Below are 72,089 nucleotides of genomic sequence, written 5' to 3'. Positions count from 1 at the left end.
ATAAGCCTCGCCCTTGCTGCTGTGTGTTTCGGATCGTTGTCTTGAAAGAGACGGTGCCTTGATCCAAACTGCTCCCTGATATATGGGGCAGCATGCTGTGTGACCACGACTTCCTTGAAGAATACACGGTCCATAATTCCTTCGAAAATAAGAAGTGGTCCCGGGCCTCTTCTAGATATACCCCCCCAGACGTGAACCTTCAGTTCTTGGCTTGGGCTTTGGCTTGTCCACATGTCTCCTCTTTTTGCAAAATGCCATTGTTGAAAACTGTTCCAGAGCCACTGTTGTTTCGTCTGTAAAAAGTACATCCTGAAATGCCTCCCCCTGTTCAATCCATTGGAGCGCTTGCTTGAGTCTTTCCTCTTTGTTTTTTAGCCTTATCATGGGGCATGTGTTGGTTTTTCTGTATCTCCATCCAAGCCTCCTGCGTACTCTTCTTATCGATGTCGGGCTTATATTCGCGCCGAGGTCAGCCCATAGCCGTCTTTGGACTTGCATCGCTGGTAGCTCATCATTTTCATCGGTCAGTTTGTCGATAGCTCGCACAATAGGACTTGAAAAAAAAAAGAGATCAGCAGTTAGTTTTAAAAATAATGTGCGTAGTTGTATTTACATGCAAAAAAGGAATTTTTAGAAATTTATTTACCTTTGAATCGTCCTCGGTCCTCGGTGCAGCTTGAATTCTGTACCTATATACTGTATGGTATGGTACAGATAAAACTTACACCATACTGATGAGCTAATGCCAGGGAAAGACACTCCTATTTTATTTAAAACACAATACGCCAGGAAATGTGTCTGATGCATTAGCAAGTTAAAACAATTGGGTCGAAAACCTGGGCGTTACACCATTTCCTTTTTCTGATCACTCGCTTTCTGGATACACATCTCACCTGTCCTGTTCTTTGTTTTCCTGATTTGCTGATTATGCCTGCTGCGGTCCACTCCTACCCTCACACCTAAAGAAAACTATTTTAAATTTCTTGGCGCAGTTCATTAACCCTTGTATGTGCTGTCCGCGCCCAAAATGCAATTTAAAAAAAGTCAAAAACCGTGCTCAAGTGCAATTTTCAAAGTGCAATGAAATACAATATTGTTGTTGCTGCTGTTCTGGTTGTTTTTATCCCGTAAAGCGTTTTGAGAAGCCACCTTTAAAGACGATATATGTTGTAGAACCGCTGATTCTTATGGAATGTGTTCCGCAGGAGATTCAAATTTTTATTTATTTTTTAATCGCGTATCTAAGGAAATCTCAGTATAACTTTGTTCATGAACAAACAGTGGCATGTTACATTGTCATTGTTTTTTTTAACAAGGCTCGCCAGCTAATGTGAATCGAAACCTGTCTTGCTAGCTTTTAAAGTCGTGCATTTGTAAACGACAATTGAAAAAGAGAAAAAAGACCTAACTGAGAAGCCGATACATACTCTTAGAGTTTGATTAATAGGGAATATAATACGAAAAAACCGTAAGGGACTTAAAAGCTAAAGGGACTTGAAGCTAAAAACTAAGTTAGAAATGCAGACGCTCCCTCGGTGACGCGCCGGGTGTAAATATCAAAGTATACATTCCCAACAAGAATTGTACCCATCTGTCATGCAAATAAAACATGAATGACATGAATGACATGAATGAAGACGGAAAAAAAGAAAAGTTTATTTTGACTTCTGTTCCGCGACTGATGAATACTACTGTGTGACTTTATTTCTTACATGAATTATGTTATTTCGCCACAGGCCGTGGGTCTCTGCTCTCGGCCACTGGCCAGGGTGCCAACCTGTAGAAGCAGCACCTGTATGGAGACATTTCGGCAGCAGCGGGAGCAGTACGATGCATTACTGGGGAGGATTGGGAGGCTAGAGACACTCCTGAAAATGCAGAGGAAGGAGACAGTATGTTCCAGCAGTCAAACAGTTGAGCAGCTGTCTCCCAAAAAGTGCCTCTCCCCGCTGCGCAGGTTGCAATGCCTGGCGGAAGCTCTGCCCCCCGCAGAGCACACACCGCCTCAGGACACTCCATCCCGGCCTCTCAGTTCACCACCGCGCAGGAATCTGTTGATGCTGTCCCCGCCAGCTATCTCCCCCCAGGAAGCACAGCGGAATTCACAGATGCCAGTGGGACGAATAATTCTCCCAGATGTCCAACTGCTACCCATCACCCAGGAGATGGAGGGGGGGTTGTACTTGCAGTGCATCGGCATAGACGGGAAAGCAAGAGCCGACCGCTACGCCGCCCGCGTGTTTCGAAATCTTGTGACTTTTGAAATTTACTGGGGGTGGACAACGTCTGTAAATTTCGATGGGTCCAGAGGAAAAAAGTGCCTTGCCTTGCAATCTCCGGGAAACCATTAGTACGATGGTGAATCGGAGATTCTCAACCGGGGTAAAGTTAGCTTGAAGTTCGAAAACGTTTTTGGCACGCCTGTAGCGGTTTCACGAAATCTCTTAGAGTTACAAAAACACTTGCTTTGTGTATAAAATACATTGTGGATGATTTCTCAGCCTTTACTTTTTTGTTTTTATGACATTTTTTTGACCAAGCACGAATATTCTTTTGTCCATATCTTCGCGATGGAAGCACAGAACGCCGTCAAACCAAATGCATTTTAAAGACCACGACTTGTGGATATTTCCACACCCTTTACATCAAACTATCAGTGAGCTAATTATCTTTTTTAAAACCTCCGGTTTTTCATCGATGCGTAATTACGCACGAACTGGAACCCGGGGGACCGCTGTGTGCACACGTTCACAACGCGAGAAATACTGTTCAATACGGCTTCATGCGAAAAACCCGTATATGACCATAGGAAGCAGAACAGCGCGGTCTCCAATTACCCAGACTGTAAGCACGGGAATAAAGCTTTGTTTGATTTCTGAAACCCTTCCTTTACGTCCTGTTTTCATTCAGGTAAGGGTCAACTATATTCACAATACTACTGACAGCAGGAAGATTAAAATATTCTTTACTCAGCAGCTTATTAAAAACAGCTCCCATGATGTTCATACCGACTTTTTACACAGAACACTGACACAGCTTTGTGTTCTGAATCTCTTTTTCTCTTGCTTTTATTTAATGTGGCACAATGCACTGGGATAGGGGTATTCTGTTCACAAACCAATAGTATTTAAACCACAGCACCCACAATGCTGCAGGTAAGTGTTTTGCACACTAAGCAGGTCATCTGACTATTCCCAGCTTTGTTTTGGGTTATGGAACCTTTCTTTTTTTATGATTTTCTGAAGATAACACTACAGGTAATACACTGGAATAGGTGGGTCATCTTCATGACTCAATAGCATTTCAAATACAGCACCCACACTGCTGAAACCAAGTGTTTTACACACCAGACAGCCCCCCAAACCTCATACAACCTTGCTGTGGCTGTGGCCCCTTTCTTTATTTTGTAATGATTTTCTGAAGATAACACTACAGGTAATATAGTGCCATAGGTGGGTCGACTTCATGGCTCAATAGCATTTCAAATACAGCAGCCACACTGCTGAAACCAAGTGTTTTACACACCAGACAGGCCCCCGAACCTCATACAACCTTGCTGTGGCTGTGGCCCCTTTCTCTATTTTGTAATGATTTTCTGAAGATAACACTACAGGTAATATAGTGCCATAGGTGGGTCGACTTCATGGCTCAATAGCATTTCAAATACAGCACCCACACTGCTGAGACCAAGTGTTTTACACACCAGACAGGCCCCCAAACCTCGTACAACCTTGCTGTGGCTGTGGCCCCTTTCTTTATTTTGTAATGATTTTCTGAAGATAACACTACAGGTAATATAGTGCCATAGGTGGGTCGACTTCATGGCTCAATAGCATTTCAAATACAACAACCACACTGCTGAAACCAAGTGTTTTACACACCACACAGGTACCCTAACCTTATACAACCTTTCTGTGGTTGTGGCCCCTTTATTTATTTTTTTAATAAGAATTTTAGTTTTTCAATATGGCACCATTAGACAGGCGGTACATGGGGATTGGGGGGTGCTATTCATGAGTCAATAGCTCTTCAAGCACAACAGCCACAGTGCTGCAACCAGGTGTTTTACACCAGACATTTCGCCTAATCTTATACATCCTCGCTTTGAGTTGTGGAACATTTCTTTATTTTCTAAAGGTTTTTTTGACTGTAATCAAGTGTTGTGCTCACTAGGCAGGCCTCCTGACCTTTCACAGTCATGCTTTGTTGTGTGCAACTTTAATTATCTTTTTAGGATTTTTTGAACATGGCAACTTCCACCGAGATGGGTGTGGGGTGTGGGGGTGCTTTTCAATAGCTTTTTCATCTATACACACAAACGGATGTAACCAAGACACTTAGAACCTGTCACGCAGGGGCTGACTGCTGAGGATAGGGATCCAATGCGGTGCCCTTGGTAGGGTTGGCGCGAGACGCAGGCGTAGTCGGAGTAAACAGGCAGGGGCCTGAGTCCGGGAAGGCGTAGGCACAGAATCGACAGGCGAAGGCGTAGTCGAGGGACTGGCAGGGGTCGGAGTCCAGGAAGGCGTAGAAGTTGCGTCGGTAGGCAGAGGCATAAACGAAGAGACAGGCTGGGGTCAGGATCCGAGAAAGCGTAAAACAGGCGAAGGTACATAATCGAGTGGATAAAGCGGTTGTCCGAAAAGCGGGGTCGAGGTCCAGGGGAGATGTCATAGTAAGGCAAAGGCGTAGTTAGTAGGTAAGCTCCGGGAGAGAATCTCAATCGTGAGCAATGACCGGGGGACAGATGAGGGTTTAAGTAGAGGACTGATTGACATGTGCACGTTTGGTATGGGGAGAGCTCGAGGGAATGCGGGAGCGCTTGCCTGCGTGAGGGAGATTCATGACAGAACCAACAGAATCAACCTGAACTCATAGAAAAACAAGAATGCCCCCGAGACACTTGCATCCCCCTCCTGGACCACTCTGGTATCAACACCCCCAAACCCATCCATACCAGCTAACAAGACTCAGAATTGGTGCAACCCTCCAACCTGGACCAAGAGCAGGATGGGACAAGAACCTGCACCACACTACGTACACAGGTTTGTATTTTTGGCTGAAGATGAAAATGTATAACATAGATTGTTTTGGTTCTAGCAAACAATAAAAACAGTTGTTAAAATCCAAACACACATAATGAGATCACTATCTGTCAGTATGTGTAACATTCTGGGTCTGGGCTTCTCTGTATTTGGGCTAAAGAGAGTTCAACAACATTATTAAATGCACTGACATCATAATCTGACAAGATCCATTGTTTAGGGGAGACTTGACCACCCACTGTCCCCCTGGTATCGTGAAGCTAATTGTCCTTTAGCTTTCCAAAACCAGAATCACTTGGGACTCCGGGGGGATCGGTGTATGCAAAATATGACTTCCTTATGCAAGAAATTGTATATGGTCAATATAGCGATCATATCTTATCAGCAGATGGTAATCTCCAAGGAACAAGTAATAGGTTTATTCCACGCTGAAAAATCATCAAATGATTGATGAACCCAAGTGATTTGAAAGAAATGTTAAACAACTCAAAGTGAGGTTGTATAAGGTCAGGGGAGCTGTCTGGTGTGTAAAACACCTGGTTGCAGCACTGTGGCTGTTGTGCTTGAAGAGCTATTGACTCGTGAAGAGCACCCCCTATCCCCATGTACCGCCTGTCTAATGGTGCCATATTGAAAAACTCATAAAAAAATAAAGAAAGGGGCCACAACCACAGCAAGGTTGTATGAGGTTCTGGGGGCTGTCTGGTGTGTAAAACACTTGGTTTCAGCAGTGTGGCTGTTGTATTTGAAATGCTATTGAGCCATGAAGATGACCCACCTGTCCCAGTGTATTACCTGTAGTGTTATCTTCAGAAACTCATTACAAAATAAAGAAAGGGGCCACAGCCACAGTAAGGTTGTATGAGGTTTGGGGGCCTGTCTGGTGTGTAAAGCACTTGGTTTCAGCAGAGTGGGTGCTGTATTTGAAATGCTATTGAGCCATGAAGACGACCCACCCGTCCCAGTGTATTACCTGTAGTGTAATCTTCAGAAACTCATTACAAAATAAAGAAAGGGGCCACAGCCACAGCAAGGTTGTACGAGGTTCGGGGGGCCTGTCTGGTGTGTAAAACACTTGGTTTCAGCAGAGTGGGTGCTGTATTTGAAATGCTATTGAGCCATGAAGACGACCCACCCGTCCCAGTGCATTACCTGTAGTGTTATCTTCAGAAACTCATTACAAAATAAAGAAAGGGGCCACAGCCACAGTAAGGTTGTATGAGGTTTGGGGGCCTGTCTGGTGTGTAAAACACTTGGTTTCAGCAGAGTGGGTGCTGTATTTGAAATGCTATTAAGCCATGAAGACGACCCACCTGTCCCAGTGTATTACCTGTAGTGTAATCTTCAGAAAATCATAAAAAATTAAAGAAAGGGGCCACAGCCACAGTAAGGTTGTATGAGGTTTGGGGGCCTGTCTGGTGTGTAAAACACTTGGTTTCAGCAGAGTGGGTGCTGTATTTGAAATGCTATTGAGCCATGAAGACGACCCACCTGTCCCAGTGTATTACCTGTAGTGTAATCTTCAGAAAATCATAAAAAATTAAAGAAAGGGGCCACAGCCACAGCAAGGTTGTATGAGGTCCGGGGGCCTGTCTGGTGTGTAAAACACTTGGTTTCAGCAGAGTGGGTGCTGTATTTGAAATGCTATTGAGCCATGAAGACGACCCACCCGTCCCAGTGTATTACCTGTAGTGTTATCTTCAGAAACTCATTACAAAATAAAGAAAGGGGCCACAGCCACAGTAAGGTTGTATGAGGTTTGGGGGCCTGTCTGGTGTGTAAAACACTTGGTTTCAGCAGTGTGGGTGCTGTATTTGAAATGCTATTGAGCCATGAAGACGACCCACCCGTCCCAGTGTATTACCTGTAGTGTTATCTTCAGAAACTCATTACAAAATAAAGAAAGGGGCCACAGCCACAGTAAGGTTGTATGAGGTTTGGGGGCCTGTCTGGTGTGTAAAACACTTGGTTTCAGCAGTGTGGGTGCTGTATTTGAAATGCTATTGAGCCATGAAGACGACCCACCTGTCCCAGTGTATTACCTGTAGTGTAATCTTCAGAAAATCATAAAAAATTAAAGAAAGGGGCCACAGCCACAGCAAGGTTGTACGAGGTCCGGGGGCCTGTCTGGTGTGTAAAACACTTGGTTTCAGCAGAGTGGGTGCTGTATTTGAAATGCTATTGAGCCATGAAGACAACCCACCCATCCCACCTGTAGTGTTATCTTCAGAAAATCATAAAAAAATAAAGGTTCCATAACCCAAAACAAAGCTGGGAATAGTCAGATGACCTGCTTAGTGTGCAAAACACTTACCTGCAGCATTGTGGGTGCTGTGGTTTAAATGCTATTGGTTTGTGAACAGAATACCTCTATCCCAGTGCATTGTGCCACATTAAATAAAAGCAAGAGAAAAAGAGATTCAGAACACAAAGCTGTGTCAGTGTTCTGTGTAAAAAATCGGTTTGAACATCATGGGAGCTGTTTTTAATAAGCTGCTGAGTAAAGAATGTTTTAATCTTCCTGCTGTCAGTAGTATTTTCAATATAGTTGACCCTTACCTGAATGAAAACAGGGCGTAAAGGAAGGGTTTCAGAAATCAAACAAAGCTTTATTCCCGTGCTTACAGTCTGGGTAATGGGAGACTGCGCTGTTCTGCTTCCTATGGTCATATACGGGTTTTTCGCATGAAGCCGTATTGAACAGTATTTCTCGCGTTGTGAACGTGTGCACACAGCGGTCCCCCGGGTTCCAGTTCGTGCGTAATTACGCATCGATGAAAAACCAGAGGTTTTAAAAAAGATAATTAACTCACTGATAGTTTGATGTAAAGGGTGTGGAAATATCCACAAGTCGTGGTCTTTAAAATGCATTTGGTTTGACAGCGTTCTGTGCTTCCATCGCGAAGATATGGACAAAAGAATATTCGTGCTTGGTCAAAAAAATGTCATAACAACGACAAAGTAAAGGCTGAGAAAGCATCCACAATGTATTTCATACACAAAACAAGCATTCTCGCAACTCTAAGAGGTTTCGTGAAAGCGCTGCAGGCGTGCCAAAATCGTTTTCGAACTTCGAGCTAACTTTACCCCGGTAGATTCTCAACCCTTGCTGCGTACGACTGGAAAAGAATTCGTGATCGGATCAACGAAATGCTTCGTAGGAGGAGGCGGTCTTTTCCTCTTGTCTAACAGTCTGTCCACAAACAAAACATTCCTGTTAGACAAGAGGAATTGAAAAAAAAACAATGTTGTCAATGAAAACCAGTGTGTGTGTCTCTCCCTGCTGGATGTCCCTCTCACAAACTGCTAAATGATTAAAATAATTTTATTGAAAACGAGTTTGCGATTGTCTGGTCTTTAAATTCTGGAGATACGCGATTCCATATTATATTCCCTTTTAATCAAATTCTAAAAGTATGCTTGTTGACTCCGGTATCGCGTTAGTTAAAGACTTCGATGCTTAAAATGTTTAGGGAGAAATGGAATACTGGTGTGTATGTTTTCTTTAAAGTACCGAGACCAGCCATATACTGTATGTTTAAGTTCCAAAATTAATATCGTTTATGGGCTTCACACGCGTTGCAGTATGCTCAGGCACTAAGTAAAAGGAGATGCTTCGTATTGCTTGACTAATTTTAAAAACTAAGTTATAAATGCAGGCGCTGCTCTGGTGCGTCGGCTCCTACACAGTGCCTGTCTGCCATAAGCGTTACAATATACATACCCAACACTGCTTGTACCCATCTGTCATGCAAATAAAACACCTTGAATTGAATTGAATTGAGGGGAGAAGGGGGGGATACTAAAGCCAATACTGGCTCAATGGGCTTTGACATGCTAATGCGTTGGTTTAACAGTCCGGGTGTGGCAGGCTTCCAATGTCAACTCGATTGGAAGACAATGAACGTATTTTAGCCCTAAATGAATAAATAGCAAACATGGTTTACATAAAATACATTTTTCCAAGAAAGTTTACAATAATACGATCTATAGTTGAAATCTGAGCCTACTTTAAAAATTAAGGAAAAGCATTTTCAGAGAGCAATCACACTGTGTTTATGTAGAAAAAGTGATTAGGTTTATGAGCAATCTAATTACCTATTCGCTTAAAACGCTATAGAAAATAAAGTTTATTTAGAGATGAATGATCAGTGTCGCAGTTTAAATAATGTGAGTCAGGAAACTAACACAGCGCCACCGGATTTAATAACGCAATAAAAACGCTATAAAATAATGTGACACAGTACAGCACAGTACAATAATACTGACCATGACTTTAGAAGCATAAATTACCTTACACTCAATTTAAACACAAGCTGTCTTTCTGTATGAACTTCTAAGCTGGTTCATACAGAAAATGTAGAAATGCATTAGCCTGATTATGATTAAAAAACACATAATTAAACACGCGTTTGCGATTTAAATCAGAACACGATTTAAATCAATATAAATGTTTATATTGTAACGCATACTGTCCAGCCTCCATTTCTCTATAAAAATTTACTGTTGCACACACACACAATAGAAGCAGGAACCGCTGTCAGAAGGGAAAATATGTTCAAAATATCGCAAATATCGATCATGTTGCGATATTTTGAAATATAAAAGTCAATTGATTGTCCATAATATCGCTTACCTATTTTTTCGAAGAAATGTTTATTAAAATAAAAGTCCAGCACCAGCTGGATTCGAACACACAACCTGCCAGTTGGTAGTCACGCACCTAGACCAGTAGGCTACAAGAGAGCTCACATGATCAGGTAGGCGAAACAGCCCTACACAGCCCTGCCGCAGTACACGGATATAATCATACCGTTATTAAATTCTTTAGATACGCGATTCCATATTACATTCCCTTTTAATCAAATTCTAAAAGTATGCTTGTTGACTCCGGTATCACGTTAGTTAAAGACTTCGAAGCTTACAATGTTTAGGGAGAAATGGAATACTGGTGTGTATTTTTTTCTTTAAAGTACCAAGACCAGCTATATACTGTATGTTTACGTTCCAAAATTAATATCGTTTATGGCCTTAACACGCGTTACAGTATCCTCCTATTCTTTTTATGCTCAGCTACTAAGATTTCCCTTCAGTGGTAAAATTCAATATCTACAACGGGCACAGTAAAGACGTTTACAGTAAGTCTTTCTACGACAGACCAATGGACCACGAGTGCCCCTGTCGGTCAATCAATCACGCACCGCGGTACCCCGTGTCATCATACCTGCGGTACGTGTCTGTACCGCTCACTTTGAATGGCTGCATCTGTAGCAGCCCGACACTGAGAAACGAAGAGAACTGGCTTTTATCTGGCATTTTTCGTGTCCAATGCGTTTGACATCTCCCAAGGGCGACAGAGTTCTTTTGCAACACTATTTCTTCTTCTTTTTTCTTTCTGTGCGCTTTGATAAAAAAAAGAGAACTCGTGCAAGGGAAAAATGTCCTTTTTTTCATAGAGAAAACGTGCACCAGGAAATGTGTTGAGAAGAAATGATTTAACACGATACGTGACCTAACTTACCGGAGCAAATGCTCACCCGTCGAGGTCTGCTTTACTACAAGAGTGAAAGATTTGATCATTTCTCGGCATTGTGGAAGAAAACAGTCTTTTTTGAATTCTAAATCAGTCGGAATTTCAGTGCGACACATAAACCCTTTGTCTGATTTAAAGAGATTATATTTTTAAACTCATAAAAATGTAGAAAACACCTGTTTCTCACTTTGAAATTTTAACGGGGCGGTGTATTACTAGTAGCAGCGCAGCACACTATGGCACAATTCAGGTTATGTGATATATCAGAGGTTTAATAAATAACGAGTCTGATTTCAAATCATAAGATTGTAGGTTCGACTTCTACCTGGCTCGTGTAAACTTTATTCAGGCTCCGCAGTAATAGATGTCTATTATGTAATGAACTGCACCTGAAAGCAAACGTTGGGTCTGTTTCCTTTTTTTCCAACATGAAATAGCAAATCGTTACAAAAAGCACCAGCTAATGCCCAATAGCATTTTTTTTAATTACATTTACTTCAGGCTTCAGACACTTTTTAATAAAACAAAAGTGTCCTGAAACTCCCTAGCAGGTTTGCTTGAACCTGTATTAAAAGAAGTTACCTGAAACTTCCAGGATTCCATTTCCTGATGTAGCTGTCTCTGAAGTCAGACGTGATGTTTAGCAGATGTGAACTGTGCCTTTTCTCTTTTGTTCAAGGGTAGTCGCTGTGTGAGCTCTATTTTGTTTAGATTATCTATGTGGTGTACACAGAGAGCTCATCTGCATGGTGTGAATTCTGTGTTCAGGACCAGCAAAACCTGAAAAGCTATGAACTGATTCCAACGTGATTTGAACATGCAGCCTTTTGATTGGGAGTCAGACGTGCTACCGTTGCGCCACAAGGTAACAACTATCTACCGATTTGAATTCCCCAAAGAAGAAAAATCAGCTTTACAAAAAAGATTTTTTTTTCCTCCTGTGAGTATCGCCGCTCTTCTGAAGAGAGTCTCTTCTTCCCAGACCACATTTTATTTTTCCTGCGCAGCTCTTGTGCAGGTGTTGTTCTCGATAACAGATCCAGGAACACTGATTGTTTTTCTATTTTTTTTAATTAAGTACCCCATGGTGCAACTGTAACACGTCTGACTCTAAATCCCGAAGTTAATTTTCAAAGTATATCGGAGTCAACTGATACTGATCAGGTTCTGATGCTGCTGAACCCACAGCTTTAATCATAAGGTCCAATCCCCCAAACCTGCTGACCTTATATGTCCATCCCTTCTCGTCAAAACTCATATTTTCACAGGGTACCCTTCAGAAATTGCAGTACAGAATGAAAAACTCCAGTAGATGTTGGTGATTTTCCTTTAAAAACAATTGAATCTCCGGACATTTTACGGAGTGTATCACTTTTACTGAGACCGAGGAGTGTTAAGCTGTACATGAGTCTTTGTGGGTCGGTTGTTAACCAAAAGGGTGGTGGTTTGAGCCTTTCCAAGAACGCTATGAGCCTTTTATTGTACACACCCTCCTCACTTCATTTCTCCATGGCCGGTCTTGTACCGCAATCAAATACAGAGCCCGTAGGGAGCAGCAGGCTCGCAAATATAGCTCACTGTTGAAGAAAGATGTGAAGACGGGGGTTTGAATTTAATCCTTTCTGTAGGGGGTTTAGACTTCTAAGTCACAAGCTGGGGTTTATGGCAGGAAAGGGGGGTTAACTGATAAGGATTGCAGATGCAAGCTAGGAACCCCCCTGGGTGTAATCTTAAACTGATCATTTGTCCAGAACATCGTAAATTGGCCAAATACCATGAACCCCCCTCTTTACCATCAGACCGAGTGACGTCAGAAACGGAGAAGAAGACACTATATAACCCAAAAGGTTGTAACAGTACGGGGAACAATACTTCGGTTTGGTTGTTTCTTGCGGGAAACAAGACTTCGGCTTTATTGTTCCTTGCATGCAATAAACTCATCTGTTTTACTTCATCTCGGGATCAAGAACCTTATTTCTTCTGTTACAACACTGTGTATATAATGAAGAAAGTTAGTTTCTCATCTGCATGTTGCAGAACCTTACGCAACTCGTACCAACAGCTGGGCTTTGAGCCCTGCACAGGCTATTAGTTGAAAGGCCATTATAAATGAGGTGTAACAGATTTATCCAGCTGGCTTTTATGTTTCACACTAAATTGCGATCTTGAAACCAAAATAATTAGAAAGTTTGAACACAACCGTTGTTCTCCAAGAAGGAAAGCTGTTTTACACTGATGTCACTCCTTTTTATTTAACCCAGATTGTGAAGACAACTGCCCTATCAAAGGAAAATGTTACACAGAAGCTGGAAAGCACACTCTGAACCCAACTGTATATTTGATTCCCGCAATCCGTTTAAAGCTGCTTAGTGCTTCGCAAGCAAATCATTTCAGGGAAGAAGTTTAGTGAACTACTTGTGTATTTTAACTCATTGAATTTGATCTCAAAATTACAGTTCAGATTTATAAGAAAACTTCACAAGCATTGTTAGGTTAGGACTGTAAAATTGTATTTTAATATCTTGGTATTGTCACGACCACCAGGCAGTCAAGACCAAATCAGAAGCGAGCTAATCAGCCCCAGCAGCGGGTGATTATTAACAAACGCCGCCGCACAAGTTAAACCACCTGCACACACTCACTGTGCGGTGCGCACTGCTATTTATACCCTCTTCACCTGTTTCCCACTGCTCGGTATTGAGTCTACTCCTTATGAGCTCTACCTGGCGTTTTTCCCCGTACCTCGTTTATTCTGGATTTTGGATTCCCCTTCTGCCTTTTCGACTTTGCACCTCGCCTCTCGCCTCGGAATGTCTGCTACCGTAGAACTTCCTTGATTACGACTTGCCTTTCGCCTTTTGACTATGACCTTGCCTTTCGTTTTGGTTTGTTCGCCTGCCTCATCTATCACCCGTGCCTGCGTCTGCACAGGATCCGTGTATCTTCCCACCAGGGATTCCTAACAGGTATATTTACCTTCATTTTAATATAGATATAACCATGAATGTTGTTAAGCATATTTTACTTTTGTCGTACTTTTTAAAACATTTTAGCTGAGGACGCACGGAGACTATTATACCTTGTGATACATGCAAGACATCTGTAAAAAAAGATGTAATTACATTAAAATTGGCAATTAACAGAAAACCACAATTTGTATAATATGATTCCTCGATATCGATGATCAATTGAAGGATTTGAAGAAACTATCAAAGAAACAGCAGCAATAGCAGATGATTTTGGTTTTGAACCCATCTTTACACCTCAATAATCCATTTGTCCTCGAAAAAAGAAAAGCCGGGCATGCTTTGAGTCTCATTCTCCTGAGTAAATTATCCTAGATTATTCTAGATCCAAAAGAAACGTAAACATTTGATTGCTTCTGTAGCATTTTGGATTTTCTTATGAAGATCTCACGAAGTATTGCCAGGATCTATATTTAGCGCTCGGTAGCGATAACACTGCTATTGATTGAGTAAAAATCTATGATGTATTGACAGCTTTATCTGAAGCGAGAAGTCCTCGAACCCCGCTTATGAAGTATTGGGATTCATACCAAGAAATACTTTTTGTTTTCCCACCCAATCTACAAAGATTGGTGTGTTAAAAGCACCAGTAGTTCACAAAAGTGAGAAATGCTTTGCTGGAGAAGCACCACGTTGCCTGTTGTTGCCTAAACGGATCGCGGAAATCAAATATGCGGATCGATTCAGAGCGTGCTTTACAGCCTTTTTGTAATATTTTTAATTGTTTTTAAAAAAGTATGTACTGTGTACTACGTTTAGGACTAGTTAGTGCGGTAGAATATGGAGATCATCTCCAGCTCTGAGCTCAACTGCAACAACAAGTCGTGCTGAACAAAGTCAGAGCCCAGCTGAACGTGTGCTCAGTGTGGTGCTCAGGACTCAGGAGTATTGTTGTGGTTCTAATTTGCACAAACTGCAGGGGCTCTGAATCAGAACATTTTAATTTATCTGTTCAGTAAGTTAAAATGCAGGACACATTAAAATAGGATTGTTACTTTGTCTCTGTCCTGTTTGTTTATAACTGAACGTCCCTTACATTTTTAAGGACACATACCTACTAATGCGATACTCATTGCAAATAGTCCAAAAACAAGCACGTCCGGCAGCTGCGGGGTTGAAGGTGAACATGTATGGTATTCTAATGGCTTCTGTTTCCATTGATGAATGAGACAGATTCATAAGGAGATCCTTCACACGATTAAGTGAACACATTGCCTTTTCTGTCTGATGTAGAGGCTACATTTGTGTCAGCAGTACTATACAGGTAAGTCGAATACACTTTCTGGGGCTGCATCTGTAGCGCCTCATCTAAGAGGATTGTTAGAGCACAGTTACATTCACCCACCCAATTTATTCTTTGATCATCTAAGAGGATTTGTTTACTTTCACACACGGTAACATTCGCCCACACAACATAAAATCTCTGAATGTCCAATGGCTCAATAGCCCTGTTTTCCCTTGGGAACCACCAGTGTACAGTCCCATCCCATTCAAAAATATAACAGACATACTCAATTGATATATTCAATTAACAAATATAAAAAGATATTATGAACAAGAGAACTCTTATTCTTCATCTAGATCCAAGATCACACAATTAATTTAATGCATACTCGAAGTGCCTGAAGTCTTGCTCTGTTGTTTTAAATATACCTCCAAAGCATTTAGTTGTGTTAACTACCAAATTATTTGAACTAATTTAACGTCATATTCAGGAAATCCAGAAAAAGTCTTCAGACTTGTCGTGGCTGTTGAAGAAGCCACCTGTTGAATCTCACCCGGGATTTCTTGAGAGATCACTCAGTGAGCGAGTCCTCCCTCTGGACTCTGCACTGAGCTGAAAGCTGCGCGAACTCCTCACTGCGTGTCCTGTACTGTTACAGGTGCTCTCATGTAGAAGTGGACACAGCGACAAGAACACCTTGAACTTTTTCCATAAGTGAAGGAAAATTCAAAAGAGCATGAAAAGTATGGATCATATAAAATATCCATGGTACAACTCGAGAAAAAACTGAAGGACTAAACAACGACTTTTGATGATCACAAGAGATTCAAGAAACACAACCGTCCGCACACGGGCTTGGATCCTGAAAGCTTAAGTTAAAAGACAAAGCGAAGGATGCGAACTGTAAACTCTCTTCACATCTTACAGTTTGTGAAATAAAGCAATTTCTTACTTTCTTTATAATTTCTTACTGCTGATAGACGATTTATTGCATTTTAACAAAATCACAATTTCAAACATTTTGGGTTAAACTGTTATTCACACACTCTAACGGAGAGAAACGTTAGTGTCTTCAGGTGTGTGAGCCCACTTCTAAAAAAAATAAAAAATAAAAGTTATATGAAATTAATTGTTCTACTTTTTAGGCTTGCATAGCCTTATGAATATTTCGGTTAAATATTTTTTTTTTCTGTAGTAATTTCAGTTGATATTAATATTAGTCATGATTTAAAATTTTTGGACATGGTTCATCTTAAATAATTTTGTAATTAGTTTCAGTTTTGGAAAATCGCACCCAGAAGCTACCAAAACTGGTAATGTTCATATACTGTGTAATGCAATAGCAGCATTTTGGGTGGGAAAACAAAAAGTATTTCTTGGTATGAATCCCAACACTTCATAAGCGGCGTTCAAGGACTTCTAGCTTCAGATAAAGCTGTCAATACATCATAGATTTTTACTCAATTAATATCAGCAGTGTTATCGCTACCGAACGCTAAATATAGATCCTGGCAATACTTCGTGAGATCTTCGTAAGAAAATCCAAAATACTACGGAAGGAATCTGTAACGGACACGGACTGGAATCCGTATCAGATCTTGTAGAAGACCCTATGTGATGCGGTAAGAGCTGGAGAAAACAGGAGGCGTGGTAAAAAGGAACACATAGGGGTTTAATAGTGCACAAAATAATAGTGACAGTCCCTGAGACAGTGTACAGGGAAGACAAAACGGCATCCAAATCCAAACGGCTCCAAGGGCAGGTCAAAGCACGGTCCGAAAGTCCATAAACTGGAAATCCATCCTGGAACGCGACAAAGTTAAAATCCCCGGGAGGGGGGAGCACATGGACAAACAAAACATGGAGGTCCAAGGGTGACGGGGCGAGATTCTCCAGACCCCGGGCTCAGGAAGCGGGAGGTGTCGGGGATGAGGCCTATGCCCTCAGGAGACGGACGTAGGGTTTCCTGGTGCTAGGCGGGCCTCGCGACATCTTACCCTAATGATGAGCCCCGAGGACTGGAGGAGCTGGTCTATAAATAATAACGCTAAAAGGGTACACCTGGAGAGCTAAATGACACGAACAATAATGAGAGCAGTGGAGCGCCCTCTAGGGAGGGATGTCGGGCGTGACAGAATCAAATTTACACGTTTCTTTGAATCGAGAAGAGGATCATTATGAGACTCAAAACATGCCTGTCTTTTCTTTTTTCGAGAACAAATGGATTATTGTGGTGTAAAGATGGGTTAAAAACCAAAATCATCTGCTATTGCTGCTGTTTCTTTGATAGTTTCTTCAAATCATTCAACTGATCATCGATATTGAGGAATCATATTATACAAATTGTGGTTTTCTGTTATTTGCTAATTTTATTGTAATTACATCTTCGTTTACAGATGTCTTGCATGTATCATATATAATAGTCGCCGTGCGTCCTCAGCTAAAATGTTTTAAAAAGTAAAACAAAAGTACAATATGCTTAAAATGAAGGTAAATATATCAAGATATTAAAATACAATTTTACAGTCCTAACCTAATAATGCTTGTGAAGTTTTCCAATAAATCCAAACTGTAATTTTGAAATATTATTGCTGAGAATGCAAAGAGAGTACAAAGATCAAATTAAATGAGTGAAAATACAACAGTAGTTCACTAAACTGAATTTCTTCCCTGAAATAATTTGCTTGCGAAGCACCAAGCAGCCTTGAACGGATCGCGGAAATCAAATATACAGATGGGTTCAGAGTGTGCATTCCAAATTTTGTGTTACGTTTTCCTTTGATAGGGCGGAGTTGTCTTCACAATCTGGGTTAAATAAAAAGGAGTGACGTCAGTGTAAAACAGCTTTCCTTCTTGGGGAACAATGGTTGTGTTCCATACTGTATTTTGTAATTATTTTGGTTTCAAGATCTCAATTTAGTGTGAAACATAAAAGCCAGCTTGATAAATCTGTTACACGTCATTTACAATGGCCTTTCAACTAATAGCCTGTGCAGGGTTCAAACCCCAGCTGTTGTTACGAGTTGCGTAAGGCTCTGCAACATGCAGATAAGAAACTAACCTCTGCCCCTTCTTTATATACACAGTGAGCTATATATACCAGCTTACTGCCCCCTACGGGCTCTGTATTTGATTGCGGTACAAGACCGGTGGAGAAATGAAGTGAGGAGGGTGTGATCATTAAAAGGCTCATAGCGTTCTTGGAAAGGCTCAAACCACCACCCTTTTGGTTAACAACCGACCCACAAGACTCATGTACAGCTTAACACTCCTCGGTCTCAGTGAAAGTGATACACTCCGTAAAATTTCGGGAGATTCATTTGTTTTTGAAGAAAACTCACCAACAGCGGCCGAGATCTACTGGAGTTTTTTCATTCTGTACTGCGATTTCTGAAGGGTACCCTGTGAAAATAAGAGTTTTGACGAGAAGGGATGGACATCGTAAGGTCAGCAGACTTGGGGAATTGGACCTTATGGTGAAGTCTGAGGGCTCAGCAGCAGCAGAACCTGATCAGTATTGTCTGGATTTAGAGACAGACGTGCTACTGATGCACCATGGGGAACGTAATTAAAAAGATAAAATAACAATGTTCCTGGATCTGTTATCGAGAACAACACCTACACAAGAGCTGCGCAGGAAGAATAAAATGTGGTCTGGGAAAAAGAGACTCTCTTCAGAAGAGCGGTGCTCCTCACAGGAGAGAATGAAATAAAAAATAAAAAAATCGCAACACTGTTTTTTCTCCTTTGGGGGATTAAAAGCAGCTGCTTGGTGTGGCGCAACGGAAGCGCGTCTGACTCTACATCAGAAGGCTGGGTGTTCAAATCATGTCGAGGTCAGCTATAAGTTTTTCAGGTTCTGCTGGTACTGAACCCGGAATTCTCACCATGCCGTTGAGTTCTATCTGTACACCACATAGATAATCTAAACAAAATAGAGCTGTACAGGATAAGCAGTTAGGAGCTCACGCAGCGAATATCCTTGAACACAAGAGAAAAGGCACAGTTCAAATCTGCTAAACATCATGTCCTACTTTAGAGACATTTACATCAGAGAATGGAACTCTAGAAGTTTTAGATCTCTTTTTTATTACAGGTTCAAACAAACCTGAAAGTTAGGGAGTTTCAGGACACTTTTGTTTCATTAAAAATTGTGTGAAGCTTTTAAATGTAATTTGAAAAAAACCCCGCTATTGGACATTAGCTGGTGCTTTTTGTAACAATTTGCTATTTCATGCTGGAAAGAAAAGGAACAGACCCAACGTTTGCTTTCAGATGCAGTTTTCCAGTGGGCAAAAGACATATAATATACGTCTATTAAACGCACAATTTAGAGACGTATAAATGTGGTCCGCAATTCGTCTAGAATGAAATTCTAATATACGTCTATTGTTATACGTCAATTATACGTCTACGATTAGATGTTCATTATACATAAATGGTTGGAGTTCTATTATATGGATAAATTTAGAGGACTATTATACGTATATGGTTAATAATAAAAATAATTGCTTACACTTATATAGCGCTTTTTCTGGACACTCCACTCAAAGCGCTTTACAGGTAATGGGGACTCCCCTCCACCACCACCAATGTGCAGCATCCACCTGAATGATGCGACAGCAGCCATAGTGCGCCAGAACGATCACCACACATCAGCTCTCAGTGGGGAGGAGAGCAGAGTAATGTATCGAGTTCATAGAGTGGGGATTATTAGGAGGCCATGATTGGTAAGGGCCAAAGGGAAATTTGGCCAGGACGCCGGGGTTACACCCCTACTCTTTTCGAGAAGCGCCCTGGGATTTTTAATGACCACAGAGAGTCAGGACCTCGGTTTTATGTCTAATCCGAAGGATGGATGTCCGAAGGATCCGAAGGACGGTTAGAGGTTTATTATACATCAGAGATAGGTTTTACAGGTGTAGAAACTAGTAAACCAAGCCAATGATTTGGTTTAGAAATTTATTCTGAAAATACACATTCATACCTGAAAAACATGTATTTCAAATTATACATTGTATACAATCAATCAACAATCAACTTATGGGCAATAATCATAAAAAAACACAACTAGTCTTAAACTTTAGCTACAAATTCTGGTAACATGGCAATATACAGTATAGTAATGACAAACACAAACTAATTACATTAACACAATATCTAACTCAAAACCACATTTTGATTCAAATATAAATTTTAAAATGTACTTCTATATTTCCAAGAAAAAAAAATATTACAATGGAAGTTAAGACAATTTTTGTCCACCATTTGCAAACCTTGTCTAATTGTCTTAACAGGACCAGAAACCTTTTATTTTCAGTGTCCAGATCTCCTGCCCCCCTGCCTTGCATATGCATTCTTCAAGTAACGCATTGCGTGCTCCTTTATATCTTTTTCTGTCGATGTAGGGTGGGACTTCAAAACCGCAACTAGGAGAAAATTATATAATATTACTACTCAAATAAATGATGATAAATATCTTCTTGAGTATAATCTAAAAAATGAACCATTAAGGTTTACTAAGCTCAAAGCTGAAATAAACAGATAAAATTTGGCTTGCATCATAGCAGTTGAGCAATAAAGTCTGTCCTAATTAAAGAGTACCCAAAGTTTGAAAGTACAACATAGAATAAGAATAATTAGAGAAACAGCAAAACTATTTTGTATCATCTTCCCCATTCACACTATTTTTATGTGCCATTTTTTGCTTATTCACATACTATTTTAATCAAAATAATATTAAGTAAGATCTGTATGTATTCAGATAGCATTATTATTTATACTTACTCGTCAAAAGAGGATTGCTGAGATATTTGCGGATAAATACTTCAATCTTCTACGATTGAAAAACATGTCCAAAATGGTGACCAATGAATACTAGCAATGCATTGTGGTATATAACTGGAAAATATGCTTGGTTAGATATTTTCTCAACGTATGCGTTTATTAATGTGGTAGATATTATGGTTGAAATTTAACATTGATAATACATCGCGGTTATGTGCCCCCCTGATGTGCAATTTTAACGCAAGGTATTATATATAATGACATTATGGAATAGGATGGGGACAGGCCTGGCGTCACGGGGGGAGGGAGGAGTGTCGCCCTTTCAGTTTTGGGCAAAAGGATTTACTTAACTTGCGCCCTAATAAAATAGTTGTACTTTGTCAATGGTCAGACAACACTAATTGACACTAACAGTCACTCGGACTGTTGGATGTGCAGGAGGACTCTCCGTCCAGGAAGGGCACGTACTGTATCAGTGTCGTTAGTGTGTCAACATTACGATCCTGTTTGCTCAGGTGGACCGATTCCTTGCAGTAGTTTATCATTATACTTAAAATCGTTATATAACTAGGACTAGTTATAGCAGTCTGTGCTTTCTGTTGGTTTTTCCAACTATTTGTTCCTAACGATTCAGAACCTCTGTTGATGTAGCTGCAAAAATGAACGCTTGTGGTACTTTTCGGTCCAGGCAATCCAAACCGCGAGAGTGATGAAAAATGTGAAACTGAACTTCATCGCAAATACCAGAGCGCTAGTCGTTATCTTCTATCATGAAGCACTAATCAATGGCATAGCTGCAAGATTTCATTTGGGTAGCTGCACCGTACAGCTCCGTTTCAACCGAAATATCACCCCCCCTCAGAATTTCTGACGCCCCCATACAGATTTTTCCCTGGGCACTGGCTCTGATGGGGGAAGGGGTGTCCAGGATATGGTATCAACTTTTCTTAAGAAAATAAAAACAGAAAATCTATAGGCACTCAAACATTTTACTGTTTTTTTTTTCAGGCAGGGGGGAAGACCCCTCCGCAAAACCCTTGTATGCAAAGCTGTGTAAATAAATTAATTACTGCGAAAATAATTTACTTCGTACACTATGTAGATTGTTGTATACTCCTAGATAAGGCACAAACAATGTATAAAAAGCCTTTGGCACTGTGTTAGATGTGTTTTCGACGTTATATATGCATTGATTAATGTCGTCAACTTTACGGTTGCAATTCAACATTGATTATACGTCGCGGCAATGTATATATACGTATAGCTATATTATCGCTGTGATATATACGTATATTTGACGAATCACTGCCCACTGGGAAGCCAGGGTATCAGCTTGTTACCCCCTCCCACCCCTCTCTGTGTACAGTAGAGCCACCTGTCCTGACTGGAGGAGCTCACCCAGCTGGGTCTGGAGAGAAGCCAGGGTATCCGCTTGTTCCCCTCTCCCACCCCTCTCTGTGTACAGTAGAGCCTTCTGTCCTGACTGGAGGAGCTGATCCAGCTGTGCCTGGAGAGATAGCCAGGTTATCGGCTTGTTCCACACCCCCACCCCTCTCTGTGTACAGTAGATCCTCCTGTCCTAACTGGAGGAGCTCATCCAGGTGTGTCTAGAGAGAAGCCAGGGTATCCCCTTGTTCCCCCCTCCCGCCCCTCTCTGTGTACAGTAGAGCCACCTATCCCAACTGGAGGAGTTCATCCAGCTGTGTCTGGAGAGAAGCCAGGGTATCAACTTGTTCCCCCGTCCCACCCCTCTCCGTGTACAGTAGAACCTCCTGTCCTGACTGGAGGAGCTTATAGGCATCCTCCCACGAGGCTCCAGTAAATGTAGGGCTTTGTGCATTTACAGGGACAATTATTAATTGTAGCATTAAGTCAGAAAATGATTATTTGATGGCTATTAGAAAACCGACCTTGCGGGATAACTCAGCAACACACACACTCGGATACTAACACATTTATTAATGCATAAAATGTGCATTTAAACATAACAGATCTTATAGTGAGGGTAAGCACAATACAAAAGGTCTACATTCAATCACGAAGAGTTACAAACCAAGAGAGACATACATTCCGTATATCATTCATTTAGACCGTTTTGTAAATGAAGTTTGTCACAACTTGTACATTAGATACTCAAAAGCAAGTACATGACTCATAGGAATTAAATTGATATCAACTCAGGTTGAGGTAACAATTGAATTCTCGAGCTGTAATGCAGAATGTGGAATACTCGTACGCTCTGTGGGGATTCAGATCTCCTGCGGACGCAAAGAAGCAGTGGAAGGCTGTTGCCTTGTCCAATCGGCGCTCTCTGGCCCGGTGCCAGGCAGTGCTGGTTCGACGTGAGAGAAGGAGAAGGAGGGAGAGATTTCTGCTGCGGTGCACTGCTGATGCTCTCTGAAGACCGGCTAGTTATTGTTGGCTGAAACTAGCAGAGTTTGCACACAGAAAAGTCACAATCTTTAGACAGGAAGAAGACCGGTTCATTCCCGATGTAGCGCGAGTCCTGAATACTGATATTCAGCTGTCCACAGTTCCAACCATAGTTTACTCGTTGATGTGAGCGTTCGCGGTGGGTTCACGAGGCATGCTGCTGGGCTAACCTCGGGTGGATCCTTTGGTTACACGCTGGCAACCTCCGTTCTCAACTCTTAGAACAAGGAAAAGTCCTGGCACTGGGACACACTGGCCGTTATGTGACTGTCTGAGCCGAGTCTGAGGATGTCCAGGAGGAGCTGGAGTTGTACCTGGAGGAACTACGGTCGCTCATTGGTTGAAAGTTCCATGGGCATTCGAGAATCATTTTGTGACTTACTGCAACAATTAACAATTGGCCCAGTAAATGCACAAACCCCTACAGTTATTGGTGCCTCGTGAGAGGATGAGTAACCATGAACTCTGACCTTGGGGTTGTAAACCACTTGGGATGACCATTAATTAGGGTGGCTGATGTGTCTCAGCTTTGGGAGTTGTTCCTTATCAGGAGACTCTATCAGCTAGAAAAACACCTTAAATGTGAACCAAATGGAATGGCCTCTCTGTATCAAGCACCACTTGAAATGAGGGAGAGAGAGACTGGCACAGGAGCAGCAAACTTAATTCCTGTATTTTAATAAACCTTGCTACTACAATGGTCTCTCTCCTGTGTGAATGCGCTAGTGGAAAATTAAGGTACTTGACTGACTAAAACTCTTCCCACACTGACTGCAGCTGAACGGTATCTCTCCTGTGTGAATGCGCTGGTGCCTTTTTAAGTGACTTGACTTACTAAAACTCTTCCCACACTGACTGCAGCTGAAAGGTCTCTCTCCTGTGTGAATGTGCTGGTGGGTTTTTAAGCCACCTGACCGACTAAAATTCTTCCCACACTGACTGCAGCTGAATGGTCTCTCTCCTGTGTGAATGCGCAGGTGGGCTATTAAGCTACTTGACTGACTAAAACTCTTCCCACACTGACTGCAGCTGAATGGTCTCTCTCCAGTGTGAATGCGCTGGTGTGATTGTAAATGGCTTTTCACACTAAAACTCTTCCCACACTGACTGCAGCTGAACGGTCTCTCTCCTGTGTGAATGCGCTGGTGCCTTTTAAAGTGACTTGACTTACTAAAACTCTTCCCACACTGACTGCAGCTGAACGGTCTCTCTCCTGTGTGAATGCGCTGGTGGACTATTAAGCTACTTAACTGACTAAAACTCTTCCCACACTGACTGCAGCTGAAAGGTCTCTCTCCTGTGTGAATGCGCTGGTGGACTATTAAGCTACTTGACTGACTAAAACTCTTCCCACACTGACTGCAGCTGAAAGGTCTCTCTCCTGTGTGAATGTGCTGGTGGGTTTTTAAGCCACCTGACCGACTAAAATTCTTCCCACACTGACTGCAGCTGAACGGTCTCTCTCCTGTGTGAATGCGCTGGTGTGATTGTAAATGGCTTTTCACACTAAAACTCTTCCCACACTGACTGCAGCTGAACGGTCTCTCTCCTGTGTGAATGCTCTGGTGCCTTTTTAAGTTACTTGATTGACTAAAACTCTTCCCACAATGACTACAGCTGAATGGTCTCTCTCCTGTGTGAATGCGCTGGTGTTGTTTTAATAGGTGCAAGTGACTAAAGCTCTTCCCACAATGACTACAGCTGAAAGGTCCCTCTCCTGTGTGAATGCGCTGGTGTGATTGTAAATGGCTTTTCACACTAAAACTCTTCCCACACTGACTGCAGCTGAACGGTCTCTCTCCTGTGTGAATGCTCTGGTGCCTTTTTAAGTTACTTGATTGACTAAAACTCTTCCCACAATGACTACAGCTGAATGGTCTCTCTCCTGTGTGAATGCGCTGGTGTTGTTTTAATAGGTGCAAGTGACTAAAGCTCTTCCCACAATGACTACAGCTGAAAGGTCCCTCTCCTGTGTGAAGGTGCTGATAGGGTTGTGAAATGCTAGACTGACAGAAACGCTGCTCCTCCCTGTGCCATAATGGCAGTTTGTCCACTCCATCTGAGCAAGGCCTTGAGTGATTCTTCCTCATCTTCTGATTGTGCTGGGTTCTCTTATTCTGCAAATGCTCCATGGAATGGCCTTGCTCTGTGTGATGAAACTGAGATTTGTTTTCTCCATCGTGTCCTTTAGTGTGCTGCTCAGCAGTATGGATCATCTGGGACTCCATCTCCAGCTCTCTGAGACTTAAACCATCCAGTTCATTCAGCTGTTCCTCTCTTTGCCCAAGAACAGACATACTCTCCGGTTCATTAAAACTTTCAACAATTTTCTCAGTAACCAGATTATTAAACCTGTTTGTAAAGTCGTCAGATACTAAGGGATCATATGATTGTTTTAGACTCTGCAGTGACAGTCTCTCCACTTGAACAGAACAAGGCCTAATTATCAAGCCCTGTGGGAGCTTCTGTTGCTCCTCCCTATACTGACTCTCCTCTCGGTGCTGTAAGTCAGTACTGTTCTCTTTACCAGGTACATCAGTCTGCTGCTCTGCACAGTCAATCAAATTGAGATCCATATCCTGCTCTGTAAGATTTAAAACATCCAGTTCTTCACTGTGCTCTTGTACAGAGACACAGCCTAGTTCATTACAAACTTGCGTAATATTGTTTGAGTACAGATTAATCTTCTCTGTAAAATCATAACATACTAAGAGCCCAGGTGTCTCACTCTCAGGTCCTGTCTTCATCATGGGCACAGCAGAGTCCAGATCCTCGACACTCTGTCTACTCTCTGTGTACTGCTCACTGAGAGTCTTTTTCCCTTGTAAAGCGGTGAGCTCTGTCTCCTGCATCAGACTGGGGCCCCACTCCTCTTCACTGTGTTGGTCTTCAAGAGGAGTCCTTTCCCCAGCATCAGAGAGAGCACTGGCCTGTGAGCCTGTAAACACAGTACAAGAAAACAAGACCTTTATAATAATAATAAACTTTATTTTAGTAGCGCCTTTAAAGGTGGTTTCTTAAAGAAGTTTACAGAAGAGCAACAACAAAAAATACACAATATAAAAACAATGAGAATAAATTGTGCTTGAGGTGCCAAGCTATGGAGAGTCTTATAGGTGAGCAGGAGGAATTTTGAGTCAACATGAAACTTGGCAGGAATCCAGTGCAAGGACTCCAGGATAGGAGTAATGTGAACACTTGCATTAGACCTGGTCAGGATTCTGGCTGTCGAATTTTGGACATACTGGAGTTCATTCAAGGTGGATTTAGAAACCCCAGAGAGTAGGGCATTACATTAGTCAATTCAAGATTAGACAACACTTTTCAGCCACAGTTAGTGATAACACAGGGCGTAGTCGAGCAAAATTTCTGAGGGGAATGAAAGATATTTTGACAACACGCTGCCCATGTGGGTCGAACGTCAAATATCATCCCCAAGTTTTTCCAATTTAGAGTGAAGCTCAAGTACAAAACCATCTACAGATAGGGTTTCACACTGATTTTACAAAGTTGATGGGTGGTGCCAATAAGCATGGCTTCAGTCTTGTCACAGTTAACATGAAGGACATTTTGAGTCATCCAAGTTCTTATGTCAGAGATGCAATTAGAAAAGAGACAGCCACATCTGCGTTGGGTCTGGTATGGATGTATATACGAGTAACAATAGCATAGTAATGATAGCTGAGGCGATGTGATCTTAAAAGCTTCAAGCTAAAGCTGTAAGCTTTACGCTACACAAACACACGTCTAGTATACTCGCAATCACTTTGGGTTGTTTAAGCATAGAGGAATAAGAGGGTTTAAGGGGGTTTCTGATAATACGTAATTTTAGATATACAAGCTTTGTCAGAAACCTAACTACCATGTAAAAAGTAAGACTACAGAAATAATAATACATTACATTTACATAATACAGACACATTAACTGCACACTACAGTACATTTACACTACACTGAGAGTGAGGGATTCATACAGACACACTGACTGGACACTACAGTACATTAACACTGCACTGAGAGAGAGGGGGTTCATACAGACACACTGACTGGACACTCCAGTACATGAACAATGCACTGAGAGAGGGGGGGGTTAATTGGCTCCATGAAGTTGGCCCCTCTACAGACAGCACAAATGATTAAACTCACCTCATTCGTTAGTGTTACGTTTGTGCCGTTAAAAGTAGCATTTGTGCTGCTTTTAATTCCGAGATATAGAGCCTTGTTTTTTCAGGCTCGTGACATCACTCAGCCCCCCTACAAGATCGTAGCGGAACCAGACCGGTCTCATTCGTTAGTGCTGCATTTGTGCTGGTTTGTGCCATTGAAAATAACTTCCCAGCTACTTTTGTTCCTTAGATATAACATCTTCTTTTTCAGTGGGTGAAGTCAACGTTGTAGGGGAACCGGACCGATCTCAATCGTTAGTGCTGTGTTTGTGCCATTGAAAGTAGCGTTTGTGTATAGTGCCTTGTTTTTCCGGTGATCACATGACCATGCACGACGACTTGGACCTCCAGTTACACCGTCTGCCGAGTTCAAGCGCTCTGTTACCAGCACGAGAGTGACAATTCTGCAATTCCTCTTTTTGCCCAGGTGAGGGTACGGTGGTGGATTTTGCATTTAATATCATTATCTTCTATCCGTTTGTGTGAACACGAAAATTACATTTGTCTCCAATATCATACCCGATTCAGAGGAGTTGCGGGTGTAGCCTTAAAAAGCGAACATTAGCAAAACTGTATATTCTTACAAAGAGGCTTTAACGAACAAGTCTTAATACCTCGTAGCGGTGACCTTTTTTAAAAATCATAAGAAGTAATCAGTTTCGCATTGTCTCCTTCTTAAATAAACAGGCATCAAGGGACGTGTGAACATTCGACCTGTCTGTCGAGCCACATATTTAAAAAGACTTGAATTTGCAACTTTCTGAACCACTGTTGCTCTTTTTTATGCAAAGCACATTAGCCAACGTGAAAAGGAACCAGGACTTCAGGACTTTTATTTTTAAGGGGCACTATGTACAAAGTTTACACAAGTTCATAACACATCCGAGAAACAAGAGTCTATCATCTCACACATGAACACAGTGGCAATATTGGAAAATATTTATTTTCATAGAACAGAAGTGAACATATATCTAGGTTCTTTGAAAAACTGGCATTATCCACATGTTTGTATTAACAAGGGTCTTATGCGCAAACATGAAACGATTAGCTCACAGTTCTTTTATCTGTGTTTCTAGTCAGTCCTTGGTGTAGAAAACAGCATGAGGGCAGACCCGGACCTCTGAATACACAAATATGACTACAAGGACGTACCAACACACTCAGTACTTAAATTACTGGATGTGATGAAAACAATGAATGCTATTTGTTTTCCGACTCTGTCTGGTCGGGTGGGGGTGGATGTTTTACATTTTAATATAGCGCCTTCTTTTTCTGGCCGTGACGTCACTCTGTGCCATCAGCTCCATACAAAAACCACAAGTTCACGACCACCAGATCTTTCAATTGTGATCTCTTGATCAGCTGACCCCAGCCTTTGCAGTTGATGTTTGATTTATTATCTGCATCTCTGGCGAAGACCTCTTCCAAATCGTAAGTTTCTTTACAAACTAGAAATGCTATACTGTAATTATGATGCTACGTTGATTTATTTTAAAGTAAAGATATTTGAGAAACTTATTTTGTTTTATATCATGGGGAATACCACAAAATTAGTAAGCTTTATTTGTTATCATGATATTTCTACACATGCAAGTGAAACTTGAAATGACTTGTCACACTTCTGAATTTAAATTATAATGTTTTCTTTCTGTACGTGTTACAAGGAGAATTGAACCCAAAAAAATCTCTGACATGTTACAAATTGCGGATGTGAAAGCTGAAATGATTAAGTGGTGAATGCAATGCTTTAAAAACATATTATAAACAAAAGAAGTGGTGATGGGCCTTGGTATTGCAGTTAAAGTGAGTAGGTGGGTCTAAAAAATATTAATTTATCAATTTCTGTCTACATATACAGAAACTTTTTGATGTGCACTTAAACTGTAATCCATAACAATGTAAAAAACTTGGTTATATTTTCATTTACACAGTGGAGGGAAGTCCCCATTACCTGTAGGGCACTTTCACTGGGGTTTCCAGAGAAGATTTGGAAGAAGAACAGTTGAAGCCAGGTTTGGTGAAATTCATTTTTTGTTACATTTTTGAGTGTTAATCAGACTTCTCTATACTTTGCATTAAACATTTCCCATAATACCCAGGCCATGGGTCTAGCTAGGGATTTGGCCATCACATGAACACTAAGATTAAAGGGGTGACATCATGGAGCTTACAAAAGAGAAGTGTAAAGCTCGCCACGATTTGTTGTTTGAGATTTCAGTTCTAAGCAATATGCAGTGTTTTGCATTCATCCTTATTTCTTTCTGGGGATTTAAACTACTCATCAATTGCTTGATTTTTTTTTTTAAACCTTGAGCGGCCCGATTCCATGTACTGCACTACATATTTGTGATTTTTGATTGTTAATTCTTAATTGTGTATGAAAGTAGATATCAGACCTACTGCATGCAATAGCTTATTAAGGATTTGTTGCCTTTCTATTGTTCCATTACCTGTAGAGGGGGAGAGGGGTTTATAATGTACATTGAAGTACCTGCCTCTTTGAAGTTCTGAGCATCTTTGGGAATGTTTGCACAGTTTACGTTGTTTGTATCATGTCCCAGAAGCAGCAGGCACGAAACTGGTGATTCCACTATTGTAGTAAATGTAGTAGAGTTAACCATTTGACAATAGATTAAGGTCTGCCTTCACAGAGCATAGAACAGGATAAAATTAGTTTTGTGAGCTTTATTAAGTTATACCCTCACACAACAGAGTATATTAAGGAAGTACAGAGTTGGTATAAAATTGCATCATCTGGTGTGTAACACTGTTACCACACTTAAGAGACCAAGGAAATGTACTGGATTAAAGCTCCGTATTGTTCATTGTTAAACATTTTACACATTGTTTGGTTACGAAAGTCGATGTGAGGACAGGATTTGTTTTTTGTATTTTAAACAATGTACAGATGCAGCCATTCAAAATGCGCGGTAAAAACCCGCGGTACAGTAACCTACCCACAAGCCACCGCAGGGCACCACGGTAAGTGATTTGCTGGCCAAAATGACCGACAGGGGCACTCATGGTGCATTGGTTTGTAGTGAAAAGATTTAATCATTTAATGTCTTTACTGTGCACATTTTAATCCACTTAGTTTTGAATATTTATATGGCATTTTACCACTAAAGGGAAATTTTAGTAGCTGAGCATAAAAAGAAGAGGAGCATAACGCATCTGAAGGTCATAAACGATATTAATTTAGGAACATAAACATTACTGTATGTACATAAACTGTACTGTGTATGGCTGGTCTTGATAGTTTAAAGAAAAAATACACACCAGTCTTCCATTTCTCCCTAAACATTTTAAGCATGAAAGTTTTATGAAAAGGTACCCAAATATGCGATTGCTGTATAGAATGAATTTTAATTTTTAAAAATTATTTAACACGAAAATTAAGCTGTTTACATCTTCCGCCTGAGAACAGTCACCCGTTGCTACCCAAAGCAGAAACACAGCCACTAACTAGCAAAGAGAGGACATTAGCTAGCCAATATGATAAAGAAATAAATGATTATTTTGTTTATTTCTTTTGCACATTTATTTGAACATTTCCATCGATTGTACAAGCACTTGGAAACTGTCCAATCCCTAGTTCATCAGGCATTTTACCGGTCTTGCGCCGGTCTGCGTCTTCTAGGATAAAATGCCAGCGAACTCTTGTTTTTATGTCCACTATAACAGACAATCTCCTTTGCTTTTAACCAAGCATTTAATAATTTCCTAAAATTAAAATGATTTACTTTATTTCCCTCATGGGATCAATAAAAGTATCTATCATCTGTCTGAACTATTGGACAGAATTCTGGGGTCTCCCCATACCAGAGATTATGGTAGGGCTTCAGAATGGTGATTGGCTGACACCATCTGACACCCCTCTGATTGGAGAAAAAAGACGTGCTGGTTTGCTATACAGTACTGTACCAGGAAGAGGATTTATTTCTATCGAAACTTGTATTTTAAAAGTTTAAGAAGTAAAAACCTTACAGCGTACACAGATTTCTGAACTGATCAGGATCGTTATCTTTGTCTTATGCATAATAATGTTCACCGCTCTGTCCAGCAAATTAATAATAAACTTTATTTTATATAGCGTTTTAAACGAATAAGTAATTAGATTGCTCATAAACCTAATCACTTGCTTTTTCTTTTTATTTAGGCTCAGATTTCAACTATAGATCGTATTATTAATAACCATAATAACAACCAACCAACAAAAACAACCATATAAACATAATACCAACCAAAAACATAGATAACAACCACAGTACAAAATCAAATATATCAAATCATTATACTCTCGCAACTTCCTTCAATTATCATAGTCCCGCCCCTTATGCAAACCAAACCCTCCTCCCATCCCAGTTTATCCTCTTTATCATAAACAAAATCCACCTCAATTTTCAACATAAAGCATTACACAAAATCAAACCTCAACACTCCATACTCAACAACGGTAATTCACAAACGGCCAGATCATGTAACTCCACATTCCCAAACCTCATTTCCATAGCCCCGCCCCTTATACAAAACCAACATCCCTCCCCTGTTCTCTCTCTCCCCTGGCGTTTGCAATCGTTTTTATTTTCAAATAAATGTTTGCAAAGTCATGTATTTTAAAAATCTTAAGATTTTTATATTTATGTCTTTATTTTGTGGTTTCATTAGTGACAAAGGCTAAACTTTCTTGGAAAAATGTATTTTATGTAAACCATGTTTGCTATTAATTCATTCAGGGCTAAAATATGTTCATTGTCGTCTAATGAAAGAAGGGTTCCTTTCGCCGTAGTTGGGTTGAAATTAGAAGCTTGCCAGGCCTGGATTGTTACACCAACGCATTAGCATGTTAAAGCGATTTCATTGAGGAGCCTAGCCTTTAACTAGTAAGTACTGTACTTACTGGGTTTTTGAGGGGGGGTGGTGTCTTTCTTTGGAAATCTCGCCTGCTTCTACTTTGCAAATACTTGTGAAACCGGTTTAATTAGTCACAGCCAGCACTCCCGCAGAGAGGGGGGTTGTACTTGCAGTGTTTACAGTAGATGGGAAAGCCAGAGCCGACCTCTACGCCGCCCACGTGTTATGCTCTTCGTTAATGTCTAAGCCGGAACACATCATTATATCTCATTTTGTATTTCTTAAAAAAAAAATCGTTTGCCCAGCCTAACAATAGTATTATTGTTATTGCTTTTAACCTGTAAAGCACTTTGAGGAGCCACCTTTAAAGGCGCCATATACAATAAAGTTCATTATTATTACTATTGTTAATTTGCTGGACAGAGAGGCGAACATTATTACACAGAAGACAAAGATAGCGATTTACATTGCATTGTGCATTGTGCTGCTGTAATACAGTTTTAAATAATTAATAGTCTAAACAGTATCAGCTTTATTTATGGGTTTTAAATAAAGGCGATTTAAATCAATATAAATGTTAATATTGTAACGCCTAGGTGACTATTCATTGTTATTAAAAAAACTTAAATTTGATCATGTGATATTTAGAAATATAAATTTGTTTGGTGCGAGTGAGGTTTTAATTAATCTCTGACTAACGAAACGTTTAATTTTTTCAAAGAAATGTTTGTTAAAAAAAAACAGTAGGATTTGATCACAGACCATGTGACATGGGAGTCAGGAACCTAACCCACAGCGCCACCGGCAAAGTCACGTGCAGAGTGCTGAAAAAGCACTACAGAAACATTATCAACAGACAATGTACAGCGTGTACTATTCTTGTGTTGCGGTACATGAATATAATTATATCATTATTAATTTCTTTAGATACACGATTCCATATTATATTCCCTTTTAATCAAATTCTAAAAGTATGCTTGTTGACTTCGGTATCACGTTAGTTAAAGACTTCGATGCTTAATGTTTAGGGAGAAATGAAATACTGGTGTGTATTTTTTCTTTAAAGTACCGAGACCAGCCATATACTGTATGTTTAAGTTCTAAAATTAATATCTTTTATGGCCTTCACACGCATTGCAGTATGCTCCTATTCTTTTTATGCTCAGCTACTAAGATTTCCCTTCAGTGGTAAAATTCCATATAAATGTTCAATACTTAAACGGGCACAGTTAAGACATTAAATATACATATACATACTGTATACAGTACAGTTTGCATACAGTAATATGTTTATGTTCCTAAATCAATCTCTTTTATGAGCATGTGAAAGGCATGGTGAATCAGTTCTCAAAAATTACTGTACTTTGCATGATTGGAAACAAATGCGTGATTGCGGAATGCTGTGGTGTTACTTTTACAAAGACGGTCAATGAAAAAAAGAACGTGGACAAAGGCAATACTTTGTTTACAGCTTGTCCAAGGTCATTCATTATTAATACTATTAGTAATATCTTCGTTAAAGACTTTGATGGCAACAGCTCAAACATGAGAGGTTGAGCTTTACTAGCTCCACCTTGCGGAAATTCCGGATACTATTATTTTACTTGCGGTATTATAGGAGAATTTACGGTAACTCGCGGTAGACCGCGTAAAGCGCACCGCAAAATAATGTGGTATCGCCCGCGCATTTTGAATGGCTGCATCTGTATGTTGTTGCACCATAGTACTCATTCTACATATTTGCCCTTCATTCCAGGATTTATCACCTACAGGCACTGTTAGGAGGGTAGGAACTTAACAGTACTAACATTCAGGCTGTGCTGCCAGACATAACCTGACAAAAGAATATACCCAAGTGCTGCAGGACTGCAAAGGTAACAAAGAATCAATGTATAAATGCAGAGTTACAACAGAGTAACTGCAAACTATAAAATCACATTTAGAACAAAAAAATAGCAGAAGGATACGATGCTTTTCCTTCTGATGAAGTTCTAGAAGAAATAGGTGTAGCCGGGGACCAAGAGCCAAGCTGTACCCATGATGCATGCCCGACAGCATTGGAAGACTGGGTAACAGAAATCTGTGAAGAATGCAGGTTGCTAGCTGTGGAAAGTGGTGATAGACATAACCTGCATTTCCTACCGGAGATTGTTCCTCATCTCACGAGGCTTGCTTGCTGTCTCCCACTCTGGATTGGCTTAATGGTTCCACTTTTCAAAAGTGTGAACATCACTGGAAGCTCAGCCAATGAGGAGGCGGATTTCAAAAACCTAAAACAATCAGTGCTGAAGCATGACACTCTGCCAATGCAAGTTGACAGGTTCCTTATGAAACACCTAGCACACACAGAAGGTATGAGAATATCAATGGGTGCTCATAGTGTTTCCCAGCAGTGTGAGAGGGCCGTTGACAGTGCTACCACTACCTAAAAAACGGAAACCATCTTTTTATCTTGTGCCTTGTTCTGAGTGGTTACAACATAGATTGTTCGGTTCCTGTGAAAAAGGCTGTAGTGGCTCTGATGAGGAATGGAAGCAGCCGAGACCTGCCCCCAGTAAAGGTGAGTGGAGACACTGTGAGTGTACTGAACACTTGTGCATTTGATGTCAGTGCCTATGCAGTGACTATTGTGGTAGCAGGACTTCTAGCAGCTATGTTAATCAGGCTGTAGATAGCATAGAAATATTTCAACTGGTGAAACATTTGGCACAGAAAGGTGTGCACAAAGATGTTTATGTTCTAAGAGCTAAAATTTTGAGGGACATTTTTGGTGCAATGAAAACAGAGTCAGAGCTACAATAAGTGAGAGCTGAATGTAATATTTCAGAAATCATAAAGCCTCTTTGTAAGAACATACAATTTTGCTAATGTTCGCTTTTTAAGGCTATACCTGGAACTCTTCTGATTCGGGTATGATATTGGAGACAAATGTAATTTTCCTGTTCACACAAACACATAGAAGAGTGCTTTAACTCGGTTGACGGGGTTCCTCGAGGTCAAAGTCACTGTGCATGGTCACGTGATTAATGGAAAAACAAGGCGCTATATCTCGGGAACGAAAGCAGCACAACGCTACTTTCAACGGCACAAACCGGCACAATCCCAGCACTAACGAATGAGACCGGTCCGGTTCCCCTACGACGTTGAAGGGGGCTGAGTGACGTCACGACCCCGAAAAAACAAGGCGCTATATCTTGGGAACAAAGCAGCACAGAAGCTACGTTCAACGGCACAAACATAGCACTAACGAATCACATGGGTTTAATTGTTTGTGCTGTCTGTAGGAGGGGCAACTTCACGGAACTTACTACTTGAATGCAGAATCACTTTCTGCTTGTTTAAGTGTTTAGAGAAAATTCCCACAACACTACTCAAAAACTTTGCCCCTCTACTGAGCATATACTATATTTTCCGGATATAGGAAACAGAGCAAATAAAATAATCACCATTTAATTACATGCAATACCAGATGCAATCTCTTACCATCTTAAGAGCAAGAGTTCACATGAAAGAACATCAAAACCTGATAGTTTCCACAAAAAAGTGTCTCTTGTGGGACAAATATTCAGGAAGCCGCTACAAATAATCATCTGGTACCTATTTTTCTATGTATATCACCATTCTCTCTTGTGCGTTAAGACTTTCAGCGATCCAGAACCCTGAATTACAATGGAAAATGGTTTTATGTATATATTATGTACCAAGATCTCTCAGTAACAAAAACAAAACCACAATAATATTATAAGAAGGATCATGTTCTCCTGGTTCTGTGGCTGAACCATATATATACACAACAAAGAATATGCAAAAACTTTGTTTTAATCTGAAATTTTATATACAAAGATTTTAAAGTCACTACGTACAATAGATATTTATCATTAACATCTTAAAATCATTCACTGATGATAACTTCTCAGTAATATGTATATTATATTGACATTTATATTGGTTATATATACATATCACAGCCTGTTAAATATTCACTTTAAATTCATGAGCTCTTAAGCCCATAGCAGTAATCAGATGTTAAATCGAGGAAGTGAGACAGTAGATTAAGCCCCACCCCACAGACAGACTGAGAAAGGGTTCATTGTCACACAGATGAATACATTTGCAAGACAATGCGAGGCTCCGAACCGCAGCAGCCACAAATCCTGCTCTTGTGTCAGTGTTAGAGGGTTTAAAAGACATTCAACACACATTTTTTTATCCATGGCATAACTTGTCCTCCCTATTCACTAACATTATAAGACCACATCCCAATTTCCAAACTGTACCCTAAGCCCTTCCTCCAGGTCCACACCTCCATGACGCAGCGTAAGAAGTGTGGACTTCAGTGCATGTGGACAGAATTTCTTAAATATGTTTTTGTTTTCCTTTCTCCATTCGCAGGCTGATGAAATTGAATCTCATCGCGTCTGTCCCCGAACCAAAAGGGAGTGACACGTTGTGTTCATTCGTCTTTAGCAGAGTGAACTCCAAATGGGCGAAGTAAACAAAGGAAAACGTGGTGATACCGCCGTTTTTGCGTAACTAAATAGATTACAACTCGACTATCCCGGTACACAAATCACAGTCTGGGGAAAATAACTCATTCATTCGCTTTCTTTCAACACAAACTAGGCAGGACCTCAAAGCTTTGTACTACTGAATACATCTACTATTAAATATTCAATCTACAAAATATACTGAAGGTAAACCAATATTATATTTATCAAAATGGGGTGACGAAATCAAATCTGTACATCAAAACCTAGAACACAAACAGGATGAATCTGAAAGTAACACATAATCTACAGATGTAAATAATATATACAGCATGAATACTTAAAGTAGTTCAGGTGGGGAAAAGCAAGCACTGTCTTGACATTAGTGGTTCTATTATAATTAAGCCTGCTTTACTACACCACCTACATTAGTTCATCATTGGGTATTCCTCAGACTATATTCAGAAGACGGCAAAACAGAGCACAAAGCAATAACTCATTGCAGCAATTAACAGGGTCTAGGAGGAGAAGCTGATCGAACAAAGTTGTAATCATTTTCTTAAGACTCTTTTGTGCTCAGCAGAAGATTGAAAAGGGCAGCAGAGGACAGTCGGGGATGTAATTTCACGAAAACATTTGTTCTGTCTAAATTGCCAGTATTTAATACACTGACTGGACACTCCAGTACATTAACACTACAGAGAGAGAGAGAGAGAGAGAGAGAGAGAGAGAGAGAGAGAGAGATTGGGCTGCAGCAGAACCTGGCACTGCTGGAGCAGTACTGTCAGACCTGGGCACTGACAGTCAATCTGGACAAGACCAGAGTTATGGTTTTCCAGAAGAAAGCTAGACCTCAGGGAAACAGGTACAAATTCACACTGAACAACAACACATTGGAGCACACATCCAGCTACACATATCTCGGTCTCACCATCAGCTCTTCCGGGAGTTTTGACCTGGCAGTGAAGGCACTGAGGGAGAAGGCACTCAGGGCTTTCTACGCAATAAGAAGGAGGCTCTTCAACATCAACCCACCAACAAGAATCTGGCTCCAAATATTTGAAAGTGTAATCCAACCCATTGCCCTATACGGCAGTGAAGTTTGGGGTCCCCTCACAGACCAGGATTACACCCAATGGGACAAACACCCCACAGAAACTCTGCACATGGAGATCTGTAGAATCATCCTCCGTGTGCAGAGAAAAACTCCTAACAACGGGTGCAGGGCCGAATTAGGCCAGTACCCACTATTGATAAACATACAGAAAAGAATATTAAAGTATTGGCTACACCTAAAAAACAGTGACCAAAATTCCTACCACCACAAAGCCCTGCTCAGCCAAGAGCTGAGCCCAAAACAGAGCCCCCTGAGCCAGCTGGTCCTGAGGCTCACCGACCTGAGCCACACCAACACTAACCAGCCTCAGGACAGCACTGCTAGGGCACCACAACCCAGACTCAACCACATCACAGCACAGATCAAACAGCAATATCTCACACATTGGGACACACACACACACACAAACACAACATAAACTGGAATGCTACAGAACCTTAAACAGACAATACACACTAGCTGAATATTTGACCAAAATAAAAAATAACAAACAGAAACAGACCCTGACGAAGTACAGGCTCAGTGACCACAACCTGGCCATAGAAACTGGGCGACACAGGCAGACCTGGCTGCCCAGAGAGGACAGGCTGTGCTCCCACTGCCAGCAGGGAGAAATAGAGACAGAGGTGCACTTCCTACTGCACTGTGACAGATACTCTGGGATTAGAGAAACATTCTTCCCGAAATTCAGAAATCTAATCCCAGAGTTCCCACACCTGCCAAAACCACAACAGGTCCCAATCCTACTGGGAGAGGGAGGAGGGAACTCAGTTGATCTGGCAGCCCAGTATGTGATCTCCTGTCACAGCCTGAGGAACAGTGAGTCCGTCTCCCAATAATGTCGATATTATATAATATGTCTTTGTTGTAAATGTCTGTAACATGTCTGTAGATTTTATTTTACTTCTATTTTTTGTTTTGTTCTATGTTAATTTTATTATTTTTATTTGCTTTGGCAACACTGATTGTACCCATCGGTCATGCTAATAAAGCACCTTGAATTGAATTGAATTGAATTGAGAGAGAGAGAGAGAGTTTAATACAGACACACTGACTGGACACTCCAGTACATTAACACTACATTGAGAAAGAGGGGGGTTAATACAGACACATTGACCGGTCACTCCAGTACATGAACACTGCACTGAGAGAGAGAGGGGTTAATACAGACACCCTGGCTGACTGGACACTGCTGTACAATGCAGAACATTAACACTGCACAGGAGAGATAGTTACCGCCACGTCGATAAATAATCTGCCCACAGACATATTTCCAATACTCCAAAGTCTCCTAAATTGGCTTTCACATGGAGAAAGTGTATCAATTGACGACATATTTCTGTCCACATTCAAAGAACAGCAATAACATTAATGAGAATATAACCAGACCACAACTAGTTTAGTTCGCAGAAAAGAATCCCTCGGCAACATCACAAACCTTTCCTACTTCGCTCTGCATCTCTCCACTACAGTTTCAACAGTGAGGAAGTTAAAAACACCGTTTTTAAACACAAACGTTACTAATTAAAAGTCACTGCACTTACCCGACGGCTCCGTTTCTTCATTTGTTTCTGCAGTGATTTCACAGGGAGGCATGAGTCCAACATGATCTGTCCCTCCCTGATCTCCTGCTCCCGACTCCTTCTCCCACAGCTGCAGTCGCACTTTAAAGGTCTCGTTTTCCTTAATTCGCGTTATTTCTGTCCCGAAACTGTCCTCCACACACTGTGTGATATTAATCACGGCCCGACTCACCAGGATCTGGGAGACGCTGTGGAGTTTGTCTCGAAACGAGTCCTGGGAGTCAGACATCGGAAAATGTCTGAAACTTCATACACGAACGATTTGAGCAAAACCTCCATGAAACAGTGAAGCTCGTTTTCCTGCTTCATTTGCGCGATTTCGACCCCGAAACCGTTGTCGACAGACGTGATTTTAATCACGACCAGTCTCGCCAGAACCTGAGAGATCCGGCGAAGTTTTTGTTCAATCGACTTCTCGGAATCATCTGTCCGGTTTCGGAAAACTTCCGAAACTTCATGCACGATCGATTTAAGCACAGTCTCCACGAAAGATTGCGCCTCAGTTTTCAGATTAAGCAACAGATTCTCCATTTTTTTCAGAGTCGATCTGAAAAACACAGGCAAGTCCGCTGCAGCGGCTGTAGACACGTGGGTTTGAACATAGAAAGCGAAACGTGGTCAAACAGAGGACTTCCGGGTTATCAGATGAACCGTTGCTATAAACCACAAAAATATTATTAGAATAATAAAAATCTGAAAAAAAATAGTCCAGAATAGATGTTTGCGTTATATTATAGTGTAACGTATACGGTCGACATTTTTTTATTTATATTAAATGTATAAATAATTTACAAATACAACTAGAGGAGCAGAAACAGATACAAGAGTAAAAAAACACGAACAGAAAAAAAAATTAACTGGCAGAGGTAACGAAGTAAATTATATTTCTTACATATATCAAATGTTTTCCTTGCTTAAGCATTTTTTTTTATTTTTATAGAATTTAAATAATATTTCAACTCCATCTGAAATAATACTAAAACGGGGAGTATTATTGGACCATTTTGATTTATGAATGTGAAATTTACTCAGAATGACTAATAAATTTGCTATAAATAAATTCTTTTTTAAAAAAGTTATCTTACGCAGTACAATATCAAAGTCCTTAAACCTAAAAAAAACACCTTTAAATGCCTACAAACAAAACTCTGCAAGTCCGTCCAAAACAACTTCACAAACACACACCTTACAAGTAAATGTAATAATAATAATAATAATAATAATAATAATAATAATAATTATAATTGCTTACACTTATATAGCGCTTTTCTGGACACTCCACTCAAAGTGCTTTACAGGTAATGGGGATCCCCTCCACCACCACCAATGTGCAGCCCCACCTGGATGATGTGACGGCAGCCATAGTGCGCCAGAACGCTCACCACACATCAGCTATCAGTGGGGAGGAGAGCAGAGTAATGTAGCCAATTCATAGAGGGGGATTATTAGGAGGCCATGATTGGTAAGGGCCAATGGGAAATTTGGCCAGGACTCCGGGGTTACACCCCTACTCTTTTCGAGAAGCGACCTGGAATTTTTAAAGACCACAGAGAGTCAGGACCTCGGTTTTACGTCTCATCCGAAGGATGGCGCCTGTTTTACAGTATAGTGTCCCCGTCACTATACTGGGGCATTAGGACCCACATAGACCGCAGGGTGAGCGCCCCCTGCTGGCCCCACTAACACCTCTTCCAGCAGCAACCTTAGTTGCTTAGTAACCTAAGATTCCCTTTCAACCCGACAAAAAACGCACAAATCATCCTTCTCATGCTTAAATTTAGACAGTACTTATTTAACTGGATAAAACCTATTAACAATTTTAAATTATATCTTTTTAGCTTTATTTGTAATACAATATCCATCAGGAGTTATCCAAACTAACTTCCAATTTATATTTTCAAATGGTGCATTCTGAAAAGATTAACTTGACACACACGCCTTTCCTGTATAAAATAAAAATCATCTCTCATTTTTTTACAAAACAAATCGCTTTTCTTTTTACAACATTTCGAATACCGTTAATTTAATAGAAACATCTACCTTAATTTCTTATTTATTCCGTACGTATGCAGTCACTGTTTACATGTCTGCATTGTTTACTTGTACGTTGTCTACTGTTTGTACAGTATATTGTCTTGATGCACTGTCTGTACTTTGTGTAAAGTATCTATATCTATGTTCTCTCAGTCTCCTTCCTCACCGCTCCTGCTCGCTCGACACTCAGTCTCTATGCCTGGGCTCGTTGAATCTCTGTCTAAGTCTTTTATTGTTGTTGTCATTCTGTAAAGAGTTTTGAGAAGCCAACTTTTAAGGCGCTATCCCCATGTACCCCATGTATTAAGAAGACCCCCCTATTCCAGTATATTACCTGTAGTGTTATATTAAAAAAAAATAATAAAAAAATAAAGAACACTTTCACAACCCAAAGCAAGGTTGTATAAGGTGAGGGGGCTGTCTGGTGTGTAAAACACTTGGTTGTTGCATTGTGAATGTTGTGCTTCAAATACTATTGAGTCACGAAGAGGACCTCCCTATCCCAGTGTATTGCATGTCTAATAGGTGCCATATTGAAAAAATCATAAAAAAACTGAAAGAGGTTTCACAACCCAAAGCAAGGCTGGGAAAGGTCAGAGGACCTGCTTAATGTGTAAAACACTTACTTGTAGCATTGTGGGTGCCGTGGTTTAAATGCTATTGGCTTGTGAACAGCATCCCCCTATCCTAGTGCACAGTGCCACATTCAATAAAACCATGAGAAAAAGAGATTCACAACCCAAAGCTCTGCCAGTCTTCTGTGTAAACAATCATGGACATCATGATTTGAACATCATGGGTGCTGTTTTTAAAAAGCTGTTGAGTAAAGAATAGGAATTTTCCTGCAGAATGAAAACAGGAAATAAAGAAAGGGTTTCAGAAATAAAACAAAGCTTTATTCCCGTGCTGACAGTCTGGGTAATTGGAAACTGCTGTTCTGCTTCCTATGGTCATATATGGGTTTTTCGCATGAAACTCTATTGAGCAGTATTTCTGCGTTGTGAACGTATGTATGTATACAGCGGTCCCCCAGTGTTCCAGATGGTGCGTAATTGCGCATCAATCAAAACCCCAAGTGTCAGAAAAGAATAATTAGCTCAATTATATGTTTATGGAGGGGTTGTGAGTGGTGGTCTTTAAAATGCATTTGGTTTGAAGGCGTTCTGTGTTATATGATATGTGATATGGACACAAGAATATTCGTGCGTGGAATAAAAAAGACAAACTGAAGGCTGTGAGAACATTCAGAATGTACTTTATACACAGAGCAATTGTATATACAAAGCAATCGTTTCATAAAAACGCTACAGGCGTGCCAAAATCGTTTTCGAACTTCAAGCTAACTTTACCCCGGTCAAAGTGATGAAGACACAGACATTCAATGAAAACGAATTTGATTCACTCAAGGCTCTGCTCTTTTGTTGTGATGTCATTTTAATTAATGTTAGCTGTGATTAGGTGTCGTTTTTGTCTCTTTTAACTTAAGAGTTAAAGAGTTTAAGAGTCTGCTCCTTTCTTCCTGGTATAGAAATAACATGTTCCATGTTTACAACCACCACTATACATTATTTGTTCAGCTCTAACGCCTGTCTGCGTTGACAAGGCATCTCAAAATGACATTAAATAAGAACACGATCCTTCCGGTTACCATTCCTGTGGTTGGAGCATTGTTTCGCCCTTTTTCGTTCTTCTACAATATTTACAGACAGGGCTTTATCACTGGAGTTGTACAGAAGAAGTGTGCATCGGTCCATGAAAATCATCAGTACTGCTGTTGTTCTATGCGAAGTTTAACCGAGAGCACTTAAAAGATGCAAAAAGCTTTCAAAGAAAACAGAATTGAAAGACAGTAGAGTAAGGAGGTAAAAAAGCACTCCCCCGTCAAGGAATTAACCACCGTCACCCGTGTGACTGGATATAAAAATAACTGATTCGTTTTTGCCCAGTCTCTGGAAGCTTCAATGTGATTATTTTTCCTTCCTTATTTCTTCATTCCCATGAATTTACTCTGTAGTAGAGGAAACACGAAAGTGGGAAATTGCAGGCATTCTCCATGAGCACACACCACTGGGGATGTAGCTCAGTGGTAGAGCGCATGCTTCGCATGTATGAGGTCCCGGGTTCAATCCCTGGCATCTCCACGTGCTTTGTATTATTGTGCTCACATCACAATCTTCTGTTGAGTGAGAACTCTTTGTCGGTGTTCATAGAGAGCCAGGTTTACACAATTAAGTTCAGTCACACACGAAGTGCTACAGTGTTGCTCTGCTGTTTTAGATGTACCTCCAAAGCATTTAGTTCTGTTAACTACAACAAATGATTTGAACTAATTTAACGTCATATTCAGGAAATCCAGAGAATGTCTCCACACTTGTCGTGGCTGTTGAAGAAATCACCTGTTAAATCTCACCCGGGATTTCCTGAGAAATCATTCAGCGAGTGAGTCCTTCCTCTGACTCCGCACTAAACTGAAAGCTGCGCGAATTCCTCACTGCATGTCCTGTACTGTTACAGGTGCTCTCGTGTAGGTGTGGAGCACAGCCATAAGGACAATTTGAACTATTTCCGTATGTGAAGGAAAATTCAAAAGAGCATGAATAGTATTAATCGTATAAAATATCCATGGTACTACTCGAGAAAGTACTGAAGGACTAAACAACAACTTTTGATGATTACAAGATATTACAAGAGAAACACAACCATCCGCACAGAAGCTTGGATCCTGAATGTTTAAGTTAAAAGACAAAGCGAAGGATATGACCTGTAAACTCTCTTCATGTTTTATAGTTTATGAAATAAAATAATGTTTACTTTCTTAATAATTTCTTATTGTTGATAGGTGATTTATTGAATTTTAATAAAATCACAATTTACAAAAAATTACAAACATTTTGGGTTAAACTGTTATTCACATACTCTAACAAAGAGAAACGTTAGTGTCTTCCGGTGTGTGAGCCCATTTCTAATAAGAATAAAAAATAAGTTATATAAATTGAATTGTTCTACTTTTTATACTTACATAGTCTTATTAATATTTCAGTTAAATATTTTCTTCTGTAGTAATACTAGTCTCAATTTACAATTTTTGGACATGGTGCATCTTAATTAACTTTGTTATTAGTTTCGGTTTTGGAAAATCGCGCCCAGAAGCTACCAAAACTGGTAATGTTCACAAGATGTGTAATGCAATAGCAGCCTTCTGGGTGGAAAACAAAAAGTATTTCTTGGTATGAATCCTAGCTCATTTATAGGCGGCATTCTAGGACTTCTCGCTTCAGAAATCCTGTCAACGCATTGTACGTTTCTACTCCATCAATACCAGCAGTGTTATCACTACCAAACGATAAGAATAGATCCTGGCAATACTTCATGAGATCTTCTTTGGAAAATTGTTTATTTTATTTTTAAAAAATATTTTCAATACCATCCAAAAAGTCGAAAGTTTCAATTGCATGCAACTGATGAGATCTCTCTTTGATGGAAGTTATAAGTACATCCAAAACACGTTTCTTGTGGATCCAGAAGAGGATCATTATGAGGCTCAAAACATGCCTGTCTCTTCTTTTTTTGAGGACGAATTGATTATTGAGGTGTAATCATTGGTTCAAAACCCAAACATCTGCTATTGCTGTTGTTTCTTTGATAGTTTCTTCAAATCCTTCAATTGATCTGCGATATCGAGGGATAATATCATAAAAGTTGTGGTTTTCTTTTAATCACCAATTTTATTAAAATTTCACCTTCTTTTACAGATGACTTGCATGTATCACAAGATATAACAGTCCCCTTGCGTCCTCAGGTAAAATGTTTTAAAAAGTACAACAAAAGTACAATATACTAAACAGCATTTATGGTTACATGTATATTAAAATGAAGGTACATATACCGAGATATTAAAATACAATTGTACAGTCCAAACCTAATAATGCTTGTGAAGTTCTCCACCAAATCTGCACTGTAATTTTGAAGTATGATAGCTGAGAATGCAAGGTGAGTATGAAATTCAAATTAATTTCTTGGAAGCTGCTGATGTTGGTCGTTATTGAGCATTCCAGATCATATTCACTTAAGTACTAAATTGATTACTTCTTGTAGCTTGAAACGTGCACAATATTTGCATTTCTTGCAAATATCAAGATGTTTTAGGTGTCACTGAGAACAATAATCGAGTTTGAGCAGATATTATGCTTACATGGGAATCACAAGACGTGCTCCTCTAGGTGGGCTTGAACTACCAATCTTCCGCTTAAGAGAAAGAGTAACAAGAACCAATGTTTTGCCAAGTAATTTGAAGACCTAGATAAAGAAACGTGGTGCAGAATGAAGAAGCACGGACAGGGTTTGAACCCTCATAGCCAAGATGTCCACCTACTATACGATGTTAATGGAGGCATACATGTTTCCATGGGATAGTTACTCCTACTCCTAACCAATATGCTGCAGTGATATATGATTATGATACTGTCACTGGTTGTGAGCCATGTGTTTCAGCTGTCAGCCTACTATACCATGTTCAACCAACGCTAGTAATATTACTGTGTAATAGAGGAGCAAGAGAGGTGCAGTCGGTAGAGCTGGTGACCCTTAAGTTCAGAATTGTGGATTCAAGGTTTGTTTGTGTCCTTTCTGATCCCTCTAATCTTTTAGTAGGACAGTGCAAGCAAAACATGATAGCGTACAGTGACAACCCAATGTCTTATGTGCTTTGTGTAATTCAGCTTTCTTACCACTTTGGGGCTCGATTCAGATATCGTTGTTAAAGCAAGGGGCGAGCAAAGGCTTTTCTAAATCAAGGTTGGTCTGCTCACAAGTAAATATAAACACTTGAGCGTTTGCTGTTTGAAGACCGCACTTTGTCAAAAATACTGCGGTTTCTTAATTTCACATTATGGTATTTAGACGGGGCAAAGTAGTGTAGCCCTTGTGCAACTTTGATTAGCGTTTGTTATTCGGTTTTGAGGTTTGAGGAGCGTAATGCAAATCGAACTGGTGAATAGAAAATGAAACAGGAATCACTTCTTGGGCTAAGAAATCCAAGAAGCATGGAAACCTGTGGATTTTAACACTACAGAACACTCACAAATCGCAGTGTTGCTGCTTTAATATTTCGGTCTTTGACTTTTGAATGCACACCTTACCGGAAATCTTTCTTTACTTACAGACAGCTCAAAAAGTTCTTAAGGCAGAAATTGGAGCCCATCTAAAAGTTCCTTTCTGCTTATCACATTTAAGTTTTGAAGAAGCATTTTCCTGCCCATCATGTTCTTGATAAGCGGTTTCTCTGTTTTCCTCCTATTGTCATTATCAGCACAATAAGACAGGAACAATACACAAAAAATAAAAAAGTAGCTGTCAGAAGTGGGATTTAATCCCATGTTTCCATTTGGAGACCAGAACACCCAACCAAGATGAAAGACATCAGTTCTCAAGTCTGACACCTTAGACAACTCAGCCATCCTAACAAGTGATGACAAAACTTGTGCTGAATTCACCAGTAGTTCACTAAACTGAGTTTCTTCCTTGAACAGATTTGCTTGTCTACAGGGTAAATTGCAAAGTCCAGGTGTGCAAAGCTCATGGAGACTTATTCACAAACACTTACTGCTGTAATAAATGCAAAAGGATCTTCCACAAAGTATTAGTTGGGGGAGTTCACACTTATGCAACCAGGGTGTTGTAGGTTTATTAGTTTCAATTTTTCCAAAATTTTTCTCTTTAATTTTGTTGGTGGCAAGGTCACATTAAGGATGGAAAGACATCTGACATGATTTATCTTGATTTCTGGGTTAACATCACAAAAACCTGCAATTTCAATAAGAGTGTGTAGACTTTTTATATCCACTGTACAGTCACTTCCTTTGTTAAGCGCCATGGGGCAACCTAGTTATTGTGAAAGGCGCTATATAAAAATAAATTTAATTTAATTTAATTAATCCAGAGCATCAAGGCACTTTACAAAACATGCATAGAAAAGTAGAGTATAAATTTGTAAAACCTTAGTTTCTGAAGTAACTGCTTGGATAATCCAACTGCCACTGTTGTAACTGCTTCTGCTGCTAATACTACTACTGTTACTACTACTACCACCATGACTTCAGATTCTAATACTAATTCTGATACTAATACTCCTGCTACTACTACTGCTCTCATTACTAGTAATAGCGATAAAAACAGAGCACTCACAGATCTGTGGATGTGGGTCTGGACTCTAGAAAGTGGTTCCATTCGCAAACAGCTCTGGACCTCAACACCTGTTGATGGATCACTTCTGTCAGACACACCAGTGGAGCACAAGTCCACCTACACACACACTCACACACACTGACAGACACACATCCAAACACTCACACACAGACACTACACAAACTCACAGACACACACATAGACACTACGAATACTTATAGACACACATCCACACACTCACAAACACAAATTCACACACTGACAGACACCACACACTCCTCACAAACACCACACACTCACAAACACATACACTCATAACTACAAATACACTATAAATAACACTAATACAAATACCAATTAAATCGCAACAGTAACACTATCACTAAGACTTACACTATCATCATCACTAACACTGACACAAAATACTACTACACTTATAATACTAATAATAACAGTAATGCTATCACTAAAACTAACATGACTACTAGTGTAAATAATCTAACCTTATCTATATAATTATCATTAATATTAACAGGAAAACTAGTATTTAAACAATCAGTAGCACTATCATCATTAATACTCACATGAACACTAGCATTAATGTTAAAACTACCGATTGTACTTACACTAATATTAGCATGAAGACAATATTAGTATTAGTTGCTATCCGTGACGTCACACCGCTCTTTGTGACGAAGGCGAGACACCTAGCAGTGCACAGTGACTTGGCGCCTGTCGCCGTGGTTACCATACTTATGATTTGTAAACAGTGGAAAAATGCATTTCAGCTTTTACTTACACATATTTATCAACTTGGAATACAGTTTTTAAGAATTTATCAACTTGGAATATAATTTTTAAGCTCTACCATACAATTCCTAAACAATCATTTGAATAATAATTCTTTAATTTCTGATTGAACATTATTAACACTAAAGGCGCTATTGTAGTTGATCAATAGAGGCTGTATTGACTGTTTTCTAGATATTTAAAACAGGGTCAGTACTCACCAATCAGTGAAGTTAATCAATTATTCTACGGTTCTTCAGTTGAATTAATTGGTTTTCGATAGATAAGTGAGCAATAAGTCTCCTCCTTGCGCTCTGCGCGCCTCCCGCGGTCTCGCTCTCTGATCCCGGCGCTCTGGCTGCTGTCTGTGACGTCACAGCGCTCTTTCTGACAGAGCAAAGCGCCGTCCAGCGGAGGAGTTATACACATATAACATCTCCAAAAATAAAGGCGATTCATAACAGCTGGAAATGGAGAGCGACAAACCGAGGAATACAATTTATGAAACAAAAAAAATAGTTTACTTCGCAGACTAATGCGTTGTATAGCATACTCCCGTAGAGCAGAAGAGAAAGGCCACAAGTCCCTGTAATGAGCGCTTTTAAGCGTTTTACACGAATCTCCACAGAACAGAATCCAGGAGGATCAGACTCCTGATCCTGGAGGTTGAAGAGCATCTCCTGGTTTTATTTCCACTCGAGCTCTCAGTTCCTCAGCCAGTTTGATGATTTAATTAACTGTATAACTGTTATCAGACTCTGTTTAACTGTATATTTATAAGACTCCCCATGAGAGACGTGTGGGAGACGCTGTATCCCAGGGCTGGTGTGGAATCACACACAGACAGGTCTTCTGTGTGATCTGAGTCCCACTGCTCAGAGCTACAGACTGGTCAACTGGTCACTATTGTAGACAAGATAATCGGTATGCTTCTGCTGATAATCATATTACACTTATAAGAGTAGCAATACTGCTGTTCATTAAATCAGTAAAAAAAAATAATAAGAGATAATCACATATTGCTCAATTTTCAGTCAAACTTCTGTCTCTAAAAGGCTGTGAGGAAGGAGAAAAGGGGGAGATGTGACCTGAGTCCAGTCTGTTCTGTCTGATATTATTCATGTAGCAGCACTGATTGTCTCAATGTTCTCTGGTTCTGAATTGTCGGGATAAAGAGAAGGATGGAGATGAGCTTCTGTCTGTTCAGGAGGGAGGAGTTTGGGTAAAGTACTGAGGGACCCAGAGCTCTGTGTTTGAGTCTGAGCTGTGAATCTGACTGAGAGGAGATTTTTTTATTCTGCCTCTGAGAAGTCTTTTCCTTTGCCAAGCAATGTTACATCCCCTTCAGATACTCTGCACAGACTGTCAGAGTGAAAGAAGAGGAGAGAGAGATGGACAGATAAGAGCACACGCAGCAAGAGAGACAGGAAAGGGGAGAGGGAAGAGAAGGAGCAGGAAGACAGTGCAGGTGTTCAACCACACTGTGACCACAAGAGACAGGAGGCTTTTCTCAGCTGCTGAGGAGCTCAGTGCTCATGGACACTCAGGCTCAGAGGCTCTGGCAGCAGTCAGGTCTGAGAGCTTCTCCTCATACTGACACTGGAGCTCTGAGAGTCACCTTCCTTTTTGACAGGAACAGCCCCTCCTGTTCAGATCTGAGAGACACACTGAGAGAGCTGTGTAGGCAGAGGACCTGTCACCCTGTAGAGCTCTGAACATTGGACTCTTCTGTGTCTCCCTGTGCAGCACTAGAGCTCTGAACACTGGGCTCTCCTGTGTCTCCCTGTGAAGCACTGGAGCTCTGAACACTGGACTCCCTGTGTGTCTCTCTGTACAGCTCAGCTCTCAGCTGCCTCATCAAACTGACACCCACAGCCTCACAGTACAGCCTGGCTTCCTGTGCTGGAAGAGCTCGGAGGAGCACAAACCACAGACTCACTGCAGAGCCTGACGTGTAGCTCCAGTGAAGCTCTGCCTTAAATCACCGCTGTATTAACAAGGACTGAACTTTTTTTTAATAATTTTGTTGCTTTTTCTAATTTGAAACTGACTCCTGCTCTGCGGCTCCTGCTGCTGCAGCTATTATGGTGAAGCTGTAACACCAGACCTCTGCTATATTGAACAGGAGAGTTTAAATACAGCATAACTGCTAATACTACTACTGCTACCACAACTGCTGCCACTGATACTACTGCTACTACTTATATTTTACTGCTGCTCCTACTGCTGCTCCTACTACCTATAATAATAAGGAAGAGGATGTGAGCTGTGCCCTCACACTGTTCAGACTGGGGGTGTATCAGTCTATCAGTATCAGTTCAGCTCCACTGTGCTGTTAGAAAGTCTCAGTCATGCAGTCGGCTCCACGCAGAGAGACACTGGGGTCACAACTGGAGGGGCTGGAACATCTTTTTGGACTGTAGCTGCACAGAGACAGGCTCAGGGTCTAAGGGAGTCAACTGGAAGAGCTGCTGTCCAACAGGCTCAGTACAGAGGGAACAGTCACTGCTTGGCTATTCTTGTTCGATTACATTATTGATCACAGTCACAGGACAGCCATTTCTTATTCAGTCCACCTTGTCTCTGTATTCCTATGCTGACCTGAATGACCTCACTGCCACCTTGAGCACAGGCTCTCCTCACACTGCCCTTGAAGAGGACCAGAAGACATTACTGTCTGGAGACACAACAACTCTGTGACTCACTGCAGGACACCAGTCATTGGACACTGCCTGACACAGACAGCAAGACACACAGGACCATATTCAGGACACCAGTCACTGGACACTGCCTGACACAGACAACAGGACAGGACCACATTCTGGACACCAGTCACTAGACACTTCCTGATACAGACAGCAAGAATTACAGGACCATATATACATAATTGATTATCTTGATTCTGATTTAAAAATATAATACTTGTCTACAATTTTTTTTAGTTTAATATCTGATCTCTTCCTGCCCCTGCAGCACCTGCAGCCCTGCTGTCTGTATCTGTATCTGTGTTTCCTCCAGTGAGACACAGAGCTGCTCCTGTCTCTCCTCTCCTCTGCGCTGCTGGGAGTGTCTTCAGGGAGAGGAAACAGTGATGTGGCTCTGATATATATGGAGAAGATTGAAAGGGCCCTGTGTGATTGGCGTCCCGCCTGTGTGAGAGGTTCCTGCTGTCAGTCTGAAAAGGCAGTGCTGTGTGTGATTGGCGGGGCGGGGGGCTGTGTTGTTACTGGGGGTCTGGGGTGTGGAGCAGCAGCTCAGTTGCCCTGTGGGCTCAGGGGTGAAGACAGGGGTCTCAGCTGCACTCTGTCCTGATGACAATGGAGAGCTGCCTGTCCATCTTCTCTCTCGCTGTCCTGGTGCTGCACAGCTCAGCCAGTAAGTGACCAGTCTTCTGCTTTCCAGACAGACAGAAAACAAGAATTAAAGTTAAGATGGAAAAGCTGCACAACATAATTTGTAAATGAGCTCGGGATAAGAGGTTTTAATGTTTTATTTTAAATCCAGGACTATGGGTATTCATAAGAAAACATTAAAACTATTTTGATTGGTCTGTAAGTCAGGTAAAATAATTAGTTGCTTAGAACAACTTTATACTTTTAATAGCATCACCTCTGCCAATCTACTGCTACTTATTATTATCTTCAGTTTATGTCTCCAGTATAATTATCTATATGCAATATTCTTATTCTTAAAACAGATAAGAGCGTTATTAAAGACAGGAGTATATTTTATTATTACAGGTTGTGGCTTTATTACAGATGGAACTTTTATATAAATCATTTCTTGAGAAGGTGATATTTTAGCTTGAAGAATTATTAAGGCCAGGTATAATAATAGATTTAAATGCATGTTTAAACACTAGAAAATGTCTGAGGAAGTAATGTTTTCCCACTAAATAATTATAAGAAACTGAGGTAGCATTGTAGGTAAATGAATTATTAAAGATGTGTATTTTTTTCATTATGTGATACTTTCAGTGTTAAAGCTCATTAGATAGTTCAATGTTATTTGAGGTAAATCTGTGTTTAAAGTTTGGAACAGTTTTAAGCCAGTAATAATTTTAGAGAAATTAATTAAAAGATACTGAGGTATTATTGGAGGTCAATATATTAAAAAAAATGAATATTGGAGGTAAATATGATGTGAAACTATTTTGGACCCATAGCTGTTTCCAGATAGGAGTATATATATTTTTTTGAGACTGTGGTAGTTTTATTACAGAAACGTATTTTTCTGTATGGTTCATGCAGGTTTGCTGTGTTTAGACATTGAAAAGAACAGGCTGTACTGTAGAAAAAAAATTACTGCTCAGATAATAGTAAAATATGATTTTTTTTATTATTAGAAACCAGGGTTACAGTTGCTTTATTGGTTGAAGAGTCCCGGGGAAGCTGGAGTCAATCCCAGCAAGCAACAGACACAATGCAGGCGACACACTAGAAAGCACACCAGTCCATCACAGGGCACACACACAGACACAGACATGCACACACTTTTGATAGTATCTGGGAGGAAACCAGAGAACCCAGAGAAAAAGAAAAAGATGTGAGCTCAGGTAGAACATACAAACTCCACACAGATAGCAAAGAGGGTCTGGAACTGAACTGGAAGGCAGCAATTATATTGACTTTGCACATTTGAGTAAAATTTGACAGATAAATGAGTTGGTCTTCTACAGTTAAGATTCAGATAATAAGGACTATTTTTCTTTTTGATAATGTGGAGATTTAATAAGAATGGTTTACTGCAATCTGGTTGGTGTTCATTTGAATGCTAGTTTTTAAGCATGGATAATGAAAATCAAATAATTACTTAAATAATATTGTACAAGTTACATAAATACTTCTCCTGCCTCCATCAGTTGGAGATTCATGATCAGAGCACTCAGGCTTGAGGCATCGTTTAGGACAACTTTACAATAACACAGAGGGTTAATGAATTTACTAGTTAGCTGAAAGAAAGGGGTACCCCTCTTTTTTGTTCATTTAAATTTATTATTTTTTATTTTTCTTCATGATTATACACAACATGAAAACTCCTAAGAGGATGAGAACAAGCTTCAATGCTGTTTAATAGTTTATCCTGTAAATAGCGTTTTGCCACTGGCAGTGATAAGGAAACCGCGGTTCTGGCAAGAGTGAAAAGGCAAAGTAATTAAAGGCACCGCCAGAACATTCTGCACACTAATTCGTGTCTGGTCTTCTCATCACTTTGCAGATTGGTAAAACTCTTTAAAACCTCATAAATATAAAATAAAGTGAGCACAACGTGAATGATTGGATGATGTGGCTAATGTATAGAGTTTTTGTATCAATCGCTGGTCAGAATGATTATGTTGTCTTGACTATTTTTCAGGTAAGCTACCAGCCATGGTCCTTATTGTCACTCCCGCCGCGGAGGAGTAAAAGCACCTATTTCCATTTTAGGTGATTTTGTGTGATTTGTGTTATTTAACTGCATTCTTTGTAATGGTGCTTGTGTTGTTGAGTGGGCAGTGGTTGAGTCTGTAGTGCTGGGAATAATGTAGGAATGCGCTGTGTGTCTGTTGAGAAGACCGTCTGTGGTGGTGTTAAAAGCAGTTTTAAGGGGCTGAAATTCGAAAGTGGCTTCTGTATATGTGTATGTAGGGCCAAGGAGGCTTTTTGCAACTGTAAGACTAAATTACTCTTTAGTTTTGATTCTAACTTATCTTAAGCTCTGTTTTTTACAACGTTTTGAAAAAGATTTGAACTTTAAATGTAGTGTATGGCAAAGTTGTGTAGTGCACAGTTGTGTTTGTTGATTGGGAGTGATGTGAGTGATGTGAGTTGGAGTGATGTGGAGCCCCCTGAAAGTCTATAGCCCTGAGGCCTATGATAGTCTTAATGTTGCCCTGGGTATACAGGATGTGATTATCACACACAGAAATGTGGTGTTATGTTTGAGTTGTGGAAATAACTAGACATTGGTTTAGCATTTATGTAGAAGCCACACGAGGTAAAGATGTGTTGTTAAGAGTAAACATTGATTGGAGCAAGATGGTGAACTCCATTGTAAGAAACATGGTAAAGCAAATGGTGACATGAAAGGAGTTGATGATAATAGTGGAAGTGTGAATCTGTAGTGCTTCAATCTGAATGAGAACTTGATAAGGTGGGTGCTAAACTTCCTAACTAACAGGTCTCAACAGGTCAAGTTGGGGGAAGTGCTTGTCTGACATTCGCTACACTTCAATTGGATCACCACAGGGCTGTGTCTTGTCCCTTCTGCTGTACATTTTGTACACTAACGATTGCATAAGCAAACACACAGATAGACATATCTTAAGTTTGCAAAGGAACAAGTAATAGGTTTATTCTATGCTGAAAAAAAAGAAGAAAGTATACACAATGTTTCGGCCTTGGAGCCTTCTTCAGGTGGCTGAACCTGAACCTGAGCAGTAATGCTCGGTGTGTTAAATGAAACTGTGTAGTTCAACAGTTATTGAATTGTTTAAACAGTGGAAATCTGGAAAAATTGTGTATTGAAACAGTGAAAATGTCATGACCGCTAGCCAGCGGTCTAGCCAGCCATCAGTTTCCATTCTTATTTTGCAGTTATTACATGAAGCCTCATACATAGATACAAACAAGCATCAGTGATTCAGACTTCTGACACTGGCACTGAAATCTCTACTGACCACAGCTCTGAGAAAAAGAGAAATACAAGTCCCAGCCCTCTGAATTCATAGAATTACTACATGTATGCTGGTAGTCTCTCCAGTATCTCACACATAGAGTCACTGTGATGCTAAACTATCCAGTATCTCATACTGCAGAGTATGAAGTATCTCCCAGTAACTATGCTGTTAGACCCTCCAGTATCTCACGCAAAGTCAGGATCAGGATCTGAAAAGGCAGATAGTGGGCGTCAATGTTTTACAGAAGTTGAGTTAGTATACTTAGTATGCTTTCTGTGTTGGTTTCTGCATGTAATCTGTTTCACCAGGGAATGGAGTAGCAGTCCAGTAACACAGAAAACTAAACTATCAGAAATATTTTCAATATGTATACGTACATATATAGAATTTTTCCTCCAAACATGGTAATATTATTTTCTCTGTCTCCAGGTAGTGCTGATGTGAGGCTGGTGAATGGAGCCAGTCCCTGTGAGGGGACAGTGGAGGTGTATCATGGTGGAGAGTGGGGGACAGTAGCTGACTTTGGCTGGGATCTGGATGATGCTGCAGTGGTGTGCAGACAGCTGGGCTGTGGATCTGCGGTTTCACCTCCAAGAGGAGCTCACTTTGGACCAGGGTCTGGATCAATTCTGCTGAGCTGGGTCCTTTGCAAGGGGTCAGAGTCTGCACTGAGGGACTGTGGAAAACAAGAAATGAAACAGTATAGCATTTCTCATGGCTTTGATGCTGGAGTGAGTTGTTCAGGTAGGAGACACTGATCTAGAGTTTATCATCATGATCCATCAGTCCATCCTCTCATTTCCACAGTTGAGAGCTGTGACAACACTCTTCACTGTAATAACTGTATGTGTCTCTCTACCTGTGGGGAAATCAGAGGAACAAACACAGGCAGGAGACCCTGTCTGAGTGTCACGTCCTGTACACCTAGAGGGTGCTGCTCTTCTGTCTTGTTCCTAGATCCCTATGATTATTCATGTCTTTCCGGTGTGTCTTGTTGTATAGCCTATTTACTTCCTTTGTCTGCTCTGCTCCTTGCTCAGCATTAAGGGTTCGGATGTCTTGAGACCGCCTAGCACCTGGTCCTCTCCTCTGCGGCCTGTGGGGATAGGTTTCTACACGACATCGTCTGACCTCCTGAGTTAATCCCTGTTTTTCCGCTACGGATAGGGTCTATTTGCTCTCCTGCCATTTCATGGCATTTCACTTTTGCTTGCCACTGCTGGCAAACGGAGCAGCAATGTTTTCCTGTTGCTGTTTCAGTTTTAACAGGACAAAGTTGTTAGACTTGCGCCCTTGGCACCCCACATGGGACACAAACCCACTGCCCTGAAATTATGAGTTTCATGCTTTCAAAAGAGCTAGCCAGGGCCAAGGTGATTATTATAGTTGAGGAAAATATCACATTATATTAATTACAGTATTATAAGTGTAAGTAATAATTATATGTTGTGAATAATATTTATTATTATTATTAAATATCTATTGTGATTAACTGTGGAAGAAGTGTAAATTTGGGTATTAAATTTAGGAAAAGTCTTCTCCTGTATTTGTGTGTTTTTGCAGCTGGACAACAGGAAGTGTCTCTGTCTCTCTGAACATGTAGTTTATCCTGTCTGTCCAGGAACTTTAGTGTTAGTTTAAACAGCCAGACTGTGGTCTGTGAGTATCAGTGCCCAGGTTATATAGTACTGCTCCAGCAGTGCCAGGCTGTGACAGTCCTGGTGTTGTCTAGTGTTTTTCTGTGCCCAGGTCAGACAGTCCTGCTCCAGCAGTGCCAGCCTGTGACAGTCCTGGTGCTGTCCAAAGTGTCAGTCAGTGCTCAGGTCAGACAGTCCTGCTCCAGCAGTGCCAGCCTGTGACAGTCCTGGTGCTGTCCAAAGTGTCAGTCAGTGCCCAGGTCAGACAGTCCTGCTCCAGCAGTGCCAGGCTGTGATAGTCCTGGTGTTATTTACAATTTCTCAGTGCCCAGATCAGACAGTCCTGCTCCAGCAGTGCCAGGCTGTGACAGTCCTGGTGTTGTCCAAAGTGTCAGTTAGTGCCCAGGTCAGACAGTCCTGCTCCAGCAGTGCCAGGCTGTGACAGTACTGTTCTCTGGGCTCTATGAGTGATGTAGTTTAAATGATTCATAAATGTTCATGAGTTTTCAGTTTCTCTGACTGTTGTTGAGACAACAGGAGCTGCTCCGGCTGACTGTCTAGATGTCAGTCCTCCTTTATTCTCTTTTAAGGCCTCGGTGCAGTATGATTTTTTCACTGTCCTTCTGCACCTCTACCCTGCAGTATTATTGCCCTCTTTATATTAAATTCAAAACTGAGTTTCTAATTTTTCCTTTTTTTTCCTAACATGACCGAGCATATTAATACTTCAGAAACGTTTAGATTAAATGCAAGTGATGATTTTAAGATCTTTTAAATTGAGGATTACAATGATTTAATACAGGTAATCTAAAGAATATAATTTATCTGATTTTATTTTACTTTGACGTACTGTATTATACACACTGTTAATGTGCTCTAATACTGTTAAAATGTGTACAAATGTTTTGTTACATGTCAGGAGTGCGGTTAATAGGAGGCAGGAATCTCTGCTCTGGCAGAGTCGAGGTTTTGCGAGGGACGTCCTGGAGTACAATCTGTGAGGCCGACTTTGACATGAAGGATGCGGAGGTCGTCTGTCGTGAACTAGACTGTGGATTTCCAGCACAGCTGCTGAGAGGGGCTCATTTCAGAGAGGGACAGGGGCTGATCAGGACAGAGGAGATCCAGTGTCGGGGAAATGAGACCAGAATCCAAGACTGTCCCACCTCAACCAGGGAGAACCAGAGCTGCACTCACAGCAATGACATCGGCCTGGTCTGTACAGGTGAGAGCACTGCTGTCTGCACTGATCCCCAGCAGTATAAACACCTCAATATCTCACTCTGAGCCGCACTCACAGCAATTACATCATCCTGGTCTGTACAGGTGAGAGCACTACTGTCTGTACTGATCCTCAGCAGTACAAGCACTTCAATATCTTGAAGAAAAATCAAAAGAAAAGATGTGCACAGTTGTTGTCAGTCAATATTTATATATTCTTACATGTACAGTAATAATTATGGTATTAGAAGAGAGTATACTATTAGAAGATGGAGTAAGTGTGATGTTAGAATTTCACACCCTAGCAAACTTCTTAAGCAAGATTATTTAAAAAATATTATTACTATTTTTAAAACATTATGTTCAGACACAATAAACTGTGGTGTATCAAGTTAATTTTACAAAAAATATTTATGATAACCCGTCTACGGGTTTGTTTTATTTTACTGATGTGCGACTGAAAATAAACATGACTATTGATTTTTATAGGTTCATCCTTGTCAGCTCTAGATGGTGGAGTCTGGCTTTCAGTAGGAGAGAGTCACTGTGATGGCAGAGATTTACTACAACAGCACCTGGGGAAGACTCCTCCAGCACTCCTGGGGCTACAGAGAGGCCTCTGTGGTCTGCAGACAGCTGGGCTGTGGCTCAGTGGTGCAAATATACAACTCCTCTGTGTATGAGACAGGCGACAGTGCTGTGTGTGTGACAGGTATTCAGTGTACTGTAGTACAAGTCTATAACTCCTCTCTGTATGGGAAATGGTAACACTGCTGTGTGTTACAAATGATGTGTCCACGAGTTAGAGGAAGAACACTGTGCGTTATTCTGAGAGTTTCAGAGGGTCGGAGAGAGGGGTAAAAAGGGAAGGAGATCGATGGCTACTTACCCTAGATGCTTGGCTGTAGTTGAAGTCAAGGGACGAAGGTTGAGTATCGAAGGGCAGAGGTTCAGTCAGGAAGAGTATTTCTCAGTAAAGAATGGTGAGGTAGGAGCTCCTAGAAAAGAGTCTAGTACCAAGCACAGACTTGAAGGTTAGAATATCCCAGCAGTTGAGGATGCGGACATTAGTGTGGTGTCATTGCTGGTAATTTGATCAGCTAGCGCTTGCTGGAATTACCTGTAGATGTGGCCTCATTAGAGAGAGGTCGATTGCTGGATAGAATGCACTTGCTGGTGGATGTGACACTGTGTGTCTGCCAGGTATTCAGTGCTCTGTAGTACAAGTCTAAATCTCCTCTCTGTATGGGACAGTGACAGTGCACTGTGTCTCACAGGTATTCAGTGCTCCGGGGACGAGACTCATCTGGTGAACTGCAGTTCTCCACAGACAGTCAACTGTAGTGATGGACAGGAAGTGTCCCTGATTTGCTCAAGTAGGAGCCACTTGGTCTATTTGATCTTTTTTTATTAGTTTAACTATATATATTTTGATACCTGCTGCACTGATCTGGTAGAAGAAGATTGAAGCCAAGATGTCTGACTAAAGCAGGCTGAGCAGACAGACAAAAGTGAAAATAAACGTGGACAGAATTAAACAATTCACTTTCTCTACCGAAACACACAGGTCCTTCTGTAAAAACTTTCCTGGAGAGTTTGTCTCGGGTTGACTTCTTTGGCATCCTTTCCTCTCTTCAGTGAGAATCACGGTTGTCACGACCGCCAGCCAGCGGAGATCAACCCATAAGTGAACTAATCAGCACCAGCAGCGGGTTAATAATAGCAAGCACCCTGTGCTATTTATACCATCATAACCCACTTCCCGCTGCTCAGTATTGAGTTATCTCCCTTAGAGCTCTACCTGGCGTACCCTAACCTTATGACACATGGATTTTGGACTTCCCCTTTTGCCATTTGACTTCGTACCTCGCCTCTCGACTTGGATTGTTTGCCTCCAGTGTCTGTCCTGGATTTCGACCCTCCTTACTTCCTTACTTCCATTGACCACGAACTCGCCTCTCGATTCGGATAGTTTGTTGCCTTGTCTACCGGCTACTCCTGCGGCTGCACGGGATCCATATCTCTACATTTGGGTATCCTCATAACAGTTCTCACTACAATTTCAGCTGACATCTTGCCCTCTTTTTAAAAAGAATTTCAAAGGGTAAAAAATCACCTCAGCCCCTAAACATCTCCTATAAAGACCCCCCTTCTTTCCAAAACCCAGTCAACAAACCTGTTCTACATAATAATAAATTTAGACTTTTAGGAGACTTTTTTTCACACAACATACTAAATGATAACTAATTTAGATTAAAATCATAATATCAAAAAAACATCTGACTTGTTGTGTAATTTGGAAGGTAAATAGTTACATCAGCACAACTTTACAATTGCTTTTGCTAAAGGGTATATGATGTTATCCTACCAATTTTTCCAGGGCTTTAATATATAATTACTTCAAGGGGAGAAGCAGGGGTTGGTAAAGTAGAGAAAAGTAGCACCCGGACCGCATGGGGGAACCCAGGTGGATTGGCTGACTTGGCAGCCTCCGAAGCATGAAAACAAACACCCATGACTCCCGGAGTGTCGGCAGAGAGGCGCTGCCTCACGACTGGGAGCTAGGCCCTCAGGCAAGGAAGACTCCCCTGACTCTTTGAGAGTCACTTTGAGAGGTGCTGCCTTGCAACCAGGCTCCTGCCTTGCTATCAGGGGATAGAAAAAAGGGGATAGCCCCTTGAGTTGCATGAGAGGTGCTGCTTTGTGACTGGGAACGAATCCCTTAAGAGGGGAAGAGAAAGAGTGTCCCGACTTGAGGAAATATATTGAAAGGTGCCGGCTGAGGGGTTGAGAATGAAGGGAAAGCTGCTTGAGAAGGAAACAAAAGAAGTCCCCTGAGTTGCTGAGAGTCGGATTTGAGGCGGCGCCCTGCGATTGGGATAAGCCCTCAGGGGACCGAGAATAATGTGGCTGGGGTCCCCTCTGGCTCACTTTTTGAGAACCTCCCCAGAAAGGGTCAAGGTGGTGCTGCCATCCAGAGGTTGGGGAAGCGAGCTTCACTTACCCCCCAGAGATGGAGCCCCAGCCCAACATTTTCTCTCCCAACACCTGTGAGGACAAACAAAGTGTGTGCCAAAGCATAAGAAAATAAAGAAGAAAGAGAAAAGAACAGGAAAGAAATGCGTAGAGGCTAAGTGTGAGCCTGACCGCGCAGTGGAGAGGAAAAAACCCTTGGAAAAAACCCTTGGAGAGGAAAAAACCCAGTGGAGAGGGAAAACCTCTGGTGGTCCGGAGGAACAGACGCCCCCACTCCGGGCATTCTATCGCATCCACTCCGGGATAATGAGTAGCTGAAATGCCTGAGAAAATGTAAAGGTCAACTGCAGAGGAGGGAGGACAGCTGAGTGTCTTAATTGAATATCCGAGTGAGCTCGGGCAGTGTAGGTGGCAGCTTCAATTCAGATTACTGAAGGATCCACAGTGAACTGGATTGGGTTGGAAGAGCATAGAAATGAAAGTTAAAGTTTGGGATATGAGACAGGTCACAGAATTAAACACGTGATTCTTGAAAACAGAATATGGAGAAACTGGTGAATTCTGCGGCTCTTTGAATCTACAGCAGTTAGACTCATCCTAGAAGGGGGTAAGATGCAGAGGTTAGATAGATAGATACTTTATTGATCCCGTGAGGGAAATTGCAGTGCAACAGCAGCTTAACACACACAACACAGCCACAGTGTAACGAATTATATACTAATAGTACAATACATACAATACAATACAAGAGTTACTCACAGTCCGGACACACAAGAGGAAACTAGAACAGAAACCTCCTCCAGGTTGTTGGAGGAGATACAGTATGTTTCCTAGAAGATGCTTTTGGTGGTCCTGTCTCTGAATTCCACGAACTGCGAGATGGAGTGCTGCAATATAAGGCCGTTAGGACATTGAAAAGACTGAAGCCTGAGGTGGAATTGAATCCCGGAGGTAAGATCTTGTAGCACTTGGAAAAAAACATTCAGAATAGCGAGGTTAAAATGGAGATGAAGGTGGCTGGTGGAATGTGCAGAAGGTAGTGCATGTAGTTCAGGCAGAAGAGTAGGCTGTGTGGGTAGATCATGAAGATGGTGGAACTCAGGAACTTGAAGAGGAAGAGAGCTTTAATGGACATCAGCAAGAAGAGTTTAGGTTACTGTGAACTAGAAAGGGCATTGGCTACAGCTTTGGAAAGACCAGGGAGGTGTTCCTTGCCAGATACAAAGTATGGGTAACAGAAAACTGTATGAGATGTTGAAGGAGGCTTGTAATTAGAACAGGAAGAATTGTTAAATTAAAAATCCATAGACTGAATTTAATTGGGCATAAACAAAGAACTTAAACAAATATCAGCAGTAGTTGTCCACTTCTGGCACCTGGAAGAGTGGAAGAACAGATGACATCCCTGAAAATAGAAAGCCAGAATAAATTAGCCCAGAGTTAAACCTGTGAAGACATGAATCCCAGGATTTAGAGCAACAACAAGTTCTCCAGAACCCGCTACTCGGTAACCAAATTCAGAGCTGTCTAATAGGAAAAAAACACAATTGATATATTTACCTTCAAGAATCTGGCAGCGCAAATGAGGATCAAAAAGCTTGAAATTGGGGGAAGAAGATCATCCTTTATCGGTAATGAAAATGGTGGATTTGTTATCAGCATGAAATAAGAATGTTCTATTTCTATTTCTTCCCTCCATCCTCTGATTTCCCCTGACATGGATGGCAACAACAAGGTAGAGTTCCAGAAGGGCTGATGATCATGCATGTAGAGAGAGCTCCTGGATTTGAGAGGTTGGAAATTAGAAAAACCATTGAGCATTGAATATTACTATTAGACTGAGAGGAGAAGCATCAATCAAGGACAGGTAGTGCAGAGTGGGACACCAGTTCTTGCAAAACAAAGTGGCAGTTCCAGTGGGGGAGAAATATCCACATTCTAATATCTTTCTGAGCATCAGTTGATAACGTGGGCATTGAGAGAGGCTGACAGTAGCTGACAGAAGTTGAGAAAAAGATTTGCCTTGAGGTATAATGTGGATAACATAATTTGCAAAGCCCCAACTAGGATATCGAGTTGTGTTTATTGATAAATTTCAAAATCTGAAAACAAAAGTGGAGGGAGCGATTTAAACTCTAAATATTTAAGATCTAAAGTGATAAGACTTTTCTACCAGGAAGCTTACGGGTAGTGATACCAAAAGGGTTGATCCAGTATGATGAAAAAGGATGCTCTAGGAGGGACCAATGAGAAAGCCTTTCACAGCTCAGCTTGAATCAAGGCAGCAATCATCTCAGGCTCAGCAATAGAGGGAGGAAGACAGGACAAAATGATGGAATTGATGGCGCAAAAAAAAAATAATTCAGAGGCCATCAAGAAAGTCGTTAACGAGAGGGGAGAGAAGATCATGAAGGGAGTGTTCCAGGGTGGAAATACTGATGGGTCTATGAACTTGGAAGAAAGTAGAGAATCATTTTGTAGCATAAAATAAAGAACCACCTTAACACACAAGGATCAACAGTAGTAGTCCACTCCTTGCACTTGAGGGTGTTCGTCAACCTGCTCAGTTCCTCATCGTCATCTCCCCGTGTCTCACTCCCTTCCGGATTCTTCCATCTGCAAAGGGTCCTGATCTATGCTTCGTTACACCTTGACTATAAAGCAGCATAATGCAGCAGGTTGGAAAGGAGAGGAAGAAATGTCGGCATGGTAGATTAATTTGAATCCAAGGAGGTCAACGAAAGAGCGTTGGAGAATCATCAAGGTGCTGGAGGAAAGACAGACAATTTGTGGATAGCTATTAAGTCATTATGCTGCTTGTATCTCCAGTATCTCACACATAGAGTCACTGTGCTGCTAGACTCTCCAGTATCTCACACACAATCACTGTGTGCTAGACTCTCCAGTATCTCACACACAGTCACTGTGCTGCTAGACTCTCCAGTATCCCACACACAGTCACTGTGCTGGTAGACTCTCCGGTAACTCACACGCAGCCACTGTGCTGGTTGACTCTTCAGTATCTCACACACAGTTACTGTGCTGCTACACTCTCCAGTATCTCACACACAGTCACTGTGCTGGTAGACTCTCCAGTATCTCACACACAGTCATTATGCTGCTTGTATCTCCAATATCTCACACAGTCGCTGTGCTGCTACACTCTCCAGTATCTCACACACAGTCACTGTGCTGGTAGACTCTCCAGTATCTCACACACAGTCATTATGCTGCTTGTATCTCCAATATCTCACACAGTCGCTGTGCTGCTACACTCTCCAGAATCTCACACACAGTCACTGTGCTGCTAGACTCTCCAGTATCTCACACACAGTCACTGTGCTGCAAGACTCTCCAGTATCTTACACAAAGTAAGGATCTGAAATGGCAGATAGTGGACTTTCTGTGTTTAATAGAAGTTGACTTTGTGGAATTAGTAGGTGGTTAACTTTCTGCATGTCCCCTGTTTCCAGTTCACAGGGATATGGAGTATCAATCCAGTCAAGAACTTTAAGTAAAATTTAACTAACTGAAATATTTCCAGTATGTATATATACATATATAGAATATTTCCTCCAGACATGGAAATAATATGTTCTCTGTCTCCAGGCAGTTCTGATGTGAGACTAGTGAATGGTGCCAGTCCCTGTGAGGGGACAGTGGAAGTGTATCATGATGGAGAGTGGGGGACAGTTGACGACTTAAACTGGGATCTGAATGACGCTACGGTGGTGTGCAGACAGCTGGGCTGTGGATCTGCTTTTTCAGCACCAAATAGAGCTCACTTTGGACCAGGGTCTGGATCAGTCCTGCTGAGTTTGATGTCCTGTAGAGGGTCAGAATCTTCTTTGAGAGGCTGTGGAAAACAAGATGTGAAACACCATAATATACAGTGCCTTGCAAAAGTATTCGGCCCCCTTGAACTTTTCAACCTTTTGCCACATTTCAGGCTTCAAACAAAAATATATAATTTTTTTATTTTATGTGAAGAATCACCAACAAGTGGGACACAATTGTGAAGTGGAACGAAATCTATTGGATTTTTGAAACTTTTTTAACTAATAAAAAAATGAAAAGTGGGGTGTGCAAAATTATTCAGCCCCTTTACTTTCAGTGCAGCAAACTCACTCCAGAAGTTCAGCGAGGATCTCTGAATGATCCAATGTTGTCCTAAATGACTGATGGTGATAAATAGAATCCACCTGTGTGTAATCAAGTCTCTGTATAAATGCACCTGTTCTGTGATAGTCTCAAGGTTCTGTTGAAAGTGCAGAGAGCATCATGAAGACCAAGGAACACACCAGGCAGGTCCGTAATACTGTTGTGGAGAAGTTTAAAGCCGGATTTGGATACAAAAAGATTTCCCAAGCTTCAAACATCCCAAGGAGCACTGTGCAAGCGATCATCTTGAAATGGAAGGAGTATCAGACCACTGCAAATCTACCAAGACCTGGCCGTCCCTCTAAACTTTCAGCTCAGACAAGGAGAAGACTGATCAGAGATGCAGCCAAGAGGCCCATGATCACTCTGGATGAACTGCAGAGAACTACAGCTGAGGTGGGAGAGTCTGTCCATAGGACAACAATCAGTCTTACACTGCACAAATCTGGCCTTTATGGAAGAGTGGCAAGAAGAAAGCCATTTCTCAAAGATATCCATAAAAAGTCTCGTCTAAAGTTTGCCACAAGCCACCTGGGAGACACCCCAAACATGTGAAAGAAGGTGCTCTGGTCAGATGAAACCAAAATCGAACTTTTTGGCCACAATGCAAAACAATATGTTTGGCGTAAAAGCAACACAGCTCATCACCCTCAACACACCATCCCCACTGTCAAACATGGTGGTGGCAGCATCATGGTTTGGGCCTGCTTTTCTTCAGCAGGGACAGGGAAGATGGTTAAAATTGAGGGGAAGATGGATGCAGCCAAATACAGGACCATTCTGGATGAAAACCTGTTGGAGTCTGCAAAAGACCTGAAACTGGGACGGAGATTTATCTTCCAACAAGACAATGATCCCAAACATACAGCAAAATCTACAAAGGAATGGTTCACAAATAAACGTATCCAGGTGTTTGAATGGCCAAGTCAAAGTCCAGACCTGAATCCAATCGAGAATCTGTGGAAAGAGCTGAAAACTGCTGTTCACAAACGCTCTCCATCCAACCTCACTGAGCTTGAGCTGTTTTGCAAGGAAGAATGGGCAAGAATTTCAGTCTCTCGATGTGCAAAACTGATAGAGACATACCCCAAGCGACTTGCAGCTGTAATCGCAGCAAAAGGTGGCTCTACAAAGTATTAACGCAAGGGGGCCGAATAATTTTGCACGCCCCACTTTTCATTTTTTTATTAGTTAAAAAAGTTTCAAAAATCCAATAGATTTCGTTCCACTTCACAATTGTGTCCCACTTGTTGGTGATTCTTCACATAAAATAAAAAATTTATATCTTTATGTTTGAAGCCTGAAATGTGGCAAAAGGTTGAAAAGTTCAAGGGGGCCGAATACTTTCGCAAGGCACTGTACCTCACACTAGAGATGCTGGAGTGAGATGTTCAGGTAGGTAAGACTGATGTGTCAGTAATGTTGATGGTGCTGGAGTGAGGTGTCAGACAGGAGTCTAACTCTCTCCAGTCTCCAGCACTGAGGACAATTACAACTCCTCCACTGATCTAGAGTTGATCATCAGGGTCAATCAGTCCATCTTCCCATTCCCACTGTTCTTGTCCTGCTGAGAGCTGTGACGACACTCCCCACTGTCTCTTTCTACCTGTGTGGAGTAAGAGGTATAAACACAGACAGGACACTCTAAAAGCAGTAGCAGTTGGCCCAGGGGCTGATTCTCTCTCTCTGTCTCTGTCAGCCTGGATCAGAAGAGCTCAGATTTAATTGAGAGATGAGATCTCAGCACAACATTGGATACAAATAAATATGAATTAGAATAGTTCTGGGCTCATTAGGGTAATTCAATCATTTCAGGTTTGTTGTTTAATCAGTGCCCAGGTCAGACAGTCCTGGTTTGTCAAGAGTGTCTGTCAGTGCCCAGGTCAGACAGTCCTGCTCCAGCAGTGCCAAGCTGTGACAGTCCTGGTTTGTCAAGAGTGTCTGTCAGTGCCCAGGTCAGACAGTCCTGCTCCAGCAGTGCCAAGCTGTGACAGTCCTGGTTTTGTCAAGATTGTCTGTCAGTGCCCAGGTCAGACAGTCCTGCTCCAGCAGTGCCAAGCTGTGACAGTCCTGGTTTTGTCAAGAGTGTGTGTCAGTGCCCAGGTCAGACAGTCCTGCTCCAGCAGTACCAGGCTGTGACAGTCCTGGCCTTGTCCAGTACAGAGTGTCTGTCAGTGCCAGGTCAGACAGTCCTGCTCCAGCAGTGCCAGGCTGTGACAATAATGTTCTCTGGGCTCTATGAGTGATGTAGTTTAAATGATTCATAAATGTTCATGAGTTTTCAGTTTCTCTGACTGTTGTTGAGACTACAGGAGCTGCTCCTGCTGACTTTCTAGATGTCAGTCCTCCTTTATTCTCTTTTAAGGCCTCGGTGCAGTATGATTTTTTCACCGTCCTTCTGCACCTCTACCCTGCAGTATTATTGCCCTCTTTATATTAAATTCAAAACTGAGTTTCTAATTTTTCCTTTTTTTTCCTAACATGACCGAGCATATTAATACCTCAGAAACGTTTAGATTAAATGCAAGTGATGATTTTAAGATCTTTTAAATTGAGGATTACAATGATTTAATACAGGTAATCTAAAGAATATAATTTATCTGATTTTATTTTACTTTGACGTACTGTATTATACACACTGTTAATGTGCTCTAATACTGTTAAAATGTGTACAAATGTTTTGTTACATGTCAGGGGTGCAGTTAATAGGAGGCAGGAGTCTCTGCTCTGGCAGAGTTGAGGTTCTGCGAGGGACATACTGGAGTACAATCTGTGAGGTTGACTTTGACATGAAGGATGCGGAGGTCGTCTGTCGTAAACTAGACTGCGGATTCACAGCAGACTTGCTGAGAGGGGCTCATTTCGGAGAGGGACAGGGGCTGATCAGGACAGAGGAGATCCAGTGTCGGGGAAATGAGACCAGAATCCAAGACTGTCCCACCTCAACCAGGGAGAACCAGAGCTGCACTCACAGCAGTGACATCGGCCTGGTCTGTACAGGTGAGAGCACTGCTGTCTGTACTGATTCCCAGCTGTATAAACTCTTCAATATCACATTCTGAGCAGTGTGGGATAATTACTTTTCTTCCTCATAGCTTTCCCACTGATCTTTGAGAGCATTGTGTTTCTACTGTGTCATCATCTAGTTTAATTAAATATCTAAAGAAAAAATGGTGTAAAGTCCTGATTTTTTTTGTCCTTGCTTTTTAGAAAGTGTTTCATCAAAAAAATATTTGCCTAAGTTTAATATGCTTGTATTTTGCATTTCAGAGCACTGCATATTGAACCAAAAAACTAATTTCTTTGGATCAGTCAGTGAGCTGCAGCAAGCAGTGGTCTTGTGGTCATGTGATTTCCACTTTTCATGATTCATTTTTATTTCTCACAGTGCGATAGATAATTGGTCTTGTGTTTTGAAGTTAAATATTCAATAATTATGCGTATGTATGAGACGTTTGTTGTACAATCTACCTTCTGTAAAATCAACCTTAATAACATTTCATACTGTATAGTTCCTGACTCTCCTGTCCTTTGTATAAAGTCTAGTGATGTTAATGCTTACGGATCCTGACTTGTCCTCTCTGCAGAATACAGTGACTACAGGCTGATGGGCGGCCCTGACTCCTGTTCTGGCCGGGTGGAGCTGCAGTACCGCGGTGAAGACAGGACAGTGTGTGACCAGTACTGGGACCTGAGAGATGCCACTGTTCTCTGCCAGCAGCTGGGCTGTGGGGAAGCTGTAGCAGTTCCAGGACAGGCCTGGTTTGGACAAGGCAGTGGATCAAGAAGGGTTCATGTGTTTGAGTGCTGGGGCAATGAGACTCATCTCACCTGGTGCGCTGTCTCTTCATGGGGCAGAGCTGCTTGCTCTCATGGGCAGGATGCTGGAGTCATTTGTTCTAGTAAGAATCAATGCATATTCACATTTTCAGAATTAAGAAAGCTTTAAAAAACAGATCAGTAGGATGTCTAATCCAAATTTCTGCCACTTGCTCATGAAGCAACCAAATCCATTTACATGGTCTTGGTCTCCAAGTCAGGCATATCAGACCAACTGTTCAAAATCCCAGTAAAAGCAATCTTCTTACCAGAATCACTAAATATTTCTCACTTTTCAAACTGGCCTAACCTCCAAAGAGCTCCAGCACATCTGTTGTCACCTCTCACCCAGCTGTCTTTCCCACAGTCCACAGTACAACCATGATCACCTCTCTCTCCGCCTTCTGTTCCCATAATCCTCTCTCATCTCCACAGAGCTCCAGCACAACTGTGTTCCCAAGATCCATCCACTTTATCTATCCACATCTGCTTTCTATTTAGCTTCCATTACCCACATTCATGCTGTTCTATAGGACACTACTCAGCTGCTAATTCCAGCTGCACCCACCCTGTGTAACTGAACAAACAAGCCAGTTCACATTCACATTCCTCATTCACAACCTCTCTGCCAAAGATGTCCACACTACAGGTTGTGCTCCTTTTAGTGTCCAAGTGAGCTGAGCTCACCTGCCCAGTGCTGTCATAACCATCCTCACTCATTAGGAATGATCTAAAGAGCTTCTGCAAGAAGGCAGTTGAGGTGAAGGAGGGCAAAAAGAAAAGATGTGCACAGTTGTCATCAGCCAGTGAATATTTATATATTCATATATGTAATAATTACAGTATTAGAAGAGAGTATAGTATTAGAAGAGAGAGTAAGTGTCATATTAGAATTTCACACCGTAGCAAACGTCTTAAGCAAGAATATTTAAAAAAAATATTATGACTATTTTTAAAACACTATGTTCAGACATAATAAGCTGTGTTGTATCAAGATAATTTTACAAAATAATATTCCGGATAACCCCTCTGTGAGTTTGTTTTGTTTTACTGATGTATGACTGAAAATAATCTTGATTATCATTTTTTTAGATTCCTCCCTGTCAGCTCTAGACGGTGGAGTCCGGCTGTCAGGAGGAGAGAGTCACTGTGATGGCCGGGTGGAGGTTCACTACAACAGCACCTGGGGGAGACTCCTCCAGCACTCCTGGGGCTACAGAGAGTAGTATTGTATATGTATTTCCCCTCTGTATATGGTACAGGCGATAGTGCTGTGTGTCTGACAGGTATTCAGTGCTCTGTAGTACAAGTCTATAACTCCTCTCTGTATGGGACAGTGACAGTGTTGTGTGTCTGACAACTATTCAGTGCTCTGTAGTACAAGCCTATAACTCCTCTCTGTATGGGACAGTGACAGTGCTGTGTGTCTGACAGGTATTCAGTGCTCTGTAGTACAAGTCTATAACTCCTCTCTGTATGGGACACTGACAGTACTGTGTGTCTGACAGGTATTCAGTGCTCTGTAGGACAAGTCTATAACTCCTCTCTGTATGGGACAGTGACAGTACTGTGTGTCTGACAGGTATTCAGTGCTCTATAGTACAAGTCTATAAAACCTCTCTGTATGGGACAGTGACAGCCCTGTGTATCTGACAGGTATTCAGTGCTCTGGGGATGAGACTCATCTGGTGAACTGCAGTTCTCCACAGAGAGTCAACTGTAGTGATGGACAAGAAGTGTCCCTGCTTTGCTCAGGTAGGAGCCATTTGGTCTATTTGATCTTTTTTTATTAGTTTAACTAAATACATATATTTTGATACCTGTTGCACTGACCTGGTAGAAGGATACTGGAGCCAAGAGCTCTGAGTAAAGCAGGCTGAGCAGACAGACAAAAGTTAAAATAAATGTGGGCAGAATTAAACAATTCACTTTCACTACCGAAACACTCAGGTCCTTCTGTAAAAACGTTCCTGGAGAGATTGTCTCAGGTTGACTTCTTTGGCATCTGTTACTCTCTTCAGTGAGAATCACAGTTCTCACTCCGGCTTCAGCTTACATCTTGCCCTCTTTTTAAAAAGAATTACAAACGGTAAAAGTCACCTCAAACCCTAAACATCTCCTATAAAGACCCTTCTTTCTTTCCAAAACCCAGTCAACAAACCTATTCTACAAAATAATATATTTAGTACAAGAGCTCCGTACTTGTAGAGCTCCGTACTTGTACGTTCCCAGTCCTAGTCTTATGATTTCTACTCTCCCGGCAATTCAACTCTTCACTTGTCCTCGACTACGACTCCGCCTCCCTTTTTGTACCTACTGATCTCGGAACCTTCCTGGCTTTTTGACCTCCTAGCTTTTGTCCAAGACCATGTCTTCGTCCCTCATTTTGGCACTGAACCACAGATACCTGAATTGCCACGCACAGGGTCCTACCTCCCCTAGCCTGGTGTTACGTGACACAGTCACTGTGCTGCTAAACTCTCCAGAATCTCTTCCTTCTTATAGTCACTGTGCTAGTAGATTATCTACTATCTCATACAGTCTGAAATGATATTAGATTTTCTGTGTTCCACCTCCTGTGTGTCCCCAGTTTCTAGTTCACAGGAAGATGGACTAGCAATCCAGTCAAACAGGTTAAAGTAAATTTCAATGTCTGACACATTTTGAGTATGTGCAGTATAAATATACAAAATATCCTGTAAACATGGTAATGATACTTTTCTCTCTCTCCGCAGGCAGTGCTGATGTGAGGCTGGCTAATGGTGCCAGTCCCTGTGAGGGGACAGTGGAGATTCACTATAAAGGAGAGTGGGGGGCAGTTCGCAGTATTATCTGGGATCTGGATGATGCTACAGTGGTGTGCAGACAGCTAGGCTGTGGATCTGCAATTTCAGCACCAGGAAGATCTTACTTCGGACCAGGATCTGGATCAGTCCTGCTAGGCTTGGTCTCCTGCAGAGGTTCAGAGTCTGGGCTGAGGCACTGCAGAACAACTGAAGTGAAACACTATGGCGCTTCCCATGACTCTGATGCTGGAGTGATCTGTTCAGGTAGGAGACATAGAATCTTTTCATCTTTTCAGCCTCCAGCACTGAGGACAATTAAAACTCCTTCACTGATCTAGAGTCCATCATCATGATCCATCTGTCCATCATCCCATTCCCACTGCTCCTGTCCTGCTGAGACCTGCTCACTGAGAACACTCCACACTGTCACTGTGTGCCTTTATTTATAAATCCAAACCATATAAATTATCAACCAGCTCTCACTAACTTTTTCCCTACAGTTATTCCTCCTGCTCTCTTACTGTCTACTATTAGCTAGGAATATTCTTAATAAACATAAAAATAAATCC

At 41.2% G+C, this 72,089-nt stretch overlaps 1 protein-coding gene and 1 non-coding gene across 2 annotated transcripts; one reads left to right on the top strand and one right to left on the bottom strand.

Annotated features, from left to right (window-relative positions):
• Positions 1-21,502: 21,502 nt before the first annotated feature.
• LOC138242779 (zinc finger protein 271-like) lies at positions 21,503-39,473 on the bottom strand. Its single transcript, XM_069198331.1, has 2 exons — positions 39,218-39,473; positions 21,503-25,987 (listed from the first exon to the last, which is right to left on the bottom strand). The coding sequence occupies exons 1-2, from the start codon at positions 39,267-39,269 to the stop codon at positions 23,772-23,774; spliced, it is 2,268 nt and encodes a 755-aa protein (XP_069054432.1). The 5' UTR covers positions 39,270-39,473; the 3' UTR covers positions 21,503-23,771.
• A 3,886-nt stretch (positions 39,474-43,359) lies between these two features.
• On the top strand, positions 43,360-43,431 carry trnaa-cgc (transfer RNA alanine (anticodon CGC)). The gene has a single exon. It is a non-coding gene; the product is annotated as a tRNA-Ala (tRNA).
• Positions 43,432-72,089: the final 28,658 nt, after the last annotated feature.

The sequence above is a fragment of the Lepisosteus oculatus genome, chromosome 14 (assembly GCF_040954835.1).
Source record: "Lepisosteus oculatus isolate fLepOcu1 chromosome 14, fLepOcu1.hap2, whole genome shotgun sequence".
Classification (NCBI taxonomy): Eukaryota; Metazoa; Chordata; class Actinopteri; order Semionotiformes; family Lepisosteidae; genus Lepisosteus; species Lepisosteus oculatus.
Note: the sequence above shows the minus strand (reverse complement) of the source record. Positions and strands in the feature narration are given on the sequence as shown.

Excerpts from the sequence above, each read along its gene's own strand:
- LOC138242779 (XM_069198331.1), bottom strand. The coding sequence starts at position 39,269 with ATGCCTCCCTGTGAAATCACTGCAGAAACAAATGAAGAAACGGAGCCG. Across the intron at positions 25,988-39,217 it reads TGAAGAAACGGAGCCGTCGG|GCTCACAGGCCAGTGCTCTC; the intron begins GTAAGTGCAGTG and ends CTGTGTTTACAG.